Here is a 72,089-nt window from a genome sequence, read left to right on the forward strand (position 1 = left end):
TAGGAGATAGTCATAGGTCTGTAATTCCAAAGCAACAAACCTCAGAGTCCCAACAGCTGCTCCAAGGCAGGGAGGAAAATCTGCCCCTTTTATAGGGCATCTGTGGCTGCTGAGTTCATTCTAGACTGCCCTCAGGGACTTACAGCATGCCTTTGAGATACTAGGATGAGCAGGCGGAGGATATGACCACAGAGCTTCAGTCACAGAATCAGAATATGCACTATACTGGGGTCCCAAGACCTCTTTTCAGAGTTAGAAGCTTTGAAGATCTGGTGATGATAGTTAGAAAGCAGAACTCAGATGAGGGAACCTCTGCACAGGGTGTGTTAGGCTACGTCTACACTACAGCATAAAATCAAAATTACTAAAACTGGTTTTATAAAACCGATATTATAAAATCGATTTTATGCGTCCACACTAGGGCACATTAATTCGGTGGTGTGTGTCGATGGTCCTTGGCTACCATCGATTTCTGGAGCGGTGCACTCTGGGTAGCTACATTAAAGGAATGAGACCAATAACTTCGATTTCCGTCCACACTAACCCTAATTCGATATAGTAATGTCGATTTTAGGGTTACTCCTCTGGTTGGGGAGGAGTACAGAAATCGATTTTAAGAGCCCTTAAAATCGATTTAAAGTGCCTTCTAGTGTGGACGGGTACAGCGTTAAATCGATTTAACGCTGTTTAAATCGATTTAACCGTGTAGTGTGGACCAGGCCTTACTGTTGTTATTTTACTGCTGTGCATTTTTTCTGCATGCTCTGGGGCTGGGGAGAGTGACTTTCTGGGCTCACATGAATGTTTCCATTATTTTAGTGAAATGGGTGGATGCACGTTCACGTGAGGGTGGAAATCCTCTCTCCCACGCTGCTCCATTGCCACAGATGAAGCAATAGCTCTGTCCTCCATCCCCCACCAACACAATGCAGCCTCTCGGACACTTCTCTTTCCATAGCCCATCCCCCATCATTCTTTCTATCCATGTTTTACAGTATGGACCATTGATCTAAGTGAGGGCTGAAATGGAAATGCTGGGAAAGCTGTGCATAGCAGTTAGCTGAGCCATGCCACAGGACTGGATTCAAAGTGGTGGCCAAGTGGGGAAAAATTAAGCTTCAAATGTCACTAAAACAATATTGGAAAGGACAAAGCAGATTCATTTATTGCAGTAAACCCCATGGCCCCGTCATGTACGTTATGTTGTATCACTTAGCCCATATGCCGCTGCTGAGGGCCACACCAGAGCACCTATGTCGCTCCAATGGCTTTTATTCTGCCTTTCTATGAAATGCAGGAAATATGGACGTAATTATTATGTCAGACAGCATTCTTGTCTAGAACAACCACAGACAGAGACTGAGGCCATCACCTTGTCCAATTGCCTGCAGGACTGAAGCAGCAATCTAGTATATTTTAACCTTAATTTTTGCCCCAAATCCTCAGGAATAATCTCAGAAAATCTCCAGCAAAACCGGTGCTCCAACTTTTCAATTACGTTACAAGACAATGCTAATTCTCCTACCCTCTCTGCACCTCTCCAGCTCTGTGGCATGTTTGTGTTATTACCTGAAAAAAATAACTAAAGAGTGAACTCTTCAGACAGGCACTTCCTTTCCCTTGCAGGAAACCTCAACAGAGAGATTCTGTCCAGGCACCTTTCAGTCTGCAATAACTCAATGTAACTCCTTTGTTCTGCACAGTACACACCCCCACTCCCTCCACTGCACTCACACATCCAATGTTCTCAACATACCCTTCTCAAACACCATTAGGGGAACAAAAGTAAATTAAATATTAGGCAGCCCATGAAGGTTTATGTGCTCACCATCTTGAACCCCAGAACAGAGTGCCTTCAGAGATCAAGACTGAACTGAAAATCTTACTTTTTTGGTTTTCGAGGATAGCAGTTATATACGTACCTGTTAGCCCTTCCCTTATTTCCCACATCAGACACCACTGCTCACCAAAGCCAGGATCTGGAAATGGAGACACACAAGGCACCTGGCATTGGGGTCACAGTGCTCCATTCCAAGAGGTGGAGATCAAGAGATGAACTGTTTCTTGCCTTTCAGAAGACCAGCAAAAGCAACAGTGACAGAATTGATGAGAGGTAGGCCAAGAAACAGAAGCTGAGGGAGAACAAACTAAACTGCTCTGTTGAGCACCAAGACAAAACATATGGAAGAAGTGAGTGACTCTATGGTGAGCTATATATATATATATATGGACAGGGAAAGGACATTATAGGAGATAGCGGTTCAGAACAGCACAGGCAGAGCCCAAAGCACTGTTTTTATCAACATAAGCCTCTGATTGTGTGTCCAGTGTGTCAATGCAAAGAGCACAGGACCCAAGCAGCACTTATTGGACTGTGTCATTCTCTCTTGTTTTCTTTAGGTTACTCCCATCCTATGGCACTTCAAAGTTGCCTATGTTGGGAGAAAAGAGGACAGGAACCATAGAAAATGTATTTCCTGTCCCTGTGAACCATGTTTTGTATAGTTTTTCTTTAGCACTGGTTAATCAGTGAAGCTGGCTTGAATTTTTTGTGTTAAGTGATGTTATATTTCACCATTTATCTCTTTGCTAAGCGCCCACGACAGAAAAGTCTCCTTCCTTGTTCACAAGTTCTGCGCCCACTGATGTGCAACCCAGGTCTTGACAACGCACCTCTGCCCCACAAGTCAGTGTTCATGGTCCAAATGGTAAAATGCTCCTCCAGTTACTCACATCATGATGCCAATTTGGTCAGGGATAGAGGAAGACAAAGCCCCTCTCGCTGCATTGCCAAATGAATTCCATGCATTGTGCCTCTGATTCTGGCTGCCTGCATGTATTGGTGTCACATTCTGCCCATGCTCCTGAGATGCCAAATGATTCATTTTTTCAGGACCTTCCACAGCCAATCGTTTTTCTGACAAAAGAGCAAGCTCTGGCCATTCAGCCTGATCCCCAGTTTGAGACTATATTTTGGAACAGCGTTCAAGCCCTTCTCCCACAATTCCCTTTGCTTCCTGAAGGTATTTCCAAATCTCCTACAGATCACTGCTTTAGGGAGCAATGGCAGGCACTGTGAGATAAGCAACCCTTCAAAGGTTGTGCAGAATATTGAGTGTGAAGAGGGGGCAGAATTATACCCAGATGAGATAGCTATTGTGGGTAAAATGCACCATTGCTATTTACACTGGTGCAATCCCACTGGTTCAGTAATTACTACTAGTAATTGACTGTGGAGCTAGCAATAATGTAAGTTTCAGAGTATCTGTAAAAAGAACAGGAGTACTTGTGGCACCTTAGAGACTAACAAATTTATTTGAGCATAAGTTTTCGTGGGCTACAGCCAACTTCTTCGGATGTGTTAGTAAGTGTTAGAGTAGACAATCCTCAGAAGTAAGACATGGAAGTAAAAAAATATCAGCCATTTCTACACTGGCACTTGCTCACTCACTAGAAAACAGGCCTGGCACTATGGAATTCCTCCATAGGTAGTTCACAGGGGTTCTTTTTGGAATACCAGCAAAGGATTAACCCTTTATGTTGCCATTTGCCCTTGATACCCTCTAGTTTTCCATATAAGGGCAAGTAGATATTAACCAGGTGCTCTCACTCACCATCATTTACACCCAGGGGAAAACAAAGACAGAACATTTATTGAGTCATGTATGTTTTAAATAGTAGGAAAAGAAAAATAATAAATAATAAAACAGGCCCACTCTCCAAGCTAGCACTTTATGTTAATGACAGCACTTTCCATGCATAAAGACAAACACAGAATCACAGTGGGCATAGATATCATCCATTAGTTCAGCAGTGGTGAAGAGTGTAAGAGCTCATGGCACTGAGCTTATGAGCTGCCTAGGATACTGGAACAGAAAACAGCAAACAGAAAAAACTTCAAGTTTACATCCAAATGCACTGGATAGAATACAAGTAAGTGAACAGACAGCCATCCAGTGGGACACAAACACACACACCAGCCAAATCAAAATGGAAAATGGAAACAAAATTATGAAACATCATGTGTGCACCCTTTTACTATCACTCTTATGGCTTTGTGGTATTGCCCTGGACTTTGGCTTTTCTGGCTCAGAGTTAAATATGGCAATTACTAGCAGGGTTGTAAGAGAAAAAAAATCTCTTCATACTGAATGGGAAAACTGTGCTCCAAGTTTGGCAGCGGCCACAGAGTTGGAAAACAGTTGCCCAGTGTAGATCTAATAAAACTGTGCTTGGTAACCACTTAATGTGGTCATTGTAAGTATACAGGTCCAAATTCTGCACTCCATTACCTCTGTGTAAATCTGGGGGCATTCTATGTAATCAGTGCATAAGTTGGACCATTATTTAAACAAGGCCTCACGGTCTGAACTAGCTGTCTGTTTCCCAGTTTCCTTGCTACTCCTGCAAGAGAGGGTGAGGACAGTTAGATCAGTTCAATCAGGTTACAGCCTTTGGCAAGGAGAGTGGTTGATCAACGGGAAATGTGAGGTCAGAGAAAGAAAGACAAAGTACTGCACTTCAGTTCCCCTCTAAGACTGATAACAATTTAGGTGAGGACAAGCTGAGGCAAGTTTAATAGAGCTCCCTTGAAGAGTTGTTGTATGGAATACCATGCACAATATACATCCAGGAAGTCCAGCTCCTGCAAAGGGCTCTCCATTAAGTGGTTAAGAGTCTGCTCTAAAAACTGGAAGGCAATTGCTGACAGACAACAGGGAAACAGCCAGTAAATCAAACATACACAGGGTGTGGTAGAAGGGTGCCTGTCTTACATATGGTGGAGAACACAGTCTAAAATAAACCCTTTCCCCACAATAACCTGCTTGCATTAAAACAGATGTTGTTGAAGAGACTCTGAAGTGGGTAGAGTGTTGGGATGAGTAAACTATACAACACTACCCAGAGACAAGATAATACATTGCATTGTAGAGGACATGGACAAATTCCATAGTGAATCAAGAGGCTGTGTTACAGACAAAGATACCTATACCTCCACTCTCTCCTTTAGTCCCTCCTCTTTCAAATAAGAACTCATTCAGTACTGTGAGCTTAGTGACAACAGAAAACTGACCATGGTTCTAAGAAGTACATGAAAATACAGTGGGCTCCCTTGATTGTCATGCCACTGATAAATAATTCAGTGTTTGGGAGATGGGTCATTCTTTTTCATTAGTCATTATGTTGTAGATATGATTATGCATGTTTCTCCGTTGTCGAACTTGCCCACTACTCCTTGAACTTGATACAAAGCATTTTGGCCATATATTGTGTGATGCTGATCCTCGTGTTTATTTAACTAATGACTAAAGGATGTGGAAAAAATGATAAAAATTAAACTGAGTTGAAACTCAAACACAAAATTAAGGAAACTAAAAAAATATTTCATTTTCCCTCCATAGTCCCCCACTGTGACTAGGTACAACCATACGTATGATCATGCTCCTTTTTTTGAAATGCCTTGGCACAATGAGCACCTGACAAGGTATGCATTAGAAATGAGCGGAACCAGTATGATATATTCTAGGGGCCAAATTCAGAGGTGAGTCTAACTTGGTGTAACTTGAATCTTAATCTGGCCCTCTCAGCATGTAAATTACACCAGTTTAGATACAATGAGGCTCTTTTAAACTCCCTTAGATTCACATCCACTTATCCATATTTAACTTTTGACAGCTTATACATCACCTTTGAATGTGATGTAGTAAGGGGATCTAAGATAGTGTAATTTACATACCAAGAGAGCAGAAGAGGAACAAGCAGCAGCAAAAGCAACTAACAGGAGACTATAAGTAGAAGCAAGTTAAAGCAGAAACTGCATATATATCCTGGGTTAAAATCATGAGTTTGCTCAGACAGAAATTCAATATTTTCCTTTTAAAAGGACATTTTCCTGTCTGTGGAAACTGTTTTTTGTTTCTGCAAAAAATATTAGGTGAAAGCAAATGATATTTTGCATTCCCACTCACCCAAGAATAAACTGAGCCGTCACTGCTGGTGAGATGGTTTTTGAACAGCTCTCTATTTCAGGACACACTTTGGTGCTTTGAGGCTGCACCGAGGAGCACTGAGGCTTGGCATAGTTCAGTGCATTTCCAAATCCCTTCAGCATGGGTTGAATAGAAACATTTCAATGTAGGAGGAATATTGCAGGATGGGTCAAGTGATGTGACAAATGGGCTGATTCTGCAGGGCTGAAATCAGTGGGAATTTGCCATTGATTTCTATGGGAGCAAAAGCAGGCCCTTTATTCCACAATTTATATGAAGACAGTAGAATGTACAGATAAATATTTTTGGGGAAAATCACCCCTTGCTCACATGACGACATTGAATATTTCAATCCCAACCTCCTTATAATGTGAGCTATTTGGATGAATAGTGACAATCTGTACCACTAAGAAGCAGTTTATACACAATGCAGCCCATTAACCCCTCCTCACCGTAATTTTCACAGGCTGCAATGGAGTCTGTGGAAGCCAAAATACACAGTGGAGAAAAAAATCCATTAAAATAATAATACATGAATTATTACTGATAATGAGAAAAAAATCCCAGTAATTTATACAAATAGCTATCATAAATACCTAAATATGTTACTTGTTTTAACATAAAGCTAAAGAAAAGAGTAATAACTATAGAGGCTACCATTATGTGTCAGAATAACAGTGAAATACCATATCAAAACACAGCGGCACACCCCATCTGAGCAGAGGACCTGTGATGTGCTCCAATGCAATTCACACTGCAGTGTGACTATCAATTGCAGGAGGTTTCTTCAAACAACCATCTTGGATGTAATCTGCCTCTGTATATATTGCACGAGGTAGAGAAAGTGAAGGGATCAAGCACCATGTCATTTAAAATGAGGAAGACGTAGACAATAGTAAAAGAACTGTTAGCATATTTGCAGTGTGAACATCTGGCCCCATAGGTTTGGTGATGTTTGATTAAACAATGATCAGGAGCTATTTAGCTGCTGCAAGAGTAAAAAGAGGTTCTGCTCTATTCTATACAGGTTCAATTACTGCCCTCATCATTGTAGTATCTGAGTGCCTTCCAGTAGCATAATAAGCAACGTGACCAACATCTGTTATGTGTGGCTGGTTTGTTGGTTCTCTCCGGTCCTTGTTTCAAAGTCTGGGGGTGAGAGGGGGAATTGTGTGTGCAGTTTAGTGTTACAGAGGTCAGACTTTTGGGAATTTTTAGTGCCAAGAAAAAATAGTTCTATTTTTTTTTTAAAACAAAGCACCCACCACAATCTCTTACACTAAGGGTTCTCTTAAAGTTATCACTTGAATTTGTATTATTTTCTTTTATTGATAGCAAACTTAATAAGTGGTGCAGTTGACGGTGACACCTGCAGTAAAAGTTGCTTAACATGTTCCATTACAAGACCCTGTTTTCATTTGTTTATAACTTTGCAAAACCATCTCTCTTTGTGCTGAAATTTCCCATGACAGTTGTCTGACTCAAGCTGAATGTGTTTTCAAAGTTTCAGTGAAAGCAGTTATTTCCAAGAATGATGTTAGGGAAAAACAGATAATTTTGCCAATGTTAATTTTGTACAATATTTTTCAAGAATTCTAACGCTTCCAGGGTTGATGATTGGCAGAGGGCAGTCCACTGCTCAGACATATTCCTTATGTTGTCTGCATGAAAATTCACTCAGGTTGGCTAATTAGCCACAGACCAGTGCCACTTTCACATGCTTGGTGCTTCTTAGAGCCATCCTGGTAAAATCTCTGAGCTTTCCATCTGCATTGCACAGTCTCAGAGAGCTTGCTACAGACCAATCACTCTGTGTATGCTGCAGCTCTACAGCGCTCCCCGACCTGTGAACCCCACTGAGCATGTGCTCCAGCAGCTGGAGGCCCTGATGGGAGGATGATGCAGCACTACTAGCAGCAGTGGCTGCTGCCCCTTCAGCCTAAGGAAGGTAGGAGTTAAAGTGATGAAGCAAAAGAAGGGCTCCCTTTCCGTTCCCTGGTGTAGGGGGGACAGCACCCTCCCACAGCTTCCTCCACTTTGCCTGGTGCAGGGAGAGCACCCTCTCTTGTGTAAATATACTTTAAAAACTGAAGGAAGGTGTATTGGGTCATCAGATGGAGAGTATGAATTCTGGTCGTAGCTCTTCCACTAACTGGTGTTAATAATTCTATGCACCCCACATTCTTTATTATCAAGCAAGACCTGACATGATACCTTAGTATCATTCCCAGTTTACAAACAGAGTGAGTGAAAGCTTTCGCCAGCTCACTTCTGGCAACACTCGGAATAGAATCCAGGGCCCAGAAAAATCAGAGCATGTCAGCCACTTCCCCCTCTGCCCCTAACATGCCCACTCCCTCCCTCCCTCAATATGTTGCTATGCCGAGGGCTGGGAGTGGGAGGATAATGTTATACAGCCACATGCATCAGACCTATGCTGCTTCCGAGCTGGCAGAATTCCCCCAGGGGTCCTCTGCCTACTTTAAGTCTAATGTATAATTCTGCAGCAGCAAAAAAGGGGCCAAAGCAGGGACCAGAATCTGGTCCCAGGACTCTAATACGGCATTCACTTAGACTTCTTGCCTTTCAGAATGAATGTGCCAAATCTATGGGGTTGGCTTTGTTGTCTATAAACACTGGCTCACATTCTCCTCCAGATGAGGGACCAAAATACAGGAATACCACTGGCAAAGTGTGTATGATATTCTCCTGTAGTGGCCGGTTGGCATACAAAGGACAACAATATATTACTGCTATCAATTACACTTGGAAGCTCAAGTGATAGAGCTGCTGTACTGTGCATCTAAAGGTCCTGGATACAAATCTGGATGGTAGCCCATACCGTGAGGGGAGGGGATAACATAGTTTCATCGGTTCTGGGTTTTTTTTGTTTGCTTTTTAAAAGACCTAAGAAATTAAAAATAAAAACCGTTACTAGAACATTAACATAGTAAAATCTAATACTCTAAAGTTGGAAAAAGCCAGAATTAAGGCTGCTTGTTCATGTGCATTATGATACTATCTTTAATCAATGTGTTCTACATGACCCTGCCTCATACAGTGCACAGGATGAACAGTGGGGGAGGCAGATCACTGGAAGAAGATAAAGGTCATTCTCTTGCATTTAAAAAACTGGACTGGGACCTAGGAGAACCAAGTTCTAGTTCTGCCACAAGCTTCCTATGTGATGTTGGGCAAGACTGTTATTCTGCATTGTCTCAATGGATCCAAATTAAGGTTGCCTGGCTATTTCCTAACTTTTGAGTGGTTGGCTTTTCAATCTTAACATTCTTTTAAGTTTTTCAAATGTAATATTTATAAAACACGTCAGCTTGACAGATATAGAGAATGATGATTTCTATTTATCCACAGAATTGGTACAGTAAATGCAGCATAACTGGTGTTAGGCCATGTTTCTCCAGATCTGCCTTGCCAACTTTGTTCTAGAGGCACTACCTCTAAGGAGGAGAAAGTTGTTTAATCTCTATGGAAGTCAACTCCTAGCCTCTCTGATTAGTTATTCCCAGATGTAGTAATGGTTGTCTGTTAAGATACTTGCCTAGTAAGAATTGCTCTGAGCACTGAACAGCCTTTATATGGTAGTTAATTTTGGTTAAAACCAAGGTGACTGAGTTTGAACCAACTCTTTAGGAGAAAAAAGCTACACCTGCCAAAACTAGCTGCTTGAGCTGTACAGTCCTCCTGCAGTTATTTTTTTACTGTAGTTTTACAATACAACAATTTTACTTGACTTTATGAAGTCCTTCTGACTTCAGAAGTGCAGGAGGGTGCATGAATTTGTGCCTTTGCCTTCTGAAAATGAGGCCCTCTCGGATGTGTCTTTTACATTACAGTGATACTTGAACCAGAACTCTTGTAGTCCAGCTCTACCAGGTGAACCAAAATATACGGTAGGCAAACGCCAGGCCAAATTTGTCTGAGCTGGAAGTTGCTCTTTGCATGTTATAGTATTTAAAAAAGAAGATCTATGAAACAGGTACGAGGCTAGCCTATTAAAAGCAAACTCCAATCTTATTTTTTCAGCCCTGCAATCTGAAAGTTCAAAAAAGGTGAGAAACACTCTTCACCCTGAATAAAACATGAAATGAATTTGAAAGTAAGGTTTTCAATTACAATTGATATTTCTGAGTTTAATACTGGTTGCAGCTGTGGGGACAATTACAGAAATCTGGTTACATTGAGTTGAAGTCTGTGCTCAATTTATGTCCTTTATGTTTGTGGGGTTTTAAAATCAGGAAAAAACTGACACACATACACTTTTAATCCAGATCAAGTCCAAGTTTATTAACCTGTAAAACTCTTCTTCCACAAGCTAATCATAAGAAATTAATGAATGATTATGGAGTCTCGCATAAATATATACTGGAATTTATGGTTGCTTACAAAGTATCAGCAGATCACATGACACAGTATCAAAAAAGGCAAATCAGTTCAAGCAATGCAAACAATCAGCATAAAAGGCTAAACAAGTAAAATATCAGCAAACAATAATTCAAATCACAGTGATAACTTTCTTTAAATCCACTATTTATTTAGTAATCCTCCAGTGCAGTTGGAAAGTAGATACATGTAACCATTTCTCCTAATATAGTTACAGTGTTGAACAATACATTCTCATATAGTATTTCAGCTGGTCAGATTAACTATTAATGAAATTCTGGGCATGGGTGGCAAAATGTACGCACATGAAAGACCAATTATACTTATAATCTAGGGTCTTTCTCATAGAGCCTGTTGGCCTCAGAGGTTCAGAGCTAGGATGTGGAGGTTATGCAAAAGATGTTGAATGGGATAATGCTCTAGGTCATTAACTTGCTTTACTTTATGAATCAATGCAATGTACCTTCTTTCCAGATCAAGGTCATCTAGTATTCTACATGGTCATCAGATTCTGGGAGTTTTTCTGTATCTTGTGAATTGCAGACCTGATCCATAACTCCGTTCTTCCAGGTTTCCAGAGTAAAGTGTGTTTGAGAGAGGGGGTGAGGATGTTCATCACTGGTGTTAAGAATAAATGTTTATCAGTCAGGAGGATGGGGGTAGGAATGTGTGTTGGTTCCTGTCCACTTCAGTGCTGGTCTTTTTCAGTATACAGTCTTTGAACTCTCTGGCTAAGGCTTCACTTACATGTTACATCGGGTGCAGAGGGAATTCATGTCAGGAGGTTTAGACAAATAACAGAAGTCCCCGACCTGGGTTAATTTCTCTCTCTCTCTCCCCAACATAAATGGTCTCCCTTACTGGTAAGTAAGAGTTATATTTTTCCCAATTGTGCTCCCTGGGAGAGGTGTAGACAGTTAGTGTAATCACCTGTTATTAACTTTGTTAAGAAGGGAGAGTTAAAGGAATAAGGGAACAAGGGTGTATAGGTTAAAGTTCTCTTCTTGGATGAACTTTTTATGCCTTATGAGCTAGGCAGAACCACACTGAATAATTAATTCAGGTTCTGTTTTACATCATGGTATCTGCACACTTTTACACTGGAATTGTTTTGAATTCCTTTCTAGCAAAGACAATCCTTGACTTTACAAACTAAAACAGACCATGGCTCCAGTTATGGGATATCTTTTGCTCATCCTTGACAGAAAAATTTTTATGTTAGGTCAGGATGTATACCCAATTTTCATTGGGAAATTAACCCCTTCGGGAAATGCTCCGACACAACCATTTTTTTGAAAAGGAGAAAGAAAAAGAAAAAAGTATCACAGGCCACATCTAGCCCTCAAATTATGAAACTGTAAAAGAATGTCCATCCTACTTTAATGTTGTTTTAACAATTAGAAAAATAATGGGACTGTTTGACTTTTGAACATTAAAGCTTGTTTAGGATTGTTAAATTAGCCCTGCAAATGGTTAGTTTGCTAACAGGTTTTCCACAGTGACAGTATCTCAGGTAATATCACTTTTCAGAAGAACCTAGCTAGCTATGTGTTTATCATGCTCATTATCACCATAGTATCTGCACAACCAATAGGATGAAAACTAATTTAGGGCCTAAGTCTGCCACCTTTCTCATGCTGAATAATACCTTCGCCTGTTAAGTAGTTCCACTGATCTCAATATTTATTATCTAGTCTGCAGCTTATTGACAGTGAGAAGTATTTCTTATTAGTTTTTAGGACCACATACAACTCTCACTGGCATGAATGGAAGCTCTACTTCACATTGGTAACAGTGTGCACCCTTAGAGTTGGTATGAGTAAAATATGTATCATTTTCTTTTAAGTGAAAGTGATCTATAATTAGGACCTGATCCTGCAAGGTATCTAGTGAAGTCAGTGGGAGTTTGAGAATGATTAGAACCTCATGGCAGGCACATGCATGATCAGGCTATTAATAATTACAGAACTGTTCCTTGGAGAAATATGTGAGAAGCTGAACTGGCTAGTGGTTAAAACAAATTATGGTAAACTCTCACTATAAGAACGGAGCTTCCATTTAACAGGATATTACTGGGACAATGAATGAGTTTATGTTTTACTTTGAAACATTACTCATTCTTTGTTAAAAAAGCAAGCAAACAAACAAATACCCTACAAAAAGAAGACAGAGTTCTAAACAGCAAAGCTCAAAATTTCCCCGGAGTTCAGGAATGTTTTTTATTATGCCCATCTCTGCTATAAACATTTTTTAAAAATTCAATCAAACAGCATTAAAGGGATAGGAACAGAGAGACCTTTTCTCAGTTCCAGATCAACCATCTCACTAAATGAGTATCCTTCCCAACCAGAATCCTAGATTTAGTATAGAGAGATCACTGTCTATTGCAAGTAACTCACAGCCCCTTTCTGAATTCAAATTGTATTCAAGATTCACTCTCTGTATTGTTTAATGAGACTTATAAATCTCACAAGAGCATATATCCTTAAAGATTTCAGTTAATGAAAGATGGCTCAGTGAAAAATCTGCTTCTATTCCTTTCATTTTTGTTGCTTACTTAAAAAAACCAACAAGTACACTGACATCTAGCTGGAAAATTGCTGGATTTTCAGAGAATCTCAGAGACCAAAATATCTAACTCTTCTTTCTGCACCTTTAACAATCAGTTTTTGATGCAGTAGCCTAGGCATAATGTTTATCAGAATATATTATCAGAACAATATGATTCCAAACTTCATAATAACCTGGTTATATGTTGTCATTGAATTCTGCAGTCAAGAACATTTAAAAATGTTTGAAGTTGTTCCAATGTCTGTAACCACAATAAGGATTTACAATGTGCAGGAACCTGTTTCTTCTGCTTCTTGTAGTTTATGAGGCAACCGAAGAGCAGAACTTTGTACTGAGAAGTAGTAAAATGAGGGTAAAGTGCTATTGCCGTTCTAACAAACCATATTCATAGTCCAAAATATTCCAGCAACGAAATGGTAATTTCATCTCAGGGATTACTGTTGGACTTAATGACTATGGATGAAATCTCACTGGTGCATACTTTCTCCTATGTAGATAATTCTGTCAAGTATCAACCTCATTACTTTCCTCTATCATACAAACATGTTTCAGTATTATTTTTCCTTGATCCATTTTGCTTCTATTTCAGTAATTTTTTTCATATTCTCAAAAGTCTAATATAACATTTCCAATCTTTCAAATTAAAAATGTGCTTTTTCTGCTGTCATAAAAAATGAATCGTACTATGTCACCTCCATGTATGCAACTTTTCCATCAACTGCCAATTGAGAACAAAAACTTTATGCCGATATTGTACTGAAGCTTTGCAGCATTCATTCAGCTACAGCATTGGCATCTTCTTGATTATTTTGAAGATTAGTTTTCTAAGGATAATGTTTTCAGTTTTTAAGATCCCACAAACAAAAATCTGTCTATGGAAAAAGAGAGATATTTTGAATACTAAAGTCCTTTATTCAACAACACAGAAATATCACAAAAACAACTTTACTGGGCAAACTGAATGTTTTTATACAGTTTTGTACATGCCCCATAAGTGACTCTTTTTTTTTTAATAAATACACTGTTTTCCAAAACTGCTTTTTTTCATAATTGCACAAGCATACATATACCTTACACAAATATCTTTTAGAAAATTTAATAGATAACTGCACAGTTCAGAAATAGGAGAACACTGTGAAAGGAGTACATTTTTGTGGCCCATGTTTCTGAAAAATCTCCTAGTTCCCTGTATTTGTGAAAATGGAATACTTTCTAACATAGGAACTGTCTTTTATTCACTAAGAATAGAGTAGATCTCAGTGTGAAACTGCCAAATTTAATAAAAACAAAAATCTGAAACATTTAGCTGCTACATGAGAACCAACTGTTTGATATCACTATGCATCTAACCATGATCAAAGACCCACTACAGCTTTTTGCTGAATATATTGGACCCTGAATGGTATGTTCATTTAACTACTTTCTTTCTTCATTATTTGATTACAGATATAGCCCATTTAGAGACTTTATATTCTTTAGCATTAATTGTATGACTTACATACCAGGGGTTCTGGACAAAAGGGAATACTTCCTTTCTCTTAGGGAGTGTCTATTATTAAGTCACATAATGTGTCTGTGTGGCTCCTTTACAGCCTTATTATTTAATAGGTTTATCTGGGGGTATGATAAAAAGAATTTTTTTCTATTAGGCATGCTTAGTGCTCACACCTAGAGTACTTCAAAGTTATATTATGTGGTTTTTGCACTGTGAAAATGAAGAACACAAAAAGGGATAAAAAGATTCATATTGTAAAGTATTTTAGGATCTTGTGAAAAGCACAAATTCAGTAATTAGAACTTGACAATAATCTAATTTATAAATATGTATATACCATATATAGGAGAGAGAAAGAGAGAGGCCAGAAAAGGGATTTCCTTCTTCAAACATCAAAAACCAAAATGCTCTCTATGCACTACATCATAAAAATATTGTTTTACCAATATGGAAAAACTTGATGATATAAAGAAAAAATGTCCAAAATAAATTAAAAAAAAAGTAGGAATCAAAGAAAATCAATCTTTGTTCATTTTTAATAATTAACAGGTTTTTTTGCTTTTCTTAACAATTTTGAATTGACGTAAAACACTACAGTTACAATATACAGATCCATCAGTTCTTGAAAACAAAACAACAAAACAAAAAAAGAAACCACATCAAGACATGCAACATTAGGGTATTAGACAGTAAGTACATTGCTATGAATATCTTTGTACACCTAATGTAGCCTGAACTGAATTTTGTCTCTACTTCTGTCAGAGCAATCACAATTTTCCAAAAAGCAAGGCAAGCTCACCAGCCAGATGTGCAAATAAGGCTTCAGTCAGTTTTTAAATCAATTAACAATTTGATAAAGAAGACCTTACGTGGCTCTCATTGGTCCAGCAGTAAATAACAGTGTCCTTAACCAGAAAGTCTTAAATGAAATAACATCAGGTACAAAGCTGTCAAGTAAATGAATGTAAAGCTTATTTTATGATTGTTTAATTAATGATCTTTTATAAAATATAAGAGGGGGCACATGTTGCGAGCACATTAAAGATGGCATTTATTTTCTGAAATTACATGTAAGATGTCATGCTACATGGAACCCAGGACACGTGTGTCAGCCCTAACGTTTAGAATGCAGATGCAATCTCCTCCAGTCCTCTGATGCTCCTCCACTGTGTCTCAGCCCTTCTACACACTACTGACCCTTGCTGCTACACAGCCAGTTCTAGGATGCTTCTCCTCACAACCATTGTCCTTAGGTTGCTTGACCACTGCCAGGGTTTGTCAGTCCTCAGACTTTCCCAGAACTCTGACTCTCCACAAACTGCAGATGACACACTCTGCTGCTCACCTAACCCCCCAGTATTTGTCAAGCACTGTGAAAATGAGCAGATAATGGAGAAAGTGCTGAAATACTATGTTATTGGCACACTCTCTGCATCATTAGCCTGTTATTTCCATGCTTTACTGTGACATTACTAGCATTTATCATCCTATCTTGTATAAAATACTAAACATACAATATGTGGTGTAACAGCATTCTCTTACTTTCAAGGGGTGGCCTTTTCACGTGCGTGAAAACAAAGCCAAGCTATAAATAGGTGATGAGGTATTCTGTATGAAGTGTATTCTGTATGAAGTGTACGTAAACTCAGTATCCTCCATATCCTTATATTACATCTGAATTATGTAACTCCATGTTCTGCCTTTATGAGGAGTAAATGTTCTGTATACATAGGCCTGGGGGACCAGTGATTCAGCAAGCCCAAGATCAGGTGACAAAGAAAGATGTGTGGGGACAAATAGTCACTAGTTGAAAAAAATGTGGGGTTTTCTTATATACTTAAAAAAAACCCAGGCTCTCATGGCCTTCACAACTGCAGGAGAGATCCAAGCCTGTCTAAATTTATAAACTAGCCTAATCCTTAAATGTTGCACATGGAGCGAAAATATTTTCACATATTTTATAAAATTTTTATTCCATCTATTGAAAAAACTTACATAGCAACTCTTAGTGGAAAGGTAAATACATTGAGTCATAGATTTTTCTCAGATATGGTACTCTTTTCATTCTGTATGCTGGAACATGCTATATATAAAATGACTGATTCCGCATGTCCATCTATACTGTGCATTTCACTTTACAGCACAGTCAAAAGCAAGTCAGCTCCGGTGTGTTACTTTGGACGGATACCCTTCTGTAAAGCTCTTTTGGAAGCAATGCAAGTGCACAACCACTACTCTAAAATAGTGCTCAAAAAGATTAATTTTAGATTTTATGTCTCCCCTCTTACAACAATACAACTGAAGGTAATTGCTAGATGCAACATAATCTTTTAATCTTGTAACACTTGGCATCAAGTCTCTATGGAAGGATGCATGGTAAAACAGTGCTGCTGCTACTGCTGCTGCTGCTTCTAAACAGCCAGCAAAATATTATTTAAAGCTAGAATTTATTGCTCCAGATTTAACTTGCAGAACCACACTGTTGTGTACAAACTTTTAATCTCCATAGATGCTCAGACATGATTGTCTCCTTGTGTCTAAACACACAAAATACAAGCTGCTATCTGTACAGTTTACAGTACCGAAACACATATATCTGAAAATGAAGTATAGATATGTTACTTTTCAAAGATACATGATTTTACAGCAGGGGTTTACCCAAACTTTTTTTTTTTACAGCCACTTTAAAAATAGACAACAACTTCACTAGTATAGCTAAGTTACATCAAATAAAGATTCAGTGTACTGAATGTGAATAAACTGGCCAATTCCCCAGGCTTCCAGATTGTTTCAGCTTTGTTTTTGAGGAAACCCCTATACATAAATGAAAATAGTATCTGAGTATATTCTTCAATGGTGGACTAAGCAGTTTCTTAAAACAAGACTTTAGCTTGCCATTCACTTCGGACTGCCTTGAAAATAAGATATACTACTGCTTAAAAGAACCATCGGAATGCTTCAGCGCTGGGAACAGGTGTTCTCTATAAAAAAAAGCAAGAAAACAAGTTAAGCTTTCTTTCTGTGGCATTATAAAATAAGATTTCTTCTTGCTGTTTTTCCTTTACATTTCAGCCATATTTTAGTTATCTACATAACATGATGCCTCACATAACTCAACAATTAATAGAAATGTCCTCCTTCTAAAAATGTGCCATTTCAGAATTTTATACATACATACACTATGTACTATCTATTTCCTCTTTAATTAAACAATAAAGTAATGGAAATGAAAACATAATTATAAACATCTAGGACATATAGCCAGGAAAATGAAGAGTAGTCATGGAATACCTGTACCATTTTGAAAAGGTTTCTGCCTATCCACTGACTTATTGGGTGTATGCTTATAGTTGGGTGGTTTTGCAGACACACACTTTGGCAAGACATTTTTTTAATCCAAGAATAATGAAGACATTGATCTAATGATCATAATGTGCACTGTGACCTGATGCACCTGTGTTGATGTCTTGGGAGAATAGGGCAACATTTTCAACCTAGAGCTGGCTATCTCATTCCATATTTTGGCACTTAGGTTTGGATCCAGCAAAGCGCTAGAGCTTGAACTTTAAGTATACGAATGGTCCAACTGACTTCAACAAGAATAGTGACTTGCTTAATGTTGAGCACATGCATAAATGCTTTCCTGGATCTGGGCCTAAAATAAAAATGGCTTACTTTCCCCAGATGCTGAGCACCCACAACTTCCACTGCAGGCAAGCATTCAGTACATCTGAAAATTGCACCACGCTCTTAAGCGCCTTAATCAGCCCTTTGGACACTCAGCTTTTGGTACCCAAGTTTGAACATACAGGGAAGGACTTAAACCATGATCTTGCAAGGTGCTGAGTGATTTCTATGAGGTACTGAGTGCCCTCAATTCCCTCTGCATTCAATGTGGGTTGATGGTGCTCGCATCCCAAAAGATTGGATCATGGGGTCTATTTCTGCTCCTACTATAGCTAATGACTTTACACTGACTACTGTGAGGGCAAGATCAGTCCCTTAAATCACCACATGCCAATTCACATCAGTTATCCCATCCGGCTGTATTTGGTTCATTAAGAAATATCCACACAAGCAAATATTATATCTGAAGAATTGTAACTAAAAAACCTAATACACAGTCTTAAGGAAATTGCAGATAAATATATTTTTGTTGAAATAGTTCTTGTGGATTATGCTGAAACTTTAATTAAAGAATGCCACTGAAAAGAAGCAGTCTTTAAACTATATTTTTAAGGAGGTCCTTTAAATGTTTCCATTCCAAAATACAGCTAATAAATCATACACCCAGAAATTTGTATGGATGCAGTGCTAGATGCTTTGAGGCATCGCCAATCAGTTATATGAGTTAAGGCATCTTTTCAAAGTTCTACAAAACTGATAATTACCATGGCAAACATTTTATATCATAAAAGTAATCAGTTGTAATAACCAGGCTCAAACAGTATGCAGGTCCTCTTGCAGAAACACTTAAAATTAATCAGTTTAATAAATATAGCAAGGGAATGAAAAGGAAGCAGAGTTCCTCTTGTTTTATCTTTATCATTCATTCCCACAGGAATATCAGAGAAGAAAGAATTTATGCTGTGTAATCACAATTCTAAACTATTCAATATCCTACTTCTACCTAGGAATGTTAAAGTTTAATAAATCCTCTGAAATTGGCTTCCAAAAATGAGTCTGGTTGTTGTATAAATATGCTTTGAATATTTGAGTGTTCTTTGTTAGTATGTGCCAAAATAAGTATTGATTATGTCCCCTTTAACAATTCCTATTCTGTTCTGTCACATGTGCTCAGTTCTAGAGTATGTAGCTGTAATGACAAAGCAAAGCAAAGCTTCCTTCAAAGGTATACCAAAGGGAGACTATATGCTTGTTAGACTATCCACAGAGTTCTGTGTAGGTTGTAAGATGGCTGCTGATAATATAATTTATAAAGAAGTTGACTATAAAAGAAGCTTGAGTTTAGAACAATAGCAAGCAACTATATGTCTAAATCAACCTCAGAAGAATGGCTAATCACGTATAAGTATTACACTTACATATTGTCTTTGAAAGCAACATTTAAATATTCCACTATGAATACTTTTTTATATATCTGGGGTTGAACTGGCATTTATTTACTTTCTTGCAGCATCAAGTTGAGTTACTCTGTCAGACATTGTCGTATCAGCTGGAAGTAAAGGTGCAGTGTCTGATTCAAAGGTCAATCAGACCTTTAAATACACAGAATAATATTTCTGAAGGGCAAAGCTGCTGTTTAATATCTGTGCTTCTAAAAAACTACAAGATAAGGTCTTTTGCATCGGCATAGGAAATTATAATTAAACATATATTATATAATTAAATATCTATTGCACTAGCCACTGACTGGGGAATCAGCTGTCACTATTTTCAATCATTAAACCACACAAAAACAAAAACAAAAAAAATGAGAATTGAATAGATGGATCAAATTAGCTCAAACCCAATTTATGGGATGAAATGTTTTGATTTTTGCCCTCACAACAGACAAGACTATAGCCAGGAGAAAAGAGATCTTTCAGCCAGTTTGGTGGCTCAGCACACCAATCCATAAGCTTAAGTGCAATGACCATCTACCTTCTGGTTGTATAAATTCAAGAGTCCCAGCTGGGGAATCAAACTCTTGATGAGATTACAGAGAGTTTCTGAATCCCGGTTATGCTTGCAGGGAATCATTATCCTGAGTGACAGGAAAGACAGATTCCCCTGGAAGTTAGGGGGAAGGGGAAGTAAGGAATAGAATTGGAGTTGATCAGCATTGTTTAAGGCAGCCTTCACTGCTCATGCAGGTGCAAATACTGACAAGCAGCAGCCACGTTCCCAGGAGGCAACTCAAAAACCTGCAGCCCCAGCCTCTCCTAACAGGTAATACTATAAAGCATCGTGTTCCAGATAATTTATCTCTAAACAAACTTGATATGAAATGACCTTCAAGCTTAAAACTTTCTATTCTGTTTCTCTTTTGGTCAGCTTTAACTGCAAAAGTATTTTCTACATAAGTAAAGGAGTACTTCAAACATTTGAAATATTATATTTTAATTGCATTTTTAAAGTCAGCTTCACATAAACAGCCTAGAGAATTACATTTTTGGCTTTAAGATAAGAGAAACACAATAAAATCTCTTTAAATAAACACACACCCAAAATAACATTTTAAAAATTATATATATATTGGGCCTGTATCTATTCACATGGGCAAAAATGCCCATAAACTTTAGTGGGACCAGGTCCTTTATACAAATACACACATACACACTCTTCCAATATAGCAAAACAGCAAAATATACTGAAATTACAGACTCTTTAAATTCTTCACCACAGACTCTATTTTTACTTGAACTCAGCTACTTTTTTGGTGTAAGAGTTCAGACATTTTAAAAATGTATTCTGTATACACTGTTGCTGTGGGTGTGCTCTAATACAGTGTTGCGATGCAAGTCTTTGCAACTGCTAGATTACATATTTCTATTATTATTTTATAGAGAGCATTAGGGAAACAATTTTGTAGCAGCATATGGAAATTTAAAAAAAAAGAAATGTATTTGAGAATGATACATGGTTATGACCTGAGTATTTGTAATTTTTAAAGGAAAACTCTTTAAGCACAGCAGCAAATTCAAATCTGGGCTTTTACACACACACAGATACTTGCAGGCCAGATTCTGAACCCCTTATTCATGCTGAATAGTATATACTAACATGACTAGTACCACTGAAGTGAACACACCAGGCCATGAGACGCCCTTATGGAGTGCACAGAGTTTGGGGTGCACACAAGAAGCTGTTTCCTTCACTGGCATGGCCTGTGCAAAGGCCTATCACAATTACAGTCCCTGAACTTGGAGGAGTGCATGGACTATTCCCTTAATATGCCCCAAAGGCACAGGTATCATAAATGGAACATGGGGTCTCCCGACCTCAAACCAACCTGTGCAGTAGGCCAGCTGCATAGAAAAAAGCAGGCTGGATGATTCTGCACAGTGCCCTGTGTACGGGGGAGCTTGGGAAAGGAGTGGCTCTCCGTAGGGGACATTCCCTCCCTGAAATCCCCAAGTCACAGGTCCAGTTCTGTACTTGGGTCACTGGAAAAATGGCACAATTTGGCCCAGTGAGACATGTCATTACTACCAGACATTAGCACAAGCTGGAGAATCTGGTGCCATGTGATGTGTGACTGGAGGGATAAGGAGAAGCTAGTCTTCAAGGCCAAGGATAGATATTCACAATTCCTGCATGTAATGCATTTTGCATCCATTACCAGCTCAAGATCTGGGGCTGGCTACCAGTTACTACTGCCTAAGTAACTAGCTGAGAAGGTTTCTTGTGTATATGAATAACACAGCATTAGTTAGTTAAAGGACTAATAAACTCCACAAAGCAGTCAGAAAACAGAGGAGGAGGCCAGGGAGCTGTCCAGGCATGTGGCATCCCTCTTGCCCATTCCATCAAGCCAGACCTATTACCTGCAGTGCTGCCAGCTGATGGAAGCTTCATTTTACCTGAGGTTCCTCTTTTAAGGCTAATAAAAGATGGCTGCTACTCACATGTCCAGGAATGGGTGTAAGTCTATATCCTCCAAAACACACCCACTCTCCCACTAGACTAGCCCTCCTCCCCATGCTACTCTCCTTGGAGCAGGTCTTAAAAGAGTACGGACAAGGTAGGTATGAATACATGCAGTGTATTCTCTGAGATAGCTTGGTGGTTTGAGCATTAGTCTACTAAACCCAAGGTTAAGAGTTCAATCCTTGAGGGGGTCATTTAGTGTCTGGGGATCACTCCTGTGTTGAGCAGCGGATTGGACTAGATGACCTCCTGAGGTCCCTTCCAACTCTGATATTCTATGATCACACAAAGCCAGAATAAGTTACCTTTGAGCAGGAAACTATGCTAGGATTGGTAAGAAGAAATTCTTTCCTAGGCCACGGTGAGGTTGCAGGGCAGCTGTATAAGACCATTACCCTTGTGCTGCTTTCTGCAGGTATTTGGTTCACACCCTTCTACCCTACATACCTCAATGTCCCCTTCAAAGTGACTAGGACATAGAGTTAAGCTGTGCTGTGCACATGTTGCGTGAAGTCTCTATCTGTACCTTCTCTGCTGCCAGTTTGTTCCACCCATGAATATACTTACAAATATAGGAATGGCTTTGGGGTACCTAATTACTGCCAGATTCAACTCACAGAGTTTCCCTGAAATTCTCCCTCAGGCTAGAAAGGTTGGAGAACCATAGAGGAGTGTGTGAACTCCTAACCTTCCATACCCTGGAAATCTGCACAGAAGAGAAACTACAGGTTGCCTTTTCAAGCTACTTCTCAGCCCTGCTCCCAACCCCTCCTGATGGATCTTGCTGAGCTATGCTGCCATTGAACAGGCTAGCTGCGCTGGCACAGAGACAAGTTATTGTGTCTCAGGTAGGCATGAATACAACTTAGGCATGAATATCCACTAACAGAGGGAGGGGAGGGGAGGGGAGGGGGGTTGGTTCCACAGGGAGCTGCTCCTTCCCCTCCAACCCTGACATCTCTCAAAATCTTGCAAAGTCCTAACCCCACAGAAGAGCTTCCGTAGGATCTGGACAAAGATGGAAGCATGCCATGGAGCTGTCATTCTCCACATCTGCCAGGATCTGCTGGGTTCTGCTACCTTCCACCCACAGACCCTGTCTTTCTATTTATTATAAATTATACCATACTGTAACAGACATCCTCTAACAACCAAGTTAAGACTGGACTTGTCAGTTAAGTGGGACAAGTACTTCAGGTCAGAAACTCAGTGGTGAGCTTATTTTAACAATCTGAGTTAAAATATCTCTTACCGTACCTGAACCACACTCCTGTCTTCCTTCATATCAGGGATGAGATTTAACATTTATGTTAAAAGTCAGTTTTATTTGCTTCAACAGGACATGAATCTTTTTACTGGCAGTTATTTTTCCACTTGCACTGCATATCTTCCATGCTGTATTTGACACAAACCAGATTTAGAACAGACCAGATTAGGAAACTCATTTGACTTTCTCTGCCACCAAGTTCGTACAGCAAAAAGTAAACCACTACGCTGGATACTACATAGAAATAAAAACTGAATCATTGATTCAGGACCAGGTTGTCATACCCTAACTCACTTTCAGTACCTTACTCAGCGAGCAGTCCCACAGATTTCAAAGGGGCTATTTGAGGAGTGAAGTACAATTCAAGGCATCAGAATTGGCTAGTGGTAATTACAGAACTAAAGACCTGTCCTCACAGGGCCAAATTTCTCCACTTGTACTCACTGTCAGTAGTAGCCAGTAGCAAGTAGCCCCAATTGAAATAAATGAGTCTACTTATGGAGTAAGGTACATCTCGATGGGAATAAGGATAATGGGATATGGTCTTTATTTATATTCAGTATTTGACATTATTTGTTTCATATATTTGTTTTCTTTTACTTGAATTTACTTGGAACATCTTTAAAAAGCATGAGATTAAATTTTGAGAAATGGGTGAAGAATTTTAACATTTTAAAAATACCAGTGAATAGTATCACCGTGGAAAACAGTAAATACAGATCAGTAACTGCATGGAACCAGAACTAGTATTGAGAAAAATATCAGCCGTGAAATATTAAGGTCCAGATCATGGAGTCCATAATCCTGTTGGTGAGCACCTAAACCTATGAGTAGTCTCACTGGCTTTCAAGGAAACTACTCACATAAGTAAGATCTCCCCAGCATCAATAGGTGCTTCACCATCTGGTCCTAGATCCTTAAGGGCTAGATTGTGCCATTAAACAGAGCTTCTTTGAACACTGGCATGTTCTTCACCACAAGAAGCAGGAAGAGCTTCGGAAAGGAACAGTTTTGCCCTTCTTCTTCTGGGCTGGGGAATAATTTGCTACAGTCCCTTTCTAGCACATTCTCTCTCTCGTATGCCAATTCAGCTCTGCTGGCCAAAAAACTGAGGTTGGAGCCAAGGCTCTGCATCTCCCCACCCATCTGCTCATGAGGGGGAGTAGCAGTTTGTAGATCCTGCTTTTCCCCATTGCCCTGTACCCAAAGCAGTGATCTGGAAAGGCTGTGCAAGATGGTGGTGGGGATCTTGCTTCTCTTTCTGTTACTCTGCAGCCATGATCTGGCCCTAAACAACAGTCCTTAATTAAAGCTTTCTGTCAAAGGTGAATCAGAAGAAATCAACATCAGAGGAATGTTATTTAACATTTTTTAATTCCTAAGGATTTTCATCTCTACCTGAAGTTGAGGACAGAGCTGATTAGCTGCTGAAGGCAGTTTCCAAGCTGCTTATGATGACATTATTATTATTTATTATTTAATAAATAGAGCCCAAAGGCCTCAATCAGGATCAGAGATTGTTTTTTGTTTGTTCTGACTGGCCTCTGACAATCTATTTACTCTTTTTCAGTGAAGGAGAAAGGACATGTAGAAGCACTGTAGTGAAGTGAGCTAGGAAAAATGTTAACCTGACCAGAGGAGATATGAATTAGTACCTTCAGGATCACAATTCAAATTAAACTATGGTAGCATCCAATTTATTTACTTTAGCTCACGTGATATTAGGAACAATTTATAATGTAATTCTAAACCCTGCATTTGGCTATTTCACATCAACATAATATAAATATCAAGAGGTTATATTACAAAAAATACTAAAAATCAAAACCACTCACTACCCATTTCCAGCTCTGTCCTTGTTCCCTTCTAAAATCTGTCTTGCTATTTCTTCTCATTCTACTCTGCTATGAATTAACAGCTATAAACTCCCTTCTCCCACCACACACACAGTCTGTCACTATAGTAATTTAATCCCTAGGAACACCATCCATCAGTCCCTATCACTTAGCCCCTCCTCCCCCACAAGCATTCATGTTAACATTCAATCCATTAATAAGAAATCCCTGTTGGTACATCATCCTCTGGAACATGACTTAGCACTCAAGCTTTGAATTCTCTTTAATGTCCGCTAGGTTACCGTTTTTCTAAGAAATCTCTATCTCAAGACAAAGATGAAGCCTGGTTGTCATCACCAAATCTAAATACATCTCTACCCCAATATCATGCAACCCGGCATAACACGAATTCGGATATAACACAGTAAAGCAGCGCTCTGGGGGTGGAGAGGCCTGCGCACTCCAGTGGATCAAAGCAAGTTCGATACAACGCAGTTTCACCTATAACGTGATAAGATTTTTTGGCTCCCGAGGCCAGCGTTATATCGGGGTAGAGGTGTATATATTTCCTTTCTCTTAAACTACGCTGGCTACGAGCAACCCTTGCTCCTTCTTCCCACACTGCTGAACCTAAATGATCTAATCAATAGGACATCATGACCAATTAATCCATTAGGATTTCTCACACTGTGAAAGTAGCAGTTAGTCAAAAAATGGTCACAAAAAGGCTTCCTTGTTTGTGGCAAAAATGTCAAAAAATATCAACCAGCTCTAGTAATTAGTTGTGACATCTTCAATTTACAGGAGCAAGGGATTGTTTTTAATCAATGTAGTGATTGTTAAAGGTGCCAGACTGACAGTCCAGAAGCCTGGTGAACTCAACATATCCACAGATCAGGTCCAGCAAGAAGAGCAGCAGCACAGTCTTCCTTACAGTATTTAACCCAAATTCCTCAACTAGAAGGATCACCTCTAGAGATTAAAAGGTAGTATATCGTTTCCTAGGCCATTCAGACCTTGGCCTCCCTTCAGAATACCTTTACAATGACAATTAACACTCAACTTGGCATGATTTTGTGAGGTGGCCACCCTCACGGGACTTAGACCTCCAATTCATTTTACAATAGGCCACCAAACAATCATTTTAGTATTACAGTTTATAGGCATCACCATCCTGGGCTGGACTGAACTGGTGATTTACAGGGGACAGGTTTCATATTTCATTACCAATCCCTTCTTTCATCTAGTCCCCCACCACTCAATCACTGGTGAGTTCACTATTCATATTAATGACCTCTCCAAACATCTTCTTGTCTCTGACTTTTTCTCTCCCTGTACATTTTGTCTTTGTTTTGTCACTGTCATCCACTCAGGAGATCACACCTTCAACATAATCCACTTCCGGTTCCCCTTTTTCATCTCTAGCTCTCTGACACTGCGTCAGGATGATCACTCCTTCCACAAATTGAAAATTGCACTCCTTGAGCCTATACTTTCCTCTAATAACCTAAAAATACACAGGCCAAGCAGTGCCCACTCAGTGAATCATCTCAGTCCTCCATTTGCTAGCATCCTCTCCCTTCCTCCCATTCATCAGCTTGCCAGTACTAACAACTTCATCATTTCCTTAGCTCTTGATCAGCTTGTCTTCCTCTGATCTTATATAGCTTCCCATGCCACATGTTCACCCTGGTACCCAGATCATCTCCAATGGAAAAGAAGTTGAATAAACTGGAGTTCACTATCCACTGGGACATGAGGAAGACCAGTTCACTATCTTTAAAATCCCCTTCTAGAGCGTGGAGATTGAATGTCTCTTGTCAATCATCATCCAGGATCTTGGGAATTCAGTGTCAATCCAAATCCCTTTTCCATTCTAACACTTCTCCCTGCAACCCCTCTCCACTGACGTGGTGTTTGCTATCATCTTTCTTTTGAAAATCTAAGGCGATGTCTACATTAGCAAGCTTACAGTGGCACAGCTGCACGGATGCAGCCTTGCCACTGTAACATGGCTCGTGCAGTGACATAATTAAACCACCTAAAAATGTCAGCAGGAGAGCATCTCCCACTGACGTAGCTCTGTGCACATGAGCGCTTATGCCGGTGAAACCTATGTTACTCAGAGGTGTCTTTATTTCACACTCCTGAGCGACAGAAGTTTTGCCCACAAAAGAGGTAGTGTAAACATGGCCTAAATGTTGTGTCACTTAATCACTACTTTTAGCTCAGCCACCTTTTCCTCTCTCCACCTACAGCCTGTCACCCCTTCCACAGCACTTCTAATGGCCACTGCTGTCCCAGTTACAACCATCACTGGTCTATGAACAAAACCACCTCCTCAGAAGATCCCCCACCCACCCCCAAAAAAATGGCTGTCATAATCTTCTCCTCCACCTTGCAATATTATATTAGCATAATTTACCATTGACTCCACTGGAGATTTTATTCTGGCTTTGAAAGCTGCAGACTACCCCACCACCACACACCAGAAAAGGTCTCATATGACCCTTCCTTTCTCTCAACAAAGTCATGGAGAAAGTATCTGTGTCTGATGAAGTGGGATACCCATGAAAGCTTATGCTCCAATACTTCTGTTAGTCTTAAGTTGCCACAGGACTCTTTGTTGCTTTTTATGGAGAAAGCAGGAACCTCTGAGCAATTTAAGTATCTTTCCCAGCACACACTCTTTGACTGCTTTCAATATGGTTTTTAACTCTTTCACCATCTCTAAGAATGAGCCTCCTTGGGCAGTTAATGATAAATGCTCTGCCCCAACCACAAATTCCTCTGTCTTCTTACACTATTTGATATCAATGCAGCTTTCAGTATTATCAATAATTTTGCCCTTCTTTAAACCATGATCATCTCCAGCCCTGTCCTTCCCTGGTTGAACTGTCTCTGGGCTGACTGCCACTTTCCCCATCAAGACCTTGCAGACCAACTCTGCATCTCAGTTCATTCACTGGCCTATCTTGACTCTGTCAGCTCCTGGCTTCACCATAATGTTCTACTGCAGAATACATCAACTACAGCAGTGGTCCTCCTGGATAAAAAGTCCCATTTGTCTCATGTTTTTAATTTTGCTTTTATTCTCCTTAAATCAGATCTGTACTTTGCCCCACAACCAGAGACCTCAAGCATCATACCAGACACCGATATTATTTTCTGATATTTTGATTATGTGTATATTTTTCTAACATCAGCTATAAAACATTGCAAGAATTCATCCTTACCTTGATGCAGCTTCTGCTGAATTTTTTATTCATGTTTTTGTCACTTCCTGTCTGACTACAGCAGTTCTCTCCTTTATGGTCCGAATGCAATAGGCTATTATTTTTCTATAAAAAGTAAGGTCGTTTCACTCCGATCTTTTGTGAGCTTCTACTGGCTCTGAATCCAGATCAAAATTGTTTATTGTGAGAACTCTCTGTAGCTGTGTTCTAGCCTACCTATCTGTCCTCATCTCCACTCTTTTGACTACTACCTATTTTGAAATCCCGTGTCCACTTCCTACAAAATTCACTGTAATTGTCTTAAATTCAGTGTGTTGCCCCGTCCATCTGGAATTCTGTCTCTCTTTTCCCCACTCTTTAAGCCACTGAATAATCTCCTCCCTTTAAAACCTCTCCGTTCTCCTTACCTTACAAATGGCTCTTTTAATAAAGTGTTTTATGATACTGAGTATTAAAGATGCTACATAAAATAAATTGTAACTCCCTGCAAGTCAGCATGGAGCTGAAACATGCACTGTCCTGAGACAATAAACAAGGAAGGTTTCTGAAATGTTTTTCTGAAATGTTCAGAATTCAGTAATCTCAGTAAAAATACTCAGTAACAGCAGAAAAAAGAAACACTAACGTAACTAAATAAGCAAGTATTTGATGAGTTTGTTATGCTTTAAGAACAAGGCACAAAGTATAACCTGGACTTGAGCTACTGTCAGTTTTTATAATATTGCACTCATCACTGTAGTATCTGAGCACCTGGTTAAATATTAAGCACAGTGAAACTTTAGAAAACTGCAAAAATCCAGTTGGTTTAATAGATACCTGGCTATGGATTTTTATAGTTTTAAAATAAATTAAGAGGAAGCCTGGGAGTTCCAGGGAGGAGAAAATATTCCCCATAATGTTTGAGAGTAGAAGTTAACAAGACTGCTGGGATCTTTTTAGCCCCTGCAGAGCTAAGGCTTCAACATTATTAAATGGCTGTCACGTCTGAAGTATGGTGCAACATAACTCAATAAACAACAGAAAACATATGATGCTGAATAGGGGGAGACTTTAGATTAACCTGCAGAATAATTCAATTTTAGGACAGGTGTTTGCATGTGATGAAACAATATATGACTGCAAAAAATACAAATCCACCCAAAAAAGAAAAAATAAGCGACTGTAGCTTTGAGTTTCCAAATAGCAGAATAGTGTCAAATGAAACAACGTTATTGTTCAGTGTGAGTGCTCAAAGGAGAGATTTAAGGGGACAAGAACAAGTGGATAAATTGAATTTTCCCCAATATATATAGATTACAACAACGGAGAACGTTTTTTGAGGACAAAACTATTCCTCAAAAATAATTGTGCCTATAGGAAAATTTTTCAAAAACATGTAAGTGACTTAGGGACCCCATTTTCAATAGCACTTAAGTCCCATAGAGTCACTTATGAGATTTAGGAACATTTTCAAAAAGTGACATGGGTACTTAGGAGCCTAAATCACTTAGATATTTTTGAAAATGTAACCCTAAACCTTTCACAACATGCCCTACACAAAGACCATTTAAAATTTAAACCAGTGATTGACCAGATCCTATAATATTTTATTAGACTTAAAGTTGAGAGTTCTAGGTTTACCTGCATAGGGATATTTTATTAAGCAAACTTAAACTTTAAAACCTACACATTCAGGGTACCAACTTTCCCTTCATTGATACTTTTTTTAGTATAGTTTGAAATGGTTTGTTCCTAGTTTTACTGCACTGTCAGTACAACAATGGTCACTATACAACAAATACATTAATGGTGCTACAGCAATTTGTAACTGGCTTTTATCAACTGGGATTATTATCAAAGTCTCTGAAGCAGACTTTTAAAAATATATATATTTTAAAAGCATTTCCACATACTTGCTATTCATGGTGTGCCAACTGCGGAAGTCCTAACTCATTCCTTACTAAAGCAAAACTCCCACTGACCTCAGAAAAAGTTTTGGAAGACTAAGTAATAAATATAAACTGAGTGGGAACTTCAGGATCTGGCCAATTAAAATAAATGCAAATATAAATATATAAATATATAAATGCAAATATTTAGGCCCTAACTCTGCAACTCTTACACCGAATAAACGGTACGGTGAGGTACTCAGACAAGGAGTCCTATTGACTTAAATTAGACTACTTGGCAAGCAGTTCATAGCCCACACAATGTAGTTATTTGTATGATCCAAGCATTGGACAAATATACCACTAGATAAAATTTTCAAAGGCACCTAAGTGACTTAGGAGCATACTCCAATTGGCTTCTAAGTGCCTAGGTCACTTTAGAAAATTGGGTTTAGATTCCTAAGACCCTACGGCGCATTTCAAAATTTTACTCATTACGCTTATTTCTGCCAAACAAATATTTGATCTTATTTACAATATAAATTGTGAACCAATCAGTTCAACCCCACCAAATCAATATGCATTGATTTCAGGGGAGTTACACCAGCGTAAAACTGGAAAAATGCAGTAATGAATCAGTCACAATGCTAGATTAAATCCTGGCCCCATTGAAGTCAATTTCAAAACTCTCATTGACTGCAATGGGGCCAAAATTTCACCCATTGTATTTATATAAGGTATAATACCTTAAGATCGCTGAACCAAATTAAATCTTGACTTAAACAATGTGCAACCTCACTAAAATAAATGAGGTTTCCAAGACTGTAACTCTGGGCTGAATTCGATCTATAATCCTGACTCATCAGTTTTTTAATCTACAATATTTTTAAAAGGTGTGCAAAGAAATATTCCATGCAATGAAATTACAAAACAACTGTCATAACTTGTTAATCTCTGATCATTCAGGCATTTTACTGATGAACAATACTAGACTAGTTAATACAAATTATTTTTGAATAAAAAGTAGAGTTTGCAACAACAACAAAAAAGTTTAACCAGATATGACTGTCTGTCTGATTCCTTAAAATTAGGTTCAATTTAGTACCTAATTTTGGTGGTGCTAGATTTCTTTAGTGGTGGTCCATTTCATTTTAAAAAGCATTCAACCATTTTGTTCCCATCTCGCACAACACAAAATTCTAGTGCATTTCATCAACAGTAGTCTGTGAATGTCTCCCACCAATGGTGAACTAAAAATTTGGGGATTTTATTATATTAATATGTTGAATTGTACACTAATATTTTGTGTGGTTTTTGTTTGGTTTGGATTTCTAAAAATTACATAAATACAGTAAGAAAATATGAAATTTAATTAAAAGATTAACTTCATCTCTGTTTAAGAAGGTACCAATTCCTTTACAATTTTAAAGATCAAGAACCCCTTAGAATTGTTGATCAGTAAAGGGACAGCAGGCCTGATCTGGAAAGGTGCTGAATGCTTTTTCCAAGGTCCTCAGTTCACTGGCCTCCCATATTTAATTGAAAGATGAAGACACTTCACACTTTGCAGGACCCTGTCCCATGTGTAGAACTGCAAATGGCTTCAATGAGATTTCTGAGCAGCTGCAGGATTAAGCCGTGTGTCAACCAGAGTGAGTGAAGATGCCTGCAGCTCTTCCAGACTATACCCTGAAGCAGCAGCAGGCGTCATTGTGATGCGCATTGTTTCGATGGGACCTCAGCTGGCCAAAAGGAACTAATTATTTAATTCATGTCTATCATACCCATCATTGTAATATCCAGGGGAATGCTACAAAAAATTAATTAAAAAAGCTGTTGCAAAGTTTCAGCAAAACTGCCTCTGTCTCCTCCACCCACTGACAAGATAAATACCTCTTTGGCTACATGCTCAATTTAAGAAGCAGCAGCAGAAAACAAGGAAACACAGAGAAACAAATGCATCTTGCCCTGTTTCTAAAAAACAAAGAAACAATCAAATAAAATCACCAGATTCTGATTCTAGTACACTGCAAGGCAAAGTGAATTCCACAGCCAAGAACCTTCCCCTAAGAATGTTCTACCACTTCCCCTAAGAGTTCAGTCATGGAGATGGAAAAACAAGAGCATTGTGGCAGAATACAACTGCACAACAAGGAAGAAACTGCAAAGTCCCAGACTGGTGCAGGCTTTATAGCTGATAACCAAATTCTTGAAATGAGCCCATAAGAGACTGATGCAGTTACTTAGATTGCATGCTCTGCGGGTCAGCAACTGTCTTTTTGTTCTGTGTTTGTACAGAGCCTAGCACAGTGGGGTTCTGGTCCATGACTATGGCTGGTAGGCACTATGCTAACACAAATAGTAACTAATAGTAATAATTAATTCAGTGCACAACAGCAAACACAGATAGTGAAGTGATCACTAAACACAGAGAGTAGTTTGTGCTTCCTTCTGACTTTCCAGTTAGTCACCCTGACATTCACATTAGCTGCCTGTTCCCTCCCAGTTTTCCAGTTTTCCTTCACATTATTGATTCCCATCACAATATGTAACTTAAAGCTAGAAAGACATGAGGAAAAATGCCTCCTCTGAGGCCCCACTAATTGACCCCTGCCCACCGAGTTCCATAGTGTTGCCTTAACAATGTTCACATTTGCCACCAAAACAAGAAGCAAAAGTGCTGAGGTTGCCCACAGGTCCCCTTGTTCCCTAATGGCAATGCCATATGCTGCTACATTTTCAGGGTCAAATGCTGCTTCCATTGAAATCAGTGGACCCAATCCTTTTCTCAATTAACTCAGTCTCAAAACCCACACTGAGTTCAAAGGGAACGGAATTAGGCCCTTCATATTTAAATTTTAATATTGAAAACTTATTTCTGAATGGAAAATGTGTGCTTATTTTTTCAATAGCAACTAAATTAATTAACATGTATCTTTTATGAATAAAGTACGTTACACTGAATCTTGTAACACTATGCCCACGTATGAAAGGTACTTAATGTTGTGCTCAAATCCCACTCTTACTCAGCTGAGTGACTCTGTGCTTGATTTTAATATTCCACTGGTTTAAATCAGGAGTGGTGCAACTGAAATCAATGGAGTCACACCAGCATAAAACTGACTAGTGAAATCATAATCAGGCCTATTGACTTCAAAGAGTGAGAAAGGCACAAAGTAAGATTTGGTTTTTAGACTTTATAACTTACAGTAGGAGTCAGATAAATGTGTACTAATGGAAGGAAAATAAGTAATCTCTCTGGACTAAAAACTGTTATGCCTCTTTAGCTGTAAATCTAAATGAACACAGTGTATACATACACGGGTATACAGAGTGGTACACGGCATTAATCTTATTTTCATATATTTATTAATACTATACATAAAGTCACCTAGTAATAATAAAATTCTGTTAAAAATACTAGAGCACAGATAATATAGGAAAAACATGGAAAAATAAAATCCGTTTGAAAAAAAGACTGGAAGGGAAGCATTTAATTAAAAATGTAAGGGTCAGGTAATCTGAAAGCATTAATGAGAATCTGTTTTAAACTTAATGTACTAACCTTGAGAGTTATATCATATGCCTTCATTGCACCAGGACAAGAACAGATTTAAGGGGAAAAAAGAAAGATGAAGTCAGTGGTTTCAACCAATTTACTGACTTTTTTGCATAGTTTTACTTCCAATCTTTAGTCATTTCCATATTTTGTAGACAATATCCTTTATATTTTGTATGTAACTGACAACAATTTCCATATGTATATAATGGAATTTGAACCCTTGATTCTTATTATATTGTCTCAGTAAGGTGCCTACCTAGGCCATAGTGTATCACCTAAGGAGATCTGTTGATTTACAAAGATCGCAAGACAAGCTAGCTTGAGAAGCCAGTTCAGCAAGCAGACTATGCTCACCCACCTGCAACCACGACTGCTGTTTCAGTTCAGTCATGTAGGCCCTGTCACTCTATGACATGCTTCCAGCTGGTTGCCTTACAACCAGAACAGTGTTGCTGCACATGTGCTTGAGGCAGTCATGCTGTCATTCTTTATTATTTAATTAAAGAAGAAGAAAAAGAAAAACGACCAAAAATAGAGAGTTATCCAATTTGGGAACTTTTCCTTTCCTACTGACAAATAACATGCCTGTAAGGATATTAGCCATACGCCATGACATGCTTTGTGACTTTATATGACCTACGGAGAATGAACGTCTACTGATATCTCTACAGCTGGAGAGAGAAATCTGCTTCCTTCCAGTCATAATATAGCAGCAGAGGTGTGTGTGACAGCAAGAGAGAGAGAAAAAATGAAGAAAAGCAGTGAAGGCAGATGGTTATGAAAGTACACAAGTGGCTAATAAAACTATGGTTTTTTTACTAGCCACAGCAGTTAAAAAAATTTTAATGGGTAGCATTCTCATAACATGCCTGAACAATTTTTAAGGCTGTAGAACACCTTCGTCAGGAGCAAGGAGATTCATGAAATGTGTTTAGAGATGCACACAAACTCATACAAAAGTCTGATAACATATAAGCTAATCTCCTCTAGAAATATTTCACTTTCTGAACAAATCAATAATCCATCAGGATCATTTATTATAAATAATAAATCACAGAGGCATCTTGGTTTACAAGCCTAATGAAAAAAAACTTTTTGCCTAAATAGCATAACAAAGTTCAATGTCGCTGAACGAACAAGTGCCACTGAAAAAAGTAATCTCTCTTTAAATTGTGGATCAATATTAAAATTCAGCATGATCTGTTTATTGCAGAGTGGGTGATTATAAACATTCTTTGAAAACTTTCTACAAATATAACAGAAGCATATTGTTGACCAAAACCAGGAAGTGAAATCAAAAGTTAACAGCTGATGTCTAGCATCAGAAGAAATCCATATAATCTGCTGTATTTCTGTGATACTGGATTACTTACAAAAAGCAGCTGAAGAAAATGTATAAAAACGGACTAATAACCAAACTTTCAACCAGGATAATTCATTCTTGCAAGGAGGAATGAACATGATCTTTTGATGGGACTCAATATCATACAATAAATCACGATGGCAAAATTTTAATATAAAACAACAAAACTTCCTTCAGTTCAATGGCAATATTAATATCAATAAGGCTGTATCCATTTATTTGGTGTCAAACAAACTGAAGGATTGTTTTTCTTTACCCCAAGACCCCATCTCTTGTTGGAGAAAACTCCTGCAACCAATGATTTAGAAAATAACCACAAAACACATGCAAACTGGAAAGTTGCAATTTTGTTGCTATTTTCTGTGACTGCAAAGCTTAATTTGTCACCCAGCATACGCAGTATTCCTCTGGGTTCTAAATCTACCATTCCCCCTGACACCTTCAGACACGTCTGATATGTGCATCTACCAGCAACACTATAATTTTAATAATGACAAGATATTACATATGATTACTAGTCTTTCCTCTGTCTTGTTTTCCTTTGTCTAAAAATATCACCTAATAGCCATTTTACATATTTTTTGTATTTTTATCATTGTCTCTTGTACTCAATACATGAACTGAAATTTCCACAACATCATATCTGTCTGTCTTTTGTATGTCTAGCAAACTTGAAAACCTGTCTTTACAGCTTTGTGATATTCAATACATTGTCAGTTCTGAGGACACATTGTAAAAATAAATGTATATACAGTTCAATCAGACATAATTTCAGTCATACCTGTGCTTATTGTTTACATCACATTTTAGTACACCAAAAAAGGATTACGTTGTAAAATGCATTGCCAAAAAGAATTTGTAGCACATTTCACCAAACTATTTAACTCTGTGACTAATTGTCTTTCTTGAATCAAATTGCTATCAGTCACCCTGAAAATAACTAGTTATTACTTGTTCTGAACTGCTGACCACTAAAAAGTCAGGTGTTCAGCTACATTCTTTTCCTGCTCTCTTCCCCCTCCTCTCCACCAAAATCAAAGATAATTACCAGTCAGATAGAAAACACAGTAGATAAAGCACAGAGATCTCATAATGACAACAATTAAGTTAGAAAAAATAAATAAACACCCCATTTGCTTTCAGGTTTAAAAGTGTTTACCCGCCACCACTGGTTTCATGTTAGTAAAAATCTGTTCCATGTCACCAGACAGAACTCTTTAAAATAACAGAGATGGTTCACATCAATGTGGATGTGCCCAGCATGTGCAGGGATGTGAAAGAACCCTCTTAACGAAGATTTTAATTCATCATCTGTGATGTTAGTTACTAGATGAAACTATAGTGATTTTTTCCAGGGACACAAATAAAAATGCCAAAGAGATTCCCCGCCCCCTCCCCCACTTCCTTCACACTCTTATTTAAGAGCATCCCCCACCCTCTGCTTTCAGGGTGGGTTCATATCAGGTGCCAGTGAGGGAAGCCAGTGTCACAGGGGCAATAACCCTTACAACCTGAATGAAGCTTCAGAAAAGGGATGCTGCATCTTGAAGCTAGACAAGAAGCACTGGAGGGGTGGGGGGAGGGGGTTGAGCAGGGACGGAGGGAGGCTGGGGAAAAAGAAATCATCTCCTCTGACCTCTAGTGAAGTGCCAGGTTTTTTCTTTAGCTCTTCACATTTCCTAAATTTGCAGATCTGGTGTCCCGTTTTGCGGTTCCTGCAGCTGCTGCAGACGCCACAGTTGATGAGCCTCTTGCAGGGCACGCAGACCCCACACCTTTTCCTCTTCTTCTTGGCAGGGTTGCCTGCCCCTCCTCCCCCACCTCCTCCTCCTCCCGCCCCCCCTCCTCCGGCGGCTCCCAGGGAGGAGGAGGACGAGGAGGAGGAGGAATGGTTCTGCGGGCAGTCTGCCAGATTGGCAATTTGAAACGCACTGTCTGTGACGGCTGCTGAGGCTGCTGCGGGGGAGTGAAGGGCTGTCATGACGATGACCCCTGGAGGTAATGAGATGCCCCCTAAAGCCGGGATAGCGGAAAAAGTCCCCACGCGCTCGGGGAGATTCATTATCTCTGCTTCAGCAGCGCCGCATTTGAGCTTGTTCATGCATTCCCCAGCCAAAGGTCTGCAGTGGTCGGGGGATAAGGTGGAGAGGAAATTATTATTTGCCATTTGCAACGCGGGCTGCTCGGCTGGCGCGCAGCCAGGCTTGCCCAGCCGCTGGGACTCGTTCCGATGGTGCATGCTGCTCCTGCCGGCGTGCAGCGAGGCGGAGGCGGCGGCGGCGGAGGAGGAGGCGGAGGATTTCCTTGCACCAGCCGCGCCGCCGGGGACCGTGTTGCCGCCGCCGCCGCCGCTGCCCCACAGCATGGCGGTGGCGGCGGCGGCCGTGGCGCTATCGCAGTTCCAGGGGGACATGCCGATGCGGGCGGCGGCGGCGGCGGCGGCGCTGGGGAAGATTGGGGTGGTGATGCGAGCGATCTTGGCCGCCTGCGGGAAGGCGCCCCCGTTGGTCTTGTAGAAGGTGGCGAAGGAGCGGTAGCGCTCCATCTCCGAGTTGTAATCCACAAGGCTGTTCAGGGCCCCCTCGGGCAGGTGGTTATCCTTGGGCAGCCCCGGGGCCTCGGGGTTGGGGCCGCTCTCCACGCACACGTTGGTGTTCATGGTGGCAATGGGATGCTGGGGTGGCAGAGGGAGAAAGGGTGGAGGGGGGGACACCAGTGAGGGGCAGGGTAGGGCAGGGCGGAGGGCCACAGGAGCCGTCGTCTGGGTGGGATGGATGGGGTCGGGTGCTGGATGGAGGGGGAGGGGGGATGTTAATCCTCTGTGGGGTACATTTCTGCAGACGGCAAATTGTCAGGCAGCCTCTTCGTTTGCATTCTCCCAGGAACTGTGACAACTAAAATAAAGAAAGTCATTTCCAAAAAGATGTCAAGGCACAGGAGACAGTCACCCAGACACACTCAGCAGCAATTCCAGAGCGATTGCATGCGAACCAATAAAGCCCCGACCCCACCGCCAAGCTCCCAGTCTATCCTGCCTCACCCCCCCCCCCCGAGTAAATACATTAATAGCTGGGCATACCCGGGGAGGGGCGCTGACAAATGCCTAGGGAAAGGGGCCAGTTGGAGTGCTAAAGACATGCAATACCTGTAACCAGAGGGCATATGAAATGTGTGAACAAGTGTTTTCAGGGCATGCAAATGGCAAGTAAAGCAGAAAGCAGCGACGGTCTGAAGAAGCAAATGAACAGGATATGAAGTACTGAGAAAGTCCACAATGCATTAGAGAATAAACTGTAAGCAACACACAGTACTAAGAGCCTGCCCACATACAAGCTGAACTAAAGAGGCAGAAAAAAATGGGGGGTAGGGGAAAAGAACCACCAGCTGCCACAGTGTCCTTCTGTGTCTGACGGTCATTAGTTTGAATCCCAGCACAGCTGGTTCTGTTAGGATCTTAATTCAGTGTACCAGGGACAGATCTCAATTGTACGAGCCATTTGATGGTGGTGGTGATTGTGGGGTAGAGAGGGTGGTGTTCTGCTTGTTTTTAAAAAATGAAAAAGGAGAGGAAATAAAAATATTTAAGCCAGGCAATTTCAGTTTTTGATCTCAGAGCCTGCAGCTGGGCTGAACATCCCCAGTTCCTTTGGAGGCTCTTTTCCATCTCCAAGCCATGGGGGCTGCACAAGACTGTTTCAAAAAAAAAAAAAAAAAAAAAAAAAGGACCTCCTGCAGGCATTACAGGAATATACATTGGTTTATTAACAAAAAAAATAATAATAAAAAGACTCCATCAGGTATATGGTTACCTGCTGAATTAACCATTAGTGGGATTGACAGATTCATTATTATTCTTATTCTTATTTTATTTTTAAAAAGTTTAATGCAGAAATAAGCATTTTCATGCCTTTTATTTCTCAAAGGCCCTTCTTATGATATGGAGAGGGATATTTTAGTTTATAATAAAGAAAAATGTACACTATTTCTGTCTTTAGAAAGTAAAACAAAACCTAACTAAAACACAATTCTATTATCAGTCTCTGTTTTCCACATTCTTCACCTGGATACTTATTTTAGACTTATTCTAGCATTTTCTTAGATTTATATATATTGATCAGAAACCTTTACTTTGGGGACACCAAATGTGGCCCAGTACTGTTTCAGGCTAAAATATGTATAGTTCAAATGGTTATCAATTATAGTAATTAAGATCATAATTAGATTAATGAACCATTTATAGCCCAACTTACAAAGTGCAAAAACTTCATCATCTACTGATGTTATATTCTAAAAAGCAGGGTTTATGTAAACAAATCCAGATTATGGTAGAATAAATCTAGCTAAAGAACCTCACCCTGGGCTGGATTAGGAACTAGCATGCATCTTTTAATCACAGAAAGACCCTAATCACACATGAACCACCTCTATTTTCACATCAGGAAAAACTGAGACTATTACTCCCTTCAGGGGTCTGATGGCAATAAAAAGGGTGCCCCCAAAAGCTCCAGGCTAAACATAGACTTGGAAAAAAAGGCTAAGAATTTGCACATAGCAAAGACCTCATGTCCATAATAACAACTACTCAATAAAACTAGTTTTGCCAACCATGTGTAGGAAATCCACACAACTGGGGAGGGAAATGTGTTAACATTTTAGCCTTTAGTTCGATATATTAAATAGTACACGCATTTTATGCTTTATTTTCATAGTATTAAAGTGGCTATTCTGCACAAAATCTTTCTTTTCTTGCTACCTCTCCAGTCCCCTACCCCTGTCCCCCTTCAAGGTTTATTGCCATCAGAAAGGAGAAAATTATGGTGCCCACCAACCAGGTCATTATTGTTTAATCGATGCATCTCTGGAGCATGAAAAGGGTACCTAAGACGCAGCTATTGATTTTTTTTCTTAACTATAGTCCACATTTAAAATTAATCATAAAAATAGCTATCCAGATTGCATGATTTGGTTCCTTCTTAAGCCAATGTGCCTGTACATGTTCAATATTGCATGTCTGGTCTACCAGAGACATAGAGATCAAAGGTCATATTTAACATTCAGGAGGAGGGGCGGATGCAGATTAATTAATAAATTAATACAGCGGCGTCTTTTATTGCCCAAGTCTCGCATTAATCTACTTTTACGATCCTAGAGGACAGGAACAAAACCAGTTCCCCCTCCCCAAAACCCAACCAAAGAAACCCCAAAATAACCCCCCTAGAAGGAAAAACAAAAAGAGAGAGAGCAAGAGAACCAAACAATCACTTACCAGTCTCTTTATTTGGGGGGCTGGAAATTGCAGACGCTACCAGCCTGTTTGCCTTTAATTAGTTGCACATCACTCCCTAGCACAAAGAAGAAGAAATATCCAGATGTGTCTTGGCAGCTCCTCAATTACAACTTTGATACTTGTAAACAAACTGTGAAGGGGGGTGGGTGGGAAAAAAATAAAGACGCCGAGCCACTAGACAAATACCTGTAAGTGGCTTTCCCCCCCTTGTTGCAGAGAGAAAGGGAGGAGGAGGACGGGGGGAGGGAGAGGAGAGAGCAGGCACTGGGTGAGTATGTGTATGTGTGAGAGCGCCTGGCTGTGTGCTCGGTGGTCTCTCCCTGCGCGTTGCTCTCGGTCCGTCTCCAGTCGCTGTGTGCGAGGGAGGGAGGGAGCCAGGGAGTCTCTCTCTCCTCTGTGTGTGTGTGTGTGTGTGTGTGTATGTGCGGGTGGTGGTGGCTGGGGGAGGGGAGGGAAGAGAGAAGAGGAGGGGAGGGGGTGATTGGCTCCGAGGTGAGGAGGATGCAGGGTTGTGGACACCTACTGATGATTGGCTGCAAATTACACCGGGAACAGGAGACGCACACGGGCCACTGCTTCTCTGCACAAATCCCCTGCTCAGCGCAGAAGCCAGCCACGTTCGCCTCCCATCCCCGCTGCACAGGAGGGCTCGCACGGTGGGTGGGGGTGCTGGAGGGCGGAGGGCTCCTGGTGAATCATTTGTAAGGAGCAGGGACTTGGCAGAGGCTTCCAGCCCCTTGATTCCCCGGCAAACTTACCTCCGTGTGGGGCAGTGCTGTCTGCTGGGGGCAGGCAGAGCCGCGCCGCAGAATGAAGTGGGAAGGTCCTTGCTTGTTATAAGGATGCTTTTCATGGGCACCCAACCTCACTCCCTGCTTAACCATTTTCAGACGGCCGCCTGGAAGGAGCAGTTTCTCTCGAGAAGCTTGAGAGGAGGAGAGAAACGGCTGCACTGAAGTCTGCTTTTTCATAGCTGCATTGAAACGAACATAACCTGAATCTCTGAAGTCAAGAGATGGGAGAGACCTCTGATATCATCCGCTCCCTGCCAGCGCAAATGAATCTAAACCTCCTTAAGACTATTAGACTACGGTCTGAAATGAATATTGTAATGTTTTGCCTCTCATGCTCTTTACTGACTTTTAACATATTATGTCTATCTCTGTAGGTAGGTATAGGATTTGCCTATGATATGCAAAGACTGTAAGTGCAAGTAGACACAAGTCTCTGCTTTGCATTTGTTAGGCAGTGGCTTGACGCAAAGCTATTTAAAAACTTTGCTACTTTGAACATGCATCCACTAGCGCATCATCATGTAGTTTATATTTAACATACAGCACTTGTCAACATTTTTACCATACAGGAATCCAATATATGCCATCATATTACTGATGATCATGGAATTTGTATCTAGTCTCATCAGCATGCATGCTTAGAGAGAGAACATTGACAGGTCCATTTGCCAAGAAGTTTACATTCTTAGGGCCCAATCCTGCACAGGGACCTATGCAAGTGACTCTTACACTCCAGTAGGTATCTCAGGGCCTAAATTAGACAAAGCACAGAAAGGAATGACCAAAAATGGGGGTGTGGATGAGGAATGAAGTTTACAACAGTGAAAGCATGAGATATGCTTATTAGGTAAGTATCTTTTTAGGGAACCATAGCACTGGTTGTGTCAGTGTTTGGGTTATTAACCAGGTTTTTTTTTCCTGGGGTTTGCAACATGGCTCTTTTTTATTTGGATCTGAAATTTAATCACATCAGTGATACCTAATGTTCCAGTTGTGGGGTATAGAACAAACCTAAGACCAGATCCTGCAGTCTTTACTCAGCCTTTACTTAGGAAAAAGCCCATTCACTTCAGAGTTTGTCTAAGTCAGGGGTCAGCAACCTTTCAGAAGTGGTGTGCCGAGTCTTCATTCACTCTAATTTAAGGTTTCGCGTGCCAGTAATACTTTTTAACATTTTTAGAAGGTCTCTTTCTATAAGTCTATAATATAGAACCAAACTATTGTTGTGTGTAAGTAAATAAGGTTTTTAAAATGTTTAAGAGGCTTAATTTAAAATTAAATTAGAATGCAGAGCCCCCCAGACTGGTGGCCAGGACCTGGGCAGTGTGAGTGCCACTGAAAATCAGCTCGCATGCTGCTTTCAACACGCATGCCGCAGGTTGCCTACCCCTGGTCTAAATGCTGCAGGATATGGTTCCATGAGTGCTAACCCACTTATCTGATATTAGATACTCAGATACTATGGTGAAGAGCACAGTATAAAAACTAGGGATGTCAAGTGATTACAAAAATCATGATTAATCATGTGGTTAAAAATATTAATCGTGATTAATTGTGCTGTTAAACAATAATAGAATACCATTTATTTAAATATTTTTGGATGTTTTCTACATTTTCAGATATATTGTTTTCAGTTACAACACAGAATACAAAGTGTATAGTGCTCACTTTATATTTATTTTTATTACAAATATTTGCACTGTAAAAAACAAATAAATAGTATTTTTCAATTCACCTAAATCAAGTACGATAGTGCAATCTCTTTATCATGAAAGTTGAATTTACAAATATAGAATTATGTGTAAAAAAACCTGCAATTAAAATAAAACAATGTGAAATCGTAGAGTCTACAAGTCCACTCAGTCCTACTTCAGCCAATCGCTCAGACAAACAAGGTTGGTTACAATTTGCAGGCAATAATGCTGCCCACTTTTTGTTTACAATGTCACCTGAAAGTGAGAATAGGCATTCGCATGACATGGTTGTAGCCAGCATCACAAGATATTTACATGCCAGATGTGCTAAAGATTCATACGTCTCTTCATGCTTCAACCACCATTCCAGAGGACATGCATCCATGCTGATGACAGGTTCTAATAACGAACCAAAGCAGAGCGGACCAATGCATGTTCATTTTCATTATCTGAGTCAGATGCCACCAGCAGAAGACTGATTTTTCTTTTTGGTGGTGTTGCTCTTTTAAGACTTCAGATAGTATGCTCCACACCTCATCCCTCTCAGATTTTGGACTGAACTTCAAATTCTTAAACCTTGGGTCTAGTGCTGTAGTTATTTTTAGAAATCTCACATTTGTACTTTCTTTGCGTTTTGTCAAATCTGCAGTGAAAGTGTACTTAAAACAAACATGCTGGGTCATCATCCGAGGCTGCTATAACATGAAATATAAGGCAGAGTACAGGTAAAACAGAACAGGAGGCATACAATTCTCACCCAAGGAGTTCAGTCACAAATTTAATTAACACATTTTTTTTAATGAGTATTATCAGCATGGAAGCATGTCCTCTAGAATGGTGGCCAAAGTAGGAAGGGGCATATGAACGTTTAGTGTATCTGGCACGTAAATACTTTGCAACAAAAAGTGCCATGCAAATGCCTGTTCTCACTTTCAGGTGACATTCCAAATAAGAAGCTGGCAGCATTATCTCCCTTAAATGTAAACAAACTTGTTTGTCTTAGTGATTGGCTGAACAAGATGTAGGACTGAGTGGACTTGTAGGCTCTAAAGTTTTACTTTGTTTTGTTTTTGAGTGCAGTTATGTAACAAAAAAAATCTACATTTGTAAGTTACACTTCCACAAAGAGACTGTACTACTGTACTATGAAGTGAATTGAAAAAAACTATTTCTTTTGTTCATCATTTTTACAGTGCAAATGTTTGTAATAAAAATAATAATATAAAGTGAGCACTGTACCCTTTGTATCCTGTTTTGTAACAGAAATCAATACATTTGAAAATGTAGAAAAACATCCAAAAGTATTTAATAAATTTCAATTGGTGTTCTATTTTTTAACGGTGCGAATTTTTGAATTAATTGCATGAGTTAATTGTGATTAATTGATGGACCTAATAGAAACCGAAATAGGTAAATAAGGTGAATAATGAAAAATTATATATATCTTATGTCCATGAATATCTGGTTCAAATTTTAAACCAATTTGTTTCAGCTGGTTTCATACCATTTTAATGTTTGCTTTTCATGACTACTTTACGAAAAGTTTGGTGGTTGAAATAGTCAGAAAAATAGAGCGTTTTAAGCAAATATTTCAGCAGTCATGGAAAGTGAATTACTTAAAATTTAATTTTGTAATCATGAGTATTTCCACCAGAAACCTGATTCTGAGTTAAGTCATCCAAACAGGCCATGGACAGAGACCATTTGATCTATGTTTCTAATCAAAATAGCTTGGATAGTGAATTATGAATATGGAAAATGCAAAAATAATGCTCTCAGCACACTGTTCAAGAGGAATCCATAGGCTGAAATACATCTGAACAAATCATAATAATTTTGAAAACTAACATATCTGTAAAAGCACATGCTGTTTGTAGATTTTTTTACAAACACAAAGAAGAGCTAAATTAATTGAATAAATTATTCATCACAAGTTTTTCAGCCATACTGAATTGCTAACATTCTAACAGAACATTGGCACTTAAAGGAACCATGCCTAGTTTAATGCAAAGGAGCATAGAAACTAAACAGTTAATCCATAAATGGGGATGGAGCATGATTATTTTTAAAATTTTTCAGAACAACATCTTAGCCATTTGTATATTGTGGGAAAGGAAGGAAAAGCAATAATTTCATTTGCTTTATTGTGCTCATATAAGAAAATGAAGGCTTTATCATCAACCTGAAATCTTTTAGTCTTTTCAGCTTTAATATGAACTAATGCTCTGGGATATTTCATAGGAAAAAACTACATTTAGAAAAGTTGTACATGCACAGTAACTTTTTTCCAATAAAAAATTCATGAGGAATTATAGCACATGGATTTTATGAGTGTGAGCAGTGGCTGCGTCAATGTTCTGCCAACTGAGAAGGAGTTACATGGTCTCTCATGAAACGCTATAGCACTTTTCAAAGTATTATTTATTTTATTTTGTTACTTTTGGGGGGGGAAAGGACTATAAATGAAAACAATTTATATTTAAATATTGACATAGACAACTTGGGCATTTTGTGTAAAGATTCATTCTCAGTCCTTGTCACTTTGTTTCTAAGTATTACAAGGATCTCAAGGCAATGTTATTGCCATATCTGATCAGTATTCAGTATATGCTTCAGTCATGGTATCATTTTTAATTTTGAATTTACTTGCTTTTGTCACTTTGTGTCATCACAACATGAATCTCATTTAAACATAATTTTGGGTGTTAAATTATTACTTTGAATGAGTTATACTTTTTAATAACCTCAAATAGGAAAAGTGAAAAACTCAGATAACCTTGTTTCATGCATAGAAAGGAACATTCCATTTACCTTCAATTATCATATGAAGTAGATTACAACACAGTATGTAACTTTTTTGTTTCTTTTGTGAAAGATTTTCAATATTTTTTAAATGGTTCAGCTCTTAAGGGTTCACTGTAAAATCCTTTTTCAGTGTTTGTTTGTTTTGTTTTCATATATGAGTATATCTTATCTTACTTATCTCTTCACAGTTAAAGTAAGAATATTGGGGGAGTAGAATTCTGGAAAATTCCTAATAACTGTGAGTTAACCAGTCAACATTAGGACTATGGGTTTTTTCATTGCAAGTGTGATGGGGTGTTTACCCCACACTAGAGTGAAAGCGGTTACTGGAGGCCTCATGGGCCTGCCAAACCCCATCCTAGAAAGGAGCAGTGGAGGTGAGTCCTCCAAGCAACCTAGACAGGCTGCTCAGGAAGCAACCAGTTGGAAGGCAGATGCATGAACAAGCCAATCAGGGCCCAGCAGGCTAGTACAAAAAGAGATGCAGGGCAGAGCAGAGTTAGGGTATGTCTGTACTACGGGATTATTCCGATTTTACAGAAACTGGGTTTTTAAAACAGATTGTATAAAGTTGAGTGCACGTGGCCACACTAAGCACATTAATTCGGCAGTGTGCATCCATGTACCGAGGGTAGCATCGATTTCTGGAACATTGCACTGTGAGTAGCTATCCCGTAGCTATCTCATAGTTCCCACAGTCTCCCCCGCCCATTGGAATTCTGGGTTGAGATCCCAATGCATGATGGGGCAAAAACAGTATTGAGAGTGATTCTGGGTAAATGTCGTCACTCATTCCTTCCTCCGTGAAAGCAATGGCAGACAATCATTTCGCGCCCTTTTTTCTTGGATTGCCCTGGCAGATGCCATAGCATGGCAACCATGGAGCCTGTTTTGCCTTTTGTCACTGTCACCGTATGTGTACTGGATGCTGCTGACAGACGCTGTATAGCAGTGCTACACAGCAGCATTCATTTGCCTTTGCAAGGTAGCAGAGACGTTTACCATCCCTATTGCACCATCTGCCATTGTAAATTGGCGATGAGATGATGGTTATCAGTCATTTTGCACCGTTTGCATTTGGATATTGGCGATGATGGTTATCAATCCTTTTGTACCGTCTGCTGCTGTTATGGGTGCTCCTGGCTGGCCTCGCTGAAGTCAGCCGGGGGCGCATGGGCAAAAATGGGAATGACTCCTTGGGTCATTCCCTTCTTTATGTTTTGTCTAAAAATAGAGTCAGTCCTGCCTAGAATATGGGGCAAGTGTACTAGAGAACCAGAGAGCACAGCTGCTCCAGGTCAGAGTCCCAGAGATCCCCCCGAAATGATGAGCTGCATGCCATTCTAGGGGATGCCCCTGCAACAACCCCACCCGTTGCTTCCCTTCTCCCCCAACCCTCCTGGGCTACCGTGGCAATGTCCCCCCATTTGTGTGATGAAGTAATAAAGAATGCAGGGATAAGAAACACTGAGTTTTTAGTGAGATAAAATGAGGGGGAGGCAGCCTCCAACTGCTATGATAGTCCAGGCAGGGCATTAAAGGGTGGGTGGGAGAGGAGCGCAGCCTCCAGCTGCTATGATACTCCAGGGAGTACAGAATCTTCTTTAGACATGAAGGGGGGGCTGATAGAGCTCAGCCTCCAGCTGCTATGATGAAGGTGGTTACCAAGCCTTCTGTACCATCTGCCGGGAATGACCGGGAGTCATTCCCATTTTTACCCAGGCACCCCCGGCCGACCTCATCGAGACCAGCCAGGAGCACTCACGGGCTGATGATGACGATGGATACCAGTCATTTTGCACCATCTGCCACTGGGAAGGGGATGCTGGTGTTCTGCACTGCAGCACCCTGTCTACCAGCAGCATGCACTAGACATAGGGTGACATTGAAAAAAAGGCAAGAAACGATTTTTTCCCTTTTCTTTGGGGAGGGGAAAGGGTGTAAATTGAATACATACACCCTGAAATACCCGGGAAAATGTTTTTGACCCTTCAGGCATTGGGAGCTCAGCCAAGAATGCAAATGATTTTCGGAGACTGCGGGGACTGTGGGATAGCTGGAGTCCTCAGTACCCCCTCCCTCCCTCCATGAGCATCCATTTGATTCTTTAGCTTTCCGTTACACTTGTCACGCAGCACTGTGCTGAGTCCCTGCTGTGGCCTCTGTCTATCATAGCCTGGAGATTTTTTCAAATGCTTTGTCATTTCATCTTCTGTAACGGAGCTCTGATAGAACAGATTTGTCTCCCCACACAGCAAGCAGATCCAGTATCTCCTGTACGGTCCATGCTGGAGCTTTTTTTGGATTTGGGACTGCGTCGCCACCCGTACTGATCAGAGCTCCACGCTGGGCAAACAGGAAATGAAATTCAAAAGTTCGCGGGGCATTTCCTGTCTACCTGGCCAGTGCATCCGAGTTCAGATGGCTTTCCAGAACGGTCACAATGGTGCATTGTGGGATACCGCCCGGAGGCCAATACCGTCGAATTGCGGCCACACTAACCCTAATCCGACATGGCAATACCGATTTCAGCACTACTCCCCTCATCGTGGAGGAGTACAGAAATCGGTTTAAAGAGCCCTTTATACCTATATAAAGGGCTTCGTTGTGTGGATGGGTGCAGGGTTAAATCGGTTTAACACTGCTAAATTCGGTTTAAACGCATAGTGTAGACCAGGCTTAGTTGCTGCAGGAAGTCCAAGGAGTGTATACTGTGTTCCTAGCAGGCTACAGCAAGGGTAGTCCCTTGGACAGTGCAGTTGCTGTCAGGGACTTGGGGAGCAATAGGAGGCTCCTGGCTGCTGGGCCTGGGTAGCTGAATGCTCTGTGGTAAGGACGAAGGAGGTGCTGGAGCTCTGGTGAAGTGGCCCATTGAAGCAACATTGAACAAAGTTAAAGAGATGCATCTGGAGGCTGCCATAAACAGGGCTTGTGAATTGGGACCTGAGCAGTGGGTGGGTCTGGGGTTCCCCCCTCTCCCACTTGCTACTGGGAAAGTGGCTTGACTGGTGGACAATGATACTAATCCCTGGAAGGGGGAAACACAGATAGTGACGTGCTCAGTGAGCCTAGTCATAAAGAGCATGCTATGGTACTTGGACTGAGGTGGTTTGCAGGTGGAGAAGATGATGGGAGAGGCACCACCAGAAGGGGGCATGTTGGCTGGCAGAGCTAGTCCCTGTGATGGCCAACAGGAGGTGCTGCTGTGGTGAGTGGACCCTATCACAACAAGTTTCAGAGAAAAATCCAGATTAAGTGGAAAAGGACAAACACTTTGATGGAAAAGCAAAAAATTAAAAATCACAGGTATTGTTTTTCATCCAAAAACTTCTTGTTTCCTGTTTCCTGTGCAAATAAAAAGAGTACTTCAATAACAATAAATGTGTAAAATGCCCTATGTTTGTAAATACTGGGGCTGGTCAGAAAACAAATGTGCAAAAAACACATCGGAAATTTCATTTCTGTTCTTTGTTAAAATTTTATTTTTGTGAATGCTTTTCTTTCGGCTGAATGCCCATAAGCAGTTAGGCTACCAACTTCCATTGATTTCAAATTAGGAGTCTAACTTCCTTCTGAGCATTCAGCCCTTTGTGATTAGCTCTGGTGAATGCCTTTCAACTGACATTTGTAAATCCATCTTGGCCCATCAGTATTATAGATATTGTATCCAAACTGGGGAAAGAGGTGGAAGCTAATGATCTCTTTGAGAATAAAAGTTCTCCCTTGAATCTACCAGCTTGGTCCTTTTCCTATTCATATTGTTGCTGAGTTTCTTCTCTCTTCACTTCCCATGAAGCCCAAGGCTTAACTCTACAGCTCTCAAATTTTGTTCACCAGTGGCCTGATGCGACAACTTCACAGAGAAAAATTCCTGTTGACATGATTGGGAATTTTACCTATATAAGAACTCTTTGATCAGGCTCCTGTTTGTCTTACTCGTGCAAAAATCCCAAAACGCGTAGCCTGGGATATTTATCATAATGTGAAAATAATTCATTCTACCATTCCTATGACAGCTTTGACAAAAATAAAATGTTCTTTTTTCATCTGGACACATCAGGTCACTGACAATGTTCATGTCAGCATTATGTTCTTTTTAGTTGTCAAACTCCCATAAAAAATAATAATTGATGTGTTCCTTTCATTCCATCTTGTGTGTAATCTGGGTTTGTGGCATGATGTTAATGACACACATTATGGTATAATGTGTGTTGTGTCCTCTCTCTGTGGCTGAACTGCCTGCTACTACTTCCTGATCATGGATTAAGTCCTATAGATCTAGTAGTAAAAATCTATGCTGAAGGCCTAGGATTTAAACTGGACTGTGGGGGCAGCAGGTGATTACAATTGCTTACTGTGACAAACTGGACATAAACATAGATCGTTGACTAGTCAGTTTAGTGAGGTGTTCAAATACTCTCCTGTTCCACCAGTTAATATTAACAACAAAAGACTTAGTGATCTCAAGCAAACAAAGATTTGTGTCGTCTTAGAGCAACCGGAGCTCAAATGGGATTTAGCAAAACTTTAAATAAATCACATCAACATTTAGTAGAAGGTCCCAAACATACACAAAGCTGTGTAAGTTTAGGAAAGTTTGAGCTCTACACTAAACATTACATTGATATTCTTGACCCAAGTTGTTATCCAAAGGTTGAGGTCCTGTCAGTGTTCCAGTTGAGAGTAGAAATTGGTGGTAGTTGGGTATTTCTTTGATGTAATTTTATTTATAATAAATTTACAAAGTTATGTGTCTCTGAGCATAGAAGGAATCAAACAGTAGAAAATAGTTTCTCTGGCTCACAGCACCAAGAACACTATTCCCAACAATTTTCAGAAAAAGTTGACTGCTTAAATACCTTCATAGTTTTAATGATTCTGGTTTCGTTCTGTTTCGAAGACAGCCGCTTCCTAGGCAAAAAATTAGTTTGCTGACAAAATTGGAGATCATTAGTAAGGGGGCCAGATCCTCAACTAGTGTAAATCAGCAAAGTCCTACTGACATCAGTGGAGCTATGCCAATTTATATAAGCTATTGATCTGGCCCTTTTACTAACAGTGGGATAGGTGTATGCAGTTTTCCCATCCGTGTAACTCTCACATGGCACATTTAAATTTAAAAATATTGAAAACCTCATTAGAAAATCTGACAGTGAGAGGGTTCTGGGATAGAGGTGGGTGGGTTTAGCCTAAGAATTTAAAGATTTCTTTGGTGTATGGTCCATCATTCACCAGACATTAGCCCTAGACAAAGTTCCATCTCTTGTTCCTGTTCATAAATTCTAAAAAAATTGCCTTTTATTCTACGGTTAGAATGGATTTTACTCTGAACACAAAAATGAATCTTTCTTACATGTCAGTGGTGTCGTGCAAGGAAAAGTAACTACTAAAGATAAAGCAGTCCCCTCATTGGACACGGGAGGTTAAGTCTTGTTCACTATATATGTGCTCATCAAAGCAACTTCATGTTCTCTAGTGTAGAGTGGGGTTATGTTTTTTTCCTGGGCCTTTGCATCAGACCACTCTTTCTCCTGGACAGGTTGGCTTGCTGCTTAAATAGTATGCTTGTATTTGTGTGGCTTGTTTGTCTCACAAGGCTGTATTAAAGGTCGAACTGGTACCATCATCTGTAATTAAGGTTGTTCAACACATCCTATTATAAGATCCTGTGTTCAATTATTTATAATTTTCCCAAAATAATATTTGGACTGAAATTTTCCATGTTCAAGGTTTACCAGAGGCAGAATTATTTTTTTTTTAAAGTTTCAGCTAAAATGGTTCAGCTGTTTCTCACAACAAGGTCAGGCAAATATTTTACCCATATTAAAAAAAATTACAATCATTTTGTTGAGAATCTCTAGTGCTCCCCGGCACTGAAACAGAGACCTGAAATTTGGTCGGGGGGTTGCCATGGTGTCAGGGATGTGTCCTATGCCAGGCCTGTGAAATTCACCCAAATCTGGCAAATTTTGAGTCTCTGAAAAATCTCATCTCACATATAATCAGTAGAGACTTGTTAGAATTTAGCAGCTAAAATCTCTGAAGATTCCATCTGCACTGGGCATGCTCTAGCTTGGGGATGCAAGGACTGAGCAGAACTTACATTGACAAGGAATTTCTCATAAATTGGGGAAACTGGCTTTCAGGCACTAGCAATGAAAGCAGACAGTCAGTCACTCCTGGGCTTTCAATGTCTTCTTGCTGGAGCCCAGCCAGTGGAGAAGGGGGAAGCTGACTGACTGGAATGCAGAGCCATCAGGGTTTGGACAGGTGAAGTGGAATTTGCAGGAGCCAAAGGGTGGATAGCAGCTGACTGGTCAAGGGGGATGGAAGGGAAGTAGAAGGAGACAGGATGTGGTATAGCAGGGCAACAGTGGGGGAAGAGGACAGGAGCTGGGACATGAAGGGCTCGTAAAAGAGCAGAGGGTAATTTGGGAAGGAGCTGGAGGCTAGGAGAGTTGGGTAGGAGGGGGCAGTAGTGGAACAGGAGTTGGGGCATTGGGGGTGTGCATAGGAGTACAGAAGGCAGACTCAGAAGCTGGGGGGAATAGGAGAAGCTGGGGAGGAAGCAGGAGCCAAGTTGTGGGGTGGGAGGATAGTGAAACAGGGAAAGGGAACAGTGTGAGTCAGACAGGAGTAGAGAGGGGAAGAGACAGGCTGGGGAGGGGGCTATAAGCACTCGAGCATACTCCTCTCCAGAACGTGGAATTTGGCACAGACTTCCATGGTAGTTGGACCATAAAAGCCTTTGTAAGCGTATTACTGAAACCTAGAGTAGCAAGTAAAAACAATCTGCAAATGCCTCATAAAACAATGAAAGAAAAATAATATCTGCTTCAGATAAATCCCAGAGAAAGACAATAGGGACGAGTTTTTTCTCTAGAGGAATATATTTTCTCTGTAGCTGTGAGGCCACATAGCATTTCTTACGGAAACAGTCAGAGATTTTGTTAAAACCGTATCAATTTTCATAAGCATTGTAACAAAGGTTTACACATTTTACTATCCAACTTAGCAGAAGTCTTGTCCCTTTTTTTGTTGCTACATTTTTACAGTTCAAGATGTGGTTTAGGCTGGAATAAATTTCTGGTTATCAAAAAGTTAATTCCACACATTAGTATGATTTATGGGTAAGGCTTTACTGGGAAGAATTACAATTATTGTCATAATTTAAACATTTTCTTGGTGCCAGAACTACTTGTATCCTTTTAAAGATCATCTTTCTGGTTGGCAGCTAGCACGAGAACAGAAAGGATAGTCATTTCCCTTTCCGTTCCCTGAAGCCATGTTAATCAGCCTTTGGCATTGCTATCGGAAGGCATAAAAACAGGACTCCACATACTGCATATGCAGACCTGGCTGAGGATCAGAGAGAAATATTGAAGCATATGTACTCTCAGACATACAGATCTCAGTTCTGGAGCAGTATAAGAGGTCATACAAAGGCTTCAGCAGGCTAATGATGGTGTGGACACCATTTGCATCCTCAACTTGTGGTTTAAAAGGCATTAAGTTCAGATAGATGCTGAGACTGCGATGCCTAACAGGTGTGTGGTTAAGTCTTCAAGGGGGCCGCTCCTGTGTATGATGGGAACCCAAATGCTGGCATCCATCCCATGAAAAAGTGTAACAGTTGCATCTGAGATGAAGCTAAGCCCCGTCATGTCTAAATTTGGCACAGCAGTTCCTTGACTACCATTCACATGGCCACAGTCACGGCACCCACAAATGTCCAATGAAGAGTTGATTCAGAAGGTAAATAACAGTCATAGTAAAGTCCATTAGATCCTGAGGGATGGTAGGCAGAACACATCAAGTGCCAGGAATTCAGCCAGAGGCGAAGGTACTGGGATAGAGAAGGAGATCAGAAAAGTAAGTATTTGGAGAAGCTGGGAAGAGCAGGAGAGGAGGTACAGGCAAACTACACCATGAAGAATTTAAGAACATGGATATCAGAGCAAATATACAAATGTATAACAAAATGTGATTAAGAAATTTAGTGAACTTTATTTTTCACTAAGATATCCCCTCTCTTTCTCTCTCTCCCAGAATCACACCCCCCACAATGCTAATTGTCTCAGATGTATGGTCATCCAAATAATTTTACCTGCTCTACTACTATTCTTCCACTCCCCGCCATGCTAGTTAATGCCAACCCCGTTGTTACAGTACCCATTGCTACACTATTAAGAAGTGGCCCTCATAGGATGTCCTCTTACATGTCACTCACTAACTTGTATGCTGTGCAATTTTCTTTGCTACACATGCTGGCTGAAGACTGAATTCCAGGTTACACTCAAACCCTTTCTTAGTGTAACTTTACCCATCTACAGCAAATAGATACCTACTTTACACTACATCTGCAGAATGCAAGAAACAATGTCGAAACTACGGGGATCCTGTTAAAACATGCTATCGGCAGACCAGGAGATAGTATCAATTTTCAAGAAATAAAGTGTCCTGTAGTTGTCCATGTTATGTTGGAGCCTCTTGATTCGAGTCTGCGGAAGTGTCATCTTACGCAGGGTTATACAAGTGTACACAGTTAATTAATGGACTTAGAAATGTTGTAAAGTGTTAGCCTAAATGCTCTGTAGTCTGCAAGTTTTCAGCTGACAACTAACATAAAGTAATACGGTAATTTCTGCTGCAGGTTTATATGCAGAAGTACTTTCAGGAAGTGTTCCTCAGCATACATCACTGCAGTTTAATTATTGCAGTTTGTCATTTCACAAGGGCAGTACCCCAACTATAAAAGATTGCCCTGATGGGGGAAAAAAAGACTAGTGTTTTAAATAATTAAGCTTTCAAAATGCTTAGAAAAAAATTAGTATATGTCATGTGGTAGCAAGGATGGGTTTCTTGCGACTTATAACAAAAGAGGATCTGCCAGTAAGTGATAACTATAACATACACTCAATCATGAAAAAGTTTTGTGTTAATGATTGTTTTTGTTTTGTGGCCATGCCTGGGTGTTTTTGGGTTTTATTGTTGTTTTTTTTTTGTTACCAGTTGTAATAAGGTTGTAACATATAAGAATGCTGGTAAGAAACTTGGGCCTACTCACAAGACCTGGTTTAGACTTACGACAGGTCTAACCTATTTTATACACTGAGGGCTATGATTGGGCATGGCTAGAGGGCAGATCCCAGCTCTGGAAGATTGTTGCAGCCAGATGTAATTTGGAGCAACCTTTGAGCTGCTCTGAGTTATGCTGGAGACTGAGCCAGTCCCCAATAGCCCCAGGATTGCAGCAGCACAAATATGGCTTAAATCTCCCTGTGCCCCATGCATAGCTGCACTGAACTGAGCTCTGGCATATCTGAAGATCCGTGCCCTGGACTCTGCATTTAAAATACTGTCCCTGTTTTTCAGCAACCAGAATATGGATAACATATGGGTGTACAAGGAATCTGGTAGTTATTTTCTGAAATGATTATAGTAAACTGTAATCTGTTACGTTGTTTTGCTGCTGGTTGCTGGTAATAATTTGCTCTGTGTTTTTAAAGAATAGACCCCCAAAAGAAATTTGCCAGCACCCTGTCTCAGTCAAAATGAAGAAAGTCATAATAAGGAAACAATATTTGAAAGAAATGAGAACCATGTTCTCTGAATGCAGATTTTGTTTAAATTACTTTGAATTTTTCAGACTGTTGTTATTATACAGCTATTTATGAGAGAATTATTGTTGTTGGCTACAAAAAAAGAACCCTGAGAAAATTGTCTGCTACCTAAAATTTAGTACTTCCATCAAATGTTACCACTTAATATTTTCTTAGAGAACATTCAGAGGATCATTAGAAAACATGAACCCCATTTTTAGTGCAAATTAATATTGATTAATGGTGTAGCCTGTGAAATAATTTTTTGTTACAGTTGTCAAGACATTGACAATTTTGTTTAAAAATGTTATTTTAGTTAATACTTTTAGACAAATTATAAATTTTACCTAATTATTGTTTGGTGTCTATTTTACTGTTAGATACCTATAATTGTGTGTATAAACAGTTGCTTAAAATATGTCAATTGATTATACATCAACCAAGGAAGAAAGAACAAAATATGCCTCTAAAATATAAATGTGTCCTTCCGCCATTCAATTCATGCCACAAATTTCAGAATTTCACTATAACTGCCAGTAAATAGGCACTTAAAATACTTAAAAATAAAAGTGGAGATGAGCAAAATTAGAAAAATGTCCTTGTCCAAATGAAATTTTGAACAATTATCTCAAAAATTGGACAATTTTAGGGCCATTTTTATTGCAAATTATATGAGAGAGAGAGAGAGAGTTGCACATTTTATGTGCAGTCAGACTATTTTCATGTAACTGAAGTCAGCGGCAGCTTTTGGTCTTCTATATGTCTCAAGTTAGGCCTTTTAATATTAAGTCACACACAACTGGGGGAAATATATTTCTTTGCAGGGAGCCCGCCCAAGGCCTATGTACCACTTAAGTCCTGCTTAAGCCCATAGGTAAAGTGATGCATTAGCCTTGTTCTGGCCCAGATGTAAAATTCATCATTAAAAAAAAACACTTCTGAACGTTTGAGTTTTAATTACTGGAGCATTTTCAGACTTCATCACCGAGGAAGCATCTTCATTATTCTCAGAGCTGGACTCTGCTTCCCTACTTGTATTTGTTCAGCATTGCTCTACCAGTGCAGGAAAACTTATCTGGCTGAAACTCACCAGAATCAAGTTATTGGCAGATTAAGTAAAACAGCTATAGAGAGCAATGTTGAAAGAGAGAAAATCTGATTGGGAAAAAAAATTGACAAACTTCCTTTTCCTGCCATGCAGTAACAATAAAACATCTAGATTCATCTTAAATCTGTAAAAAACATAAGAGAAGTGGAACTCTAAGGGCATGTATACAGAAGAACACCCAGGAAAGTTAAGATGAATTAGCTAAACATATGAGTCAACGCACATACATTAAAGCGCATTAAATCCCCATGTGGATGTGCTCACTCAGGAGTAAAATGGTCTTAGTTCATTCTTGAACATACTATAATATAGGTGAGCATTGACTTCATATCTTTAGTTAATTCTCCTAAAACTTTCCTGGGTGTTCCTTATGTCGGGATGCCCTTAGAGTTCCACTTCTTTTATGTAGGCCTAGTCTACCTTAGAAAATTAGGTCAATTTAATGACATCAGTTGGCATGTGAAAAATCCATACTCTGGAGCAGTGTTGTTAAGATGACTTTAGTCCCCTTATAGACCATGCTAAGTCAATGGAATAATTCTTCCATTGACCTATGTACTGCTTCTCAGGGAGATGGATTACCTATGCTGATTGGAGAACCCCCTGCATTGGTATAAGTAACGTCTACACTGAAGCACTACTGCTGTGCTGCTGTGCCACTGTAGCTTTAAGTGTAGCTGTATATTTTCAGAAGTACTAAACAGTAGGAAGAAAGTTTACACGTAATTTCATACCACATAAGATTCATCATTGTCTCCACTACTTCCACCTAAAATTAATATTAGTCCTCTTGATTTCCTGCTGCATCCCATATAAAGGGTTTTATTGTGGATTTTTTTTGTAGGATAGCAACTCATTTTAGATTCCTGTTATCAACTCTGTACCTTAACATGCATTTGTTCCCTACAGTCTCATACATGGGCTATTGTACTATATAAAAAGATCCTCTTCTTGTAATGCCTCCAGAATCCTGGTCCAGCCCTATCAGTAACTTTGCTTTGCAGCTCCTCCTTCCTCTTCAACCTTAGTCTACACCAATCATCTTCAGAATCCTCATTTGTAATAAGGCAATCAGTTCTTCCCCTTATTCCAGATAAAGTGATCAGACACTTTCATTTTTCTTAAGAAATTAGCAGTAGTCTCACAATCAACCTTTGCTTCCTAGAGCACGATTCAAGATGCATACATGTTTGAATAGGGTTTGTGGCAGCTCCAGTACTCATACAGTATTAGCAGTAGTAATAGTGTAGTAGTGTCCAAAGGCACCAATTGGGATTGGGAAGTCATTGTATTAGGTGCTATACAAACACAGGGAAGATGTAATCCCTGCTTCATAAATTTACAGTTTAAAAAAGGCCCCAGTTCTGCAGAAGCTTAAAGGGCTTGTCTGCACAGGGACATTGACTAGAATAGCAATGGCCTAATTTAAGATACAATGCAATGTAATGAGCAATAAAAGGGAAGGTGGGGAAGAAATATGGGCAATAGCAATAAGATTTTGTGGTTACATAGGTTGCTTGGTAGTTCTGGATCAAAGGAAATAGTTTTTGTTATTTTGTATCTGTTGTATATTGTTTCTCTTTTATAAATAAAGTCAGCTGTCCTGGACTGATGTTCAACCCAGGCATCATCAGTTGGATGATTTCTTGAGGCATCTTAGTAGCAGGTTTTCAAAACTGATAAAATAAGTCTTGGAATATATAGGGTGCTATAGCATCTTTTGAATCTACATATATATCTATGTCTTTAATACCACTTAATTCTTCCAGAGCTTTAAGCCGATAGGATTGATCTTGTAAGCCTGCTGGCTTCATAATAGCTATAAAAGTCAGGCATCATAATACTACCATTTCAGTATGAAGATTTCATGTCTTTCTGATCATCCTTGGTTGTTCATGATCTAAGAAAAAGTGTGTGTGTAATATATATAGGAAAGGAGAGGACGTTTTTAAAAGAGTTGAATTTCACAGGATGAGTTGGACCAGAATAGAAAACATAGCTGTATATTTATTTTAACAAATTATTTCTACCCAGAGAGGATAGAAAGTTTTGCAATTCTTCAAGTTCTTCTTGTATGTTGTTCAGTTGGCGTGAGAGGTATAATTTAGTTAATGAAACTCATCAATTATATAAGATACTCATCACTAAGTATTGTAAAGAAAAGATGACCATTTTAATTTGTCTTTTTCCTTCAGTTGTGTTACCCTCTCAGTTAAAGCTCTTCTTCCATGTTTTCATCTATTGACTATGGCCATCTTTCCATTCCATTCAGAACCCATCCATATGATACTCCTGTATCAAGATGCCTGAGGTTTCCCTACATCCGGTGTTCTCAACCTGCATGTAACAACCCATGGGGTTTACAAACAGATTTTAAGTTTTCTTAATAACTAGATGGGAGGTAGGGATCCCAAAACATGTGTCTATTGAAACATGGATTATGGTATTGAAAAGGTTGAGAACCTCTGGCCTAAATCGTTCTGCAAGGGACAGTTGCTCCCATGTTTTGGGCAGGAAGCTTGGTCTGCAGACATCACACATCCCTTGAGATCCACCTGAAGCAAGAATCACAGCGGTGGAGGCCTTCTGTCTCTGTGCTTCATCCCAGTCCCATGTAGCTCTCAACTGGCTCCCATACCAGCAGGTTTCTACTGTCTCAAACTGGCTCCTGTACCAGCAGGTTTCTACCTGTCTCAAACTTTTTAACGTCAAGCCCCACTCAAACAAATGAACTCAGCCCTCACCAGGCTGTGTACTAGAGACAAAATTAATCTATCACAGCTGTTAATGAATTATGAAAATACTAGAGTACTGGCAGTTATAACCTCTTCTCTGACATACTTCAGTGAGATGGATGGACCATCTTTTTGTACTGTGCTTGTACAGTGCCTAGCACAATATATATCTATATACATAATGGGGTCCTAATCCATGACTTGGGCTCCCAGTCACTACGGTAATACACAGAGGCCACCTCATCCATTCTTATTACCACAGGGGCTTGTTTAAGAATTGTTGATCTTTTATTATAACTGTGTGTGAGAAATTACTGTGCTTAGGCCCTTGCACTTTTTAGCTTCTGGCAGCTCTAGTAAAGTAATCCTCTGTTACTCAAAATATGTGGGTGCTCATGAGCTAGAGCCCGTAGAGGGCAGAAACCTGAAGAGCCTAGAACATTGAGCACATACAGTACTTGCCTCTGAGTTTCCAGTACACAGAGCATGATGCCACGCTGCTAGAGGGGACTGGTATTCCACAACATTCACTATGGTATTTCACAACACATGCAGTGGGGGCAGTTGCAATGCTATTTATGTTGGGTACTCATGTTATCCAAGAGAAAATGGTCTATTTAATTAATCCTACTGATTTCCTTTGCATTATAATGTAATGCCCATTTATTATACACTTTGCCCTCAACAGTACATTGACCATCCCCCTTTTTTCTTTTTCACTTTTCTGGATTCCAAATCCTTCACTGAGCTTGATTTGCTGTCTCCGCTAGATCACCTAAACTATGCCATGTGTATTATACCTCTGGGTAGATCATTAATTCCTATCTCTTTGATTTTGCTGCAGCCTCATTCATATCCCTGTATCATTTTATATACCTGAATTTTCTTTCTGCCAGTTTGAAACTACACTTTGGCTCTGCTTCCTTAAACATTAGAAGAAAGTACATTTCTTTTACTTTGACCTCGTTTCTTCAGCTGACAACATTTAGCTTTTTATTGACGTCTCCCCACTTAATACAAAGGACAGTGTTTCCATGTTTCACCTAAGCTGTTCAGGTACCTATCGTTTCCAGATTCAATCCACACTTCTGCCTTTACACTACTGAGTTCAATGTTGCTGCCAAAATCATTAGGGAATTTATGGCAGGGGGCAAACATTCTTTTTCCTCCATTGATACCTTAGTTGTACTGAGTATCACAGTATTAATAGAAGTCACTCCAGTTCTTTCATTAGTATGTCTCTGTGTCCTCCAACCTGGATTACGATTTGTCATTAGTTTCTAATTAAAGATGTCCACATATAAAAGTATGTTAATCTAATAGCTAACTCTATATTTTATTGTAATATCCAAAAATTCAGATATTTAACTTTTGAGATAGACCTGAGCTTACAAAGCTTATCCACCTAGAAGTCATACCTGATATTCTACAATCTTAATGGTCTGCTTGGAAAAATTAGTGTGATGATCCGGTTTTCACCAAATACTACCTCTAAAGCTTAAATCCTAATGCACATCAGGATCAGTTTAGATTTTCTGTGATAGGATCCAGTTTTACATCAGTGTAATGCTCAACAACCCTCCATGTCTGTTACAGATTCATCAGAAAAGCTTCTCTTTTAACCAAAATAAAGTGGAATGAGGCTGGATTGGGGAGGTAGAAATCAGGTGCAGCCTAGTCAGCAACAGTACAAGCTTCAGCCATATTTATCTGTGTAATGTGCTGCAACTCTGACTTAGTGGGGCCAACCCTAAAAGTGAGATGGTAGTTCAGTCTCTGTTGCGTCTGTTCAGTTGCTCTACAGAGACATGCTAGTTAATGCCAACTGTGAGTGTGATTTTTTTTATTATTATTTTATTTTTTAAGTTGTGGACACACATCCACTCTGTCTTCTAACACAGGCCTCCAACAGCCATCCGATGGTATCAATTTTTACTTACTGCCACTCTGAGTCGCACAGGAAGCAGCACCTATTACCAATCTCCTGTTGGGGTCCCCTCCATGATGCTGCTTTTAAAATTATTATACAGAAGGCAGTTTTTAGCCAAAATCAGTCATTACTGTCTCTACTATATGACTCAAAGCCTCATTATTAGGGTAATGTAACCCTAGTCATTGTGCTAGGCCTAGTACATACATGTAACAAAAACGATGGTCCTTCCCCCAGAGGGTTTACAATCTAGGTGTCAGCAGGTGGACAAAACAAACAAACAAGGGGGCTGGAGAGCCATTTAGCTTAAAAACATAGGACTCAGCTTGTCACTTGCCTAACCAATGCCAGGTGGCAGTAATTTGTAGGCATCATGGCACAGGTAGGTTTGTTAGGAGAGATTTCAAGGAAGATGAGGAGCTGGCTTATCATTTTGATAGGGTGCTGTTCCCATCCATAGCGTCCAGCACAGGAGAAAGTGAGGAGGTGCTTGAAGAAGTAGATAGGTGATTGAGGCTGCCATCCCTGGCAGAGTGAAGATGGGAGTTGATGGCTTGAGAAGATAGTAGAGCTGATAGGATGATTATAAATGGTAAAGTGCTTTAAAGGCAAACGTATTTGATGTGCTGGAGGAAAGGCAGCCAAAGGGGAGTCATAAAAAAGGGTCAAACACTCTCTGGCTGTCTACAGAACACTCAGTGACATATTTATTGACTTACGTGGTTTATTTCATAGCTCTGTGTGTTCAGTTCCTTCACTCTGCTCAGGCATACATATGGGGTAACATTTGTAAAAGCACCTAAGTCCCACTGAAAGGGAACTTAGGTTTCTAAGCAGGTTAGACACTTTTGAACATTTTACCCCTATCTCTACAAGGCCCTTCCTATTCTGCTTTCTTTTCCATTTCTGATACTTCTCTTTCACAGCCTTTAGTTGTGCGTTGGAAGCTAGCATTCAGTACCCTAGTCAGAACAGATTGAATCTCAAGAGAATGGCAATTGTATTTTCTTAAATTCTGCATTAGTGTATGTAATGCTGTGATCAGATGCATCCTGGAATGTCATAAATGCTTAAGGGCTTTTTTCTTGCCCCCCCCCTCGCCCTCCCCCAAAGGTTGAGGGTTAGGCATAGGTTAGCCTGGGAAAAGTACTGCTTTATCCCAAGGTTTGTCCTGTCTAGATTTACAATTCAGCTATGGGAACAATTATTTTTTCTTTTATTTAGTACCCTGAACCATGGTATGATGCTAACAGGCAGTGGCTGGAATTTACAGAAGGGCTTCAGCATCCATAGCGGGCTCTAAATTTTCCAAACAGCTCAGCTCCCATTTAGGCATCAGAAAGAGTGGCCAGATTTTCAAAGAGCTCAGCATATTGGCTGCTGAGCTAAGTGTGAAAACAGGTGCTGCTGGGTGCTGAGCTTATTTGAAAATCAGGCTCCAAATATGAATGCTGAGCACTTGAAAACAAGGCACTGAGTTCTTATGGAAATCTGACCCTGTGATTGGGGCATGATGCTATTTGCTGTGACTGATGTGTCTTCAGATGAGATTTAAAATATCCTGACCATTTGTACTTATTAATGATCCCATTGAAAAGAATCTAACTTGAATAACTACATTCTACCTGCCGAAATCTTTCTTGTGGTTCTGTATGAAGAAGATAGGTCTTCATTTCTCCTATAAATGTATGGCCCAATCATTTGAGGTCCTCAATTCTTAATTGACTTCATTGACAGAGGGCAACCAACACCTACAGGAAGCACTTGGGAGGACTGGCTCCACAGTGCATAACTGGCACAGAATGGGCATTACATTCCACTCTAGTGGTGGCTTCATTTCAGGGGCTGGCAAAGTGCTTTGGGATCCTTCTGATGAAAAACACTACATATGCACAAGTTATTGTTATGTTATTGTTCAATTTGGTTCAAATAAATTCTACTTTCTAGCGGTGTTGACCCAAACTCTTAAATTGCTATATAAATTATTAAGTAATCTTCATTCTAGCTTTTTAAAGTACAACTGGTTTATAATTTGATGGGAAAGATTTTATAAGATAGAAATGCCATATTAATTTTACATACAACAGTGATATTTCATTCTTCTAAAACTTCTCATGCTATCGCATTTCTTGTAGCCACTCCTGAGTCATGTTTTTATCTGCCAAGATGATAAGTTCAAAGGTCTTTGGCAAAGTATGCACAGAACTCGTATGAAAAATAAGATGCTAGAGTAGCACTATCCAAATGTGAGAGAGAGAAAGCAGAGTGTTTTAAGGAATAATTTCTGCCAATTGTGGCAGTAATTAATGAGGAATGTGCAGTGTTTGGAAACTGAGTGCAAATATTGAGTATAGTTCAGTGACTGAAATACAAGAAAACGTTATTGTATCCACTTATTTTTAATGGGTATTAACAGACACCTTAGTTAATGATACCGCTCCATGTTTGTCAACTTAAAGAATAGTTCAACTCTGAAAAGTGACCACATAAAAGGATGGCACCCTCGTACTCCATGCACTACTCCCTATGTGCATTCTGTCATATCTCCTGTCTTAAGAGACGAAAGTCCTGCTGCACCGGTTGAGAAACAGATTGTGCATGATATGCAATGGCTTTTGTAGGGGGAGTGGTTTCTTGGTGTACATGTAGGTGTGAAGGTTGCATGGTCCATTTGGCTGGTTCAGCTTGTTCCCCCATTTCATGTGACCCACGCTGCATGCTAGTATGGTGGGTTGTTTGGCGCTTTCTCTCCTACCTCAGCCCCCCACACCCTGTTGGGCTTTGTGCATCCCTAAGAGCACACAGGAGGAGCAGTTCCTGTACACCTCCGAGTGCAGGGACTGCAATTGTGGGTAGCTGCCTTATGTGGGCCTTGGCACCAGAGGGATGAGATGTGCCTTCCTTGTAAGTGGCCCTGAGTAAACTATTCCATCGGGTGCCTTATCAATGGAATTATTCTTTAAACAGTTGAACTATGCTATCAAATATACTGAGGGCAAAAGGGTTTAACCGGTGTCACTGAGAGCCCATAATTTGCCCTGTAGAACCTTATTACTACCTTGGCACTGCTTTTTGTCCATCTTCTCCTTTTCGACTGTGAACTCTTTGGGACTGTCCCTTACTCTGTGTTTGTACAGTGCCTAGCACAACGTGGCCCCAGTCTCAGCTGAGGTCTCTTGGTACAACCATAATGCAAATTAATGAACAATAATCACAATGGTGATGATGATCTGTGAGATGGAAAGAACCCAGGCTTGAGTCTCGGAGCTCTTATGCACTTGCAGGACTGACGTGAGGGAAATCATCTCTTTACTTGTAAATGGAGTACAAATGATCTCTAGGTCATTGTGAGGCAATAAACATGGGCTATTAGGATGGTATTTTTACACACAGTACAGCTACACTTTAAAATTCAGAATTATATACTAGTTTCAGGGTTACAGTTCACACTTCCCCAAAGAGAGTCATTTTATTGAAATATGTTAGGACAATGGTTCTACTCACATCAGTAAGGCATGGAGGGCTGAACTGTTGCATGCAATTAATATTCCTGTATGTTTACTTGTTGCCCAGTAATGTTTATATGCATTATGAAAATCATAGCTGGAGACATTAGATTCTTAGAATCATAGAAATGTAAGACTGGAAGGGACTTCCAAAGATTATCAAGTCCTGCCCTCTGCACTGAGGCAGGACCAAGTAAACATAGACCATTCCTAACAGTTGTTTGTCCAACTTGTACTTAAAAATCTTCCGTGATGGGGATTCTACAACCTTTCTTGGGAGCCTGTTCCAGAACTTAACTATTCATAGAAAGTTTTGAATAATATCTAACCTAAATCACTGGTGCTGCAGATTAAGTCCATTATTTCTGGTGGACATAAGAACATAAAAATGGCTCTGCTGGGTCAGATCAATGGTCCTTCTAGCCCAGTATCTTCTCCTTCAAGAGAAGCCACAGGGAGAGGCTTCAGAGAGAATGAACAGAACAGGGCAATCATCAAGAGATCCATCCCCAGCTGTCCACTCCCAGCTTCTGGCAGTCAGAGGTTTAGGGACACCCAGGGCATGGCCTTGCTTCCCTGACTATCTTGGCTAATAGCTAGTGATAGACCTATCCTTCATGAACTTATCTAATTCTTTTTAAAATCCATTTATACTTTTGGCCTTCACAACATTCCATGGCAATGAATTCCACAGGTTGACTTTGCATCCTGTCAAGTACTTCCTGACGTTTTAAACTTGCTGCCTATCAATTTCATTGCGTGACCCCTGGTTCTTGTATTACATGAAGGGGAAAGTAACACTACCCTATCCATGTTCTCCACACCATTCACAATTTTATAGTCCTCTATTACATCGCCCCTTGTCGTTTATTTTGTAAGCTGAACAGTCCCAGTCTTCTTAACCTCTCCTTGTATGGAAGCTGATCCATACCCCTAAATCATTTTTTTTGCCTTTCTCTGCACATTTTCCAATTCTATGAGATGGGATGTCGAAAACTGCATGCTGTATTCAAGCCTTGTCATCTATATTTTGTTAGCTTTTTTGGACTGCTACTGCACTTTGAGCAGATGTTTGCAGAGAACTATCCATGATGACACCAAGTTCTCTTTCTTGGCTGGTAATGACTAATTTAGAACCTATCATCTGGTATGTCACTGTGGTGGGGTGTCCACCCCATATGAGGCTTGAAGGGGTTAAGGTGGCCAGGTAGGCAATTTAATTCCCCAGGCTGCACCTGGAGGGGGAGCCAGGGAGCAGGGATTGATTAGACATGAGGCATAGCTGGACAGGAACAGGAGGGGCCTGTATAAAGCCCAGAGGCTGAGAACAGAAAGGGGTTCTAGGGAAGTAGTCTGCACTGCAGTCACTTCCTGGGAGAAGGGAGGAGCGTTTGGGGCTACAGAGAGGAACTTACAGTTACCTGGGAGGAGGGAGTTTAAGAGAGCCAGAAGGATAAAGACTTAGGGGAAAAGCAACAAGGAACATGACCTTGGCTGCTGATTAGGAGGCCCTTGAGCTGGAACCCAGAATAGACAGCAGGTTCCCCTACCAGCCGCTGGGGAAGTAGCACCAGGTGAGCAGGAAGACTGCTTGAGCCCATTTGTCAAGAAACCCTTTATTACCCCAGAAGGGGGAAACATGCATAGGGACCTGGCCGGAGGCCAAGTCACAAAAAGGGAACACCCTGCATTGCAGAGGGTAAGAGAGAGGATGATGAGAGAGACGCTGCCAGCAGGGAGCACAGTGCTGGGCTAGAGCTAATCTCCAGAGTGACCAGGAGGAGGCGCCACTAGCAGTGAGTGGGTCCTATTACAGTATAGTTGGGATTATTTTTTCCAGTGTGCTTTATTTTGCAATTACCTGTTTAATTTCATTCAACTTTTTGTACCTAGTGGCCCAGTTTAGTGACATCCCTTTGTAAATCTTCACACTCAGCTTTGGATTTAACATCAAGGACACTCAATCCCTGCCCTCTTTAACAGCCTATGAATATTGGAAAAGTATTATCATGTTCTCCCCTTTTCTCAACACTAAACATGCCCAGTTTTTTTAACCTTTCCTCACAGGTTAGGTCTTCTAAACTTTCTATCATTTTTGTTCTCCTGTGGACTCTCTCAACATACCTCCTAAAGTGCGATGCCCAGAATTGGACACAGTGCTCTAGCTAAGGCCTCACCAGTGTCAAATAGAGCAGGACATTTACCTCCTGTATCTTATTTGTCACATTCCTGTAAATATACCTGTGGTGGAGTGTTCCCTTCACTCTTGCCCTGAAAGGGCTAATGTAGGCAAGGAAGGGGGCCAGATAAGCAACAGCTGAGGGGAATTAGGTGGCTTGAGTAATCCTGATTGAATAAGGGATCCCAGCTGAGGAGGAACAAGCTGGGCTCGGTTTATAAAGGCAGGAAGCTGATGGGAGAGGGAGGCTGTAGGGAAGCAGTCTTTCCCTGGGAGAAGAAGGTGTGTTTGGAGACTACAGAGGCAGATAGTTTAGAGTTACTCCCTAGGAGGAGGCTGGCAAACCCAGTGGGGAGCTAGCCAGGTAGGTAGGGAAAGCCCTGGGAAAGTAGCAGCAAGGTCCAGAAAGGAATATACCTTGACTGCTAGCTAGAGGATGGTCCTGGATCCCCCTGCCAGTCACTGACAGAGTGGCACTAAGAGGCAGTGAATGGGAAAACTGCCTAAGATTGTTGAGGAAAGACTTTGAAGGGCTACCTCAGAAGAGGAAAATGTATGTAGTGACCTGGCTGGAGGGCTGAGTCACAAAGAGCAGGCTGCAGCTCATGAAATGAGAGAGAGAAGCAGAGAGATGATATGCAACTGCAGGAAGGGACATTGACCTCACAAAGCTAATCCCCAGGAGGAAGCACAATCCTGACGGCGAGTAGAGCACCCCTTTACAACACCCCAGAACATGAGCCTTCTTCACAACTTCATCACTTTGACTCATATTCAATTTGTGATTCTCTATAAACCCCAGATCCTTTTCAGTAGTACCAGCTATTCCCCATTTTGTAGTTGTGCATTTGTTTTCCTTTCTAAATGAAATACTTTACACTTGTCCTTAATTAATTTAATCATGTTGACTTCAGATCAATTCTCCTATTTATTTTGAATTTTAATCCTGTCCTCCAACATGCTGGAAACCCCTCCCAGCTTGATGCCCTCTACAGATTTTAGAAGCATACGCTTCATTGCATTGTCCAAGTCATTAAAAAAGATTGAATAGTTCTAGACCCAAAATTAAGCCTTGTGTGACCTCACTAGATACACCCTCCTAGTTTGATAGCAAACCATTGATAACTACTCTTTGAGTATGGCCTTTCAACCAGTTCTGCATCTGCCTTATAGTCATTTCTTCTAGACCACATTTCCCTACTTTGTTTGAGAATGTCACTGAGATTCTCAAAAGTCTGATTTAAATCAATTTATATCACATGTACTGCTTCCTCCCATTCAGTAGGCCAGTAACACTGTTAAAGAAGGTTCTCTCTATACCTGTCACTCCTCTTGGTCATTGGCTTTCCAGTGGTATTATTGACTGCATCCAGGGTCTGGGAAGGATTACTTAAGTCTTTGGCTCAACAGAGTGTTCTATGATAGACAGCATGTTCTCCCTAATTGCCTTTCGTAAGAGGACAGAAGATTGTTCTCCTATCAAGGATATACCACAGCAACTTTGCCAGAAAATAATCTAAGGCATAGATGGACTCATTAAACAATTATTTCTTTATTAAGAATAAGAAGAGGGACTCAGATTAAAACAAAAGAAATAGTATGCATACTATATCTAGTCTTAACTCTGCAAAAACTATTTAAATAGATGCATAGACACCATAATTGTCTCCTATCTGCATGCTTGGCATCTTATGTCCAAATAATCATTCCTCACTCCAAGGGCACCTATACTTTGTTCTTTCCTAATCATTACAGGCCAACATTTTCAAAATTGGGTGCCTAAAGTTAGGCAGCTAAATCTATATTCTCAAGTGGCCAGATTTTAAGAGGTGCTGGGCACCCACAATTCCCATTGCAGTCAGTAAGAAAAGAGGTGCTCTGCTGCTCTGAAAGTCAGGCCATTTCTATGTAGATGTCTAAATACTTATACCGTAACGTGGGATGTCTAATACATATATTATTTAAAATGTATACCAAAAGTCCTGCAGTGATTTAAGCACCCAGATTTGAAAACAGCCCATGTTTTTGCATATTGATAGTCCTGACTGGATATGTCCACCTCAGTCTAAATCCCAGTCTGTCTTTAAAGATCTGCATCTCCCCTTTCCTTGTGATTCCATCTTAACTTTATTCTGCTCAATATCAAATATGAATTATTGGCAGGTTGCGCTTTCACAATGGCATTAAGGATTTATTACTTATTGCTGAAAAACAGCAACTTTGAGTAGATGCTTAAAATACCTCTAGTTTATTAAAAAAAAACAACCAACCAAAAAAAAATTGCTGAATATGTTATAGCAGCCAGGAGATTGTATTTCCTTTTCTCTCTCCCCCTTTCTTAAGGTGAGGATAGTGTTAAACTACTATCCAGTATAAGCAGAGATTTTTATGCTGAGGTCTCCAACTCAGTGAATTTACATTTCGTAAGAACACCCTGAGGGGTTTTCAGCTACTTTGCTTAAAAGGTAGACAGATACATTTACAGCAGTGCATGCAGAGCTCTTCTGTGTGCTAACATGGTCACAGTCACAGCTTCTCTTTTTTTCACATGTGTGTTAAGAGTGACTTAGTTTTAAGTGGATAATGGATAAGGACACTTTTATGTGCTGGCTGAGAATATAGTTCAGTAAAGAATGTGACTGTAATTACCAGTAATAAGGATATAAATTTCTGATCCTTGTTTTGGCTGAATTTTGCTAGTGTTTTTAAGCATTTACATTGTTTAATTGCTTTATTTATAGCCTGAAATTTGGTACACTAGATTTTAAGGGATGTGAAATTTTTTTTTTCCGTTTGCTAGTGAGGTGTTAGCCTTGAAAACTGTTCTTTAAAAAAATTAAAGATATGATTGAAAATATTTTAATATAATTATTGGAGATTTTAACTGGATTAAATCACCTGGTATTTTTCTTATTTTTGAAGAAGTAAAACCTTAGATCATTGTGTTCAAGTCCATAATGACTCTAGTGAGACATTACTAATGTAAATGTTCTCTCTTTGATATTATCACAAAAATATTAACCCAAATCCTCTACCTGGAGTTATGCAAGTGGAGAAGTTGGCCTGCTTGGTAGTTCATCGTGCTAAGAATAATGAGCTGTCTGTGATGTGAGCTACATCTTCTCTAAATGGCAAGTTACTGCGCTGCAAGCTAGGGCCTGAATCTACAGCGCATCAGCTTGCTGCACAATAATGTACCACGAGGACGCTACTGTAGTGCAGTGAAAGTCCCAAAGGGCAGCTTGGTGACTTTCAGTGCACTGGAGCAGTGCTCACACAGGACATTTACTGCATGGCAAGCTGCTGTTGTTTAGAATCACACTTTGGCTTACTGCACAGTAACTTACCATGGAGACAGGAAAAACCCATGCTTTTTCCACTTTCATTCCATCTCGAACTGCTAAACTTAAAGGGCCAAATCCTTTAAATCACCTTCCTCATGCAAATAGTCCCATTCACTTCAGTAAGGCGAGTAAGGTTTTGGCCCAAGTTGGATTTCAGAGTATGGTGATCACCTGCACAAGATAAGGTTTCTTATGTGTCATTGATAAATGTACTTATTTTAATGTATGGATTTCTATTAAAATATATATATCCCAAGGTTAGGGGAAAACTTCTTTTAAATGTAATTTGAGTTAATGAGTTGCGACTTGAAGGATGTAGAGTCCAGTCGCTCATTTTTCATAATATTTGAAAGATACTGTTAGTGTCTGATGCTGACAAGGGAGAATATACTCACTAAACTGTAGGCCTGATGTTGAGTTTTAAAGAATTCAGCTTTATAGTCTGATTGGAAAATATTGCTGCAAAAATAGCTTTGTAGAATAGCACAGCATTTTTATAAGTCTTATTTTCATTTTTGGGTAAATTTGGAACATTTTAAAAGTTAAATCTGAGAGCAACCCCCAGCTAAAGCAACAGTAGCTTTCCTCAAATATAATGTCAATATGTCTAATTTTTGTCTTCCTACACCCTTCTTTTTCCAGTGTTTTTTTCCCCCCAGCAGAGATTGTGGATCATAACAAATTGTACCAAAATGTGGCATTTGAACAAATGTCTGTATAGCATGAGACTATCACTTGCCATGACTTCAAACAGATTAAAGATCAGTTCTCTATACGTGAATGGCCACTGCGTTAACGTGATCCATCTGTAAAGTTTTCAAAGTTTTCTTTGTGTATTTTTAAAATTGCAGCCATTTTGCGAGAGCATCTCAGAAGTATGCACTCTGGAATGGTCTATTGTGATGTCATATCTGTCCAGACCTTCATTTCTACACAGAACTCCGTTTTTCAGTGATTACTGAGTAAGCTCTTTGAACATCAAAACATAGTATATTTTAAAGGATTTGATTGTGTCTTTAAAGAACAGGCCTGGGGTAGGGGTGGGGTGAATGATGCGGTAATTAAAACCCCAAGAAGAACTCAGAGCAGGGCATGCTGCAGCAGTCACTGCCATCCATTTGCAAGGTGCATTATATACACCTTTTTGTGTCTGGCTAGGTCTCATGGCTGGTGTGAGTGTGGGGGAAACCATGGTCCTGCTCTCTTCTTGCTCTTCCCTTCCCTCTTTGAGATGCTAGTGTGGCTGGTGCCACTCATCTAGCACACTTATGGCTGTCCCTTCTATAGGTGCACAAGGAATCGGGGTGGGAGAGCTCCTTGAACCCACTATCCCTCCTTTCCACCGCTACACAGGACCAGCTATGACTTGGCCCTATGCTCTTTAGTGACCACTGAGTTTTGTTCTTTGTTAAGAAGAAAGAGGCAGGAATATGATGAAAGAAGCATAACCACGTTTGTAAAGGAAAATGTGAAGATTCTTGAAAGGTGAAGCCTGGGATAAACTAGCGTGTAGCACAGGCAGTATGAAATATATGTAGATAGAGACTGTATTGACAGGACTATGTTCATAGATGTATAGATTCCAAGACCTGAAAGGACCATTGTGATCTTCTAGTCTGACCTCCTGTAGAGCACAGACCATAGAACTTCCCCAAAATAATTCCTAGAGCATATGTTACATGCAACTTGGCCAGAGAAGAGCTGTGAAATATTGCACAAATGGGAAAAAAGCAAGGAAAAGGCCCGAGTGCTAATAGTGGGAGATTTTAATTACCTAGGCATAGGAGTGGATTACATTAAGTGGGGGAAGTGAAGCTTGATTTGGTGCAGAACTGCTTTCTAATTTAATGTGTACATAAACGGACAATGAAGGGAAGAATGCCAGATTCAGTATTGAGCAACATACAGAGTATGATTTAGGGCA

General features: G+C 40.0%; 1 protein-coding gene across 2 annotated transcripts; it reads right to left on the reverse strand.

Annotated features, from left to right (window-relative positions):
- Nucleotides 1-14,990: 14,990 nt before the first annotated feature.
- CXXC4 (CXXC finger protein 4) lies at nt 14,991-38,029 on the reverse strand. Of its 2 annotated transcripts, XM_030564549.1 has the most exons (3): nt 36,818-38,029; nt 33,822-33,842; nt 14,991-17,438 (listed from the first exon to the last, which is right to left on the reverse strand). In XM_030564549.1, exons 1-3 carry the CDS (start codon nt 37,838-37,840, stop codon nt 17,394-17,396), a joined length of 1,089 nt encoding a protein of 362 aa, XP_030420409.1. In that variant the 5' UTR covers nt 37,841-38,029; the 3' UTR covers nt 14,991-17,393. The 2 variants fall into 2 exon arrangements, with proteins under 2 accessions (XP_030420409.1, XP_030420408.1); XM_030564548.1 differs by lacking the exon at nt 33,822-33,842 and having other exon boundaries at nt 36,818-37,905.
- Between the last annotated feature and the right edge of the window lie 34,060 nt (nt 38,030-72,089).

Source organism: Gopherus evgoodei, chromosome 5 (genome assembly GCF_007399415.2).
Source record: "Gopherus evgoodei ecotype Sinaloan lineage chromosome 5, rGopEvg1_v1.p, whole genome shotgun sequence".
NCBI classification, from domain to species: domain Eukaryota; kingdom Metazoa; phylum Chordata; order Testudines; family Testudinidae; genus Gopherus; species Gopherus evgoodei.

What these genes read in the sequence shown, in the direction of transcription:
- CXXC4 (XM_030564549.1), bottom strand. Translation starts at nt 37,840, where the DNA reads ATGAACACCAACGTGTGCGTGGAGAGCGGCCCCAACCCCGAGGCCCCG. An exon ending in AACCTGGCACTTCACTAGAG is followed by an intron (nt 33,843 to 36,817) that starts GTCAGAGGAGAT and finishes GGTGCAATGAAG; the next exon opens with GCATATGATATAACTCTCAA. An exon ending in CATATGATATAACTCTCAAG is followed by an intron (nt 17,439 to 33,821) that starts GTTAGTACATTA and finishes TTTTTTTTATAG; the next exon opens with AGAACACCTGTTCCCAGCGC.